The sequence below is a fragment of the Triticum aestivum genome, chromosome 4A, assembly GCF_018294505.1.
Source record: "Triticum aestivum cultivar Chinese Spring chromosome 4A, IWGSC CS RefSeq v2.1, whole genome shotgun sequence".
Lineage (NCBI taxonomy): Eukaryota > Viridiplantae > Streptophyta > Magnoliopsida > Poales > Poaceae > Triticum > Triticum aestivum.
In genome coordinates this window covers 665,176,455-665,248,543 of record NC_057803.1, presented here as the reverse complement: position 1 = coordinate 665,248,543, position 72,089 = coordinate 665,176,455, and the positions used below count along the sequence as shown (strand labels likewise).

The following is a 72,089-nucleotide window of genomic DNA, read 5'->3' as shown; positions in this document are numbered from 1 at the left end:
AGTGTCCAGTTTAATATCAGTCAAAGTCGGGCTCATTTGGTCAGCCGCCCATGTTCTGACTACCGTGCAACGCCATCACGCTAGCCCCGTGGCTACCGGCTAGCCAGTCACGTATGGAACAGTGCAGCAGATCGCGTCAGTACTTCCAGCACTGTAGACCAAACCGCGTGCACGATCTTGACATTTCATCGAGTTGACATTTCCCAACGGTTTAGTTTTCCACTGGATGAATCATTATGCGCAACTAGTACAAATGCAAAATAACCAATCGGAAGTTGGGAGCACCAAAATTCGTTTGAAAAAAAAAAACATGGAGAAATTCCAGTCCGACATATCAGTCATCAAAAAAGAAAAGCTGTCAAAAATAACCGGATGTATCACATAAGAGGGACAAGTTTTCAAACAAGAGGCAGAAGTTTTCAAACAAAGAGGGAACAGTGTGTGATTGAGGTTGACAAGTTTTTCAAATCAGTTCAACTGGGAATAAGTAGTCTTACGTTCGGGGACGCCAAATTGCTTGTTCCATTTCACGTTTAGCGAAGGGTGGAACTATCGCATTGTAGCTCACATTATTTGTAGCGAGTCCCAAAATGTTTGGTTTTTCCATCAAACATTTTAGCAAAAACAACCATGGATGAAACTCATCGGAATTCCGTTGTTTTGAACTTTCAGGTACTCTCCATGAATAGAACCACCCAAACCATTGCAGCCGACTCGATTACCGAAGTTTGTTATTTTCCATCGAACACGATACCAGGAAATCACAATGGAGTTGTCTCCTCAGGTTTTTTCACGTGAAGTACTACACATTACAAGTTTTCCGATAATAAAAAAAAAATTCAACGAGTCAAATAAGGTCCCCAACTATGCGCACAATGACAAAAAGTTTGTTGCACATAACACGGGATGCCATAATCGAAAACAATTCAATGAGTCAAATAGTTAAGGTCCCCAACTATGCGCACAATGGATTATCATTTTCCGTGGGCGGAGGAATAATGTTGTATTATGTATATCTTTTCTATTTTTATTTAGATTGAAAGAGGAGAAACCATTTTTGTTTTAACGTATAGTGATGGGTGGAACTACTACACATTAGCACGATCGAGATAGCCATTGAAGCTGACTTTGTTGGTCACGAGCCACAAAATAATTGGTTTCTTCAACAATAATTGACATAGGAGAGAAAACTCACCGGTTTTTCCAATCGTGCTTGTTTTCTGCAAACTCATGGGTTTTATGGATTTCGAAATGGACGAAAACATGTTTTCAAACATGATGAACAGAAGGAAATATTCGTAGGATCGAATCATCGAATTTAGCTCCCTCCTGGCATTAATCCACACATGCACCGCTCGACATAAAAAAAAGAAGCAGCTGGGCTATAACTCGCTGTTATTACAGCAGTATCATTTATAAAGTGGGGTGGAACTTTATGAGCCGAGACCCATCGAAGCAACCAACGGGAGCACAAGCAAAGCAGCCATGACTATGACTGGGGGCGAGTTGTCTATACGTCTATCCACAATGTACCCGATGGCAATTCAAAAATAGCCGCACTATTCCAACGCCCCACCCACATCACTCGCGTTGAGCGTCGCTGATCAAATCATGATCGAGTCCGTCCTGGATGACCAAAGGAAAAGCAGAGCACGACGCATGGGGCGCTAGGAATTTGTCTTTTTTCTCTATCTGAGATAACTCAATTCCCTTGGCAAAACATGCCCCCTCATTTGGGTGAGAACATTGTTTTAGAGATATTCTTCAACATATCCGTTGAACTGATAAAATAAAATAATAAAATAATAAAATAAAATAAAATAATTAAAAGGGTTTTACACTTATAATAAAATAAAAGGGTTTCACCTTTCCCCACAGGTGAATGACGAGACGTCGTGGTTATAACTGGCTTGAAAAAATGGTTTCTTCACTTTCGACTCTAAATTACACCCATTCCAAAAAATTGGTTTCTTCATCAATAATTGACATAGGAGAGAAAACTCAACAGATTTCCCAGTCGTGCTTGTTTTCGGCAAACCCATGGGTTTTATGGATTCCGAAATGGACGAAAACATGTTTTGAAACATGATGAACAGAAGGAACTAATCCTAGGATCGAATCACTCAAACCCTTGCAGCCGACTCAATTACCGAAGTTGGTTCTTTTCATTGATCATGGTACGAGAAAAAAACCATGGAGTTATATCCCTCGGGTTTTTTCACGTGAAGTACTACACATAACAAGTTTCCCAAATCGGTAGACCAACTTCGTCTAATGTTTTCGGTGGACGAAAATAATTATATGAATGAGTTAGAGTTTTTTAAGTTTTCCAAATCGGTAGATCAACTTTGAATAAAGTTTTCGGTGCACGAAAACAATTATATGAATGAGTTAGAGTTTTTCAAGTTTTCCAAATCGGTAGATCAACTTTGAATAAAGTTTTCGGTGGACGAGAACAATTATAAGTTTTTTTTGCTGGATGATAACAATTATACGAATGAGTTAGAGTTTGACAAGTTTTCCAAATCGGCAGATCAACTTTGTCAAATGTTTTCGGTGGGCCATGTTTTTTTTCTAAAGGGGGAAACCAGCGGATCATGCTTATTGATAAAAGATGAAGCATGTTCTTTTTCCATGGAACAGCAAAAGTCAATCAAAGATGAAGCAGATTTGCATACAGTCATAAACCGGAGATATGGCCAAGCAAACTAGTTTGATAGATTTAATCATACAAGATAGTAGTAGACGATGAAATACTAGCACCAGATGATGAAACTGATTGCTAAGTTGGTTTCTTCTCTTTCGACTATAAATTACACCCATTTCAAAAAATTCCAATCCCCCTTCTTTAGAAACATTTTCCCACCCATTATCATGGAGAGCAGCTAAAACGTTCAAAACATTTAAACCCATGGCAACGCTCATGGGGTAGCAGCTGATTTAAAATATGACAGAAAATGTTAAAATGGGATGGGAAATTCTCGTTAATTCGTTTAAAATAATGCATATCTCATACGCTTCGCGTGGGACCGTTGTTCTTTTATCCCTAGGACTGAAACAAGTGGCAATGCAAAGCATGGCAAAACCAACCTGGGTCCTGACTTTGTCTTCCTCGGAAAGGGGAGTTTGACATGGTTTCTTGAGAGCCCACCTCAAGTCAGCGGTCATCACGTACAAAGGGACATCTTCTAAATCTAGCACGGTCCTAATCTTATGAACTTGGGCTACAGTGGGTCCACCATATCTGTTGTCTTTCTCAATATCACCCCCGACAGACGTGCCTAAGATGTTGTGGATGTCAATCTCGTTGAAAGTGACGTAGACACCATCCTCTATCTTAAGAGCAGAGCGCTCGACATCGGTGTTCAGCAACAAGTCCCATGAGAATTCACGGTCCATGTGTGTGAAGTTGTCAACGTTTAGCATCCCTCCGAGCCCGATATCCACTATGGCTGCTCTCTGGTCGAGCGTAAACTGATCTACTACTTCATACACATCTTTTGGAGCGAAACAACTATCAACATGGATCTTGCTACCCTTGGATCTCTTCCTAGACTCATAGACCCGGGACCATGACCTACTCCTATGCGGATATCTTCTAGCGTACGCATCTGGATCGTCGGACATCTAACGAATGAACAAGCAAGGAACGACGAAGAAACAAGAACAAGAAACAAAAGAGCAAGAACAACCATATCAGTAAGCAACCCAAGGCAGAGCGATGAATGAGTGGAGGGAATGGAATGGATGCTCACCTCGTCGTCGGTCGCCGCTCCCAGCCCAAGGAACTGGTCGAGGTCGCCGGTACCAGTTCAAGAGGAAGCAGAATCTTGTTCTTACAATGACTGAAGCTCTCCTTTGGCCGAGCTAGCTTGGCGGGACGCGGCTCTTATGCAAGCGGTGCTGCGAGAAAGGAGGAAGGCGAAGTAATGGCTGACTAAACAGGGGCTCTGCGTAGCCGTCAACTCGAGCAGACACGAGGCAAAGTGTGATGATGGCTCATGTACACACCGGCAGTGGATTCAAAGCAGCCCCCTCTCCGCTGTCCATCTCCTTGCGAATAGCGTACCGTGTGAATTTTTTAAACAGAGTAGCTCGAGAGTACTACGACCCAACCATGGAGTTACGTAGTGCCAAAAAGCGAGGGCCACTGCAGCCGCGGGCGCACGTGATCCATCCTTGCCGGATCGAATTTAGCTCCCTCCTGGCATTAATCCACACATGCACCGCTCGACATAAAAAAAGAAGCAGCTGGGCTATAACTCGCTGTTATTACAGCAGTATCATTTATAAAGTGGGGTGGAACTTTATGAGCCGAGACCCATCAAAGCAACCAATGGGAGCACAAGCAAAGCAGCCATGACTATGACTGGGGGCGAGTTGTCTATACGTCTATCCACAATGTACCCGATGGCAATTCAAAAATAGCCGCACTGTTCCCACGCCCCACCCACATCACTCGCGTTGAGCGTCGCTGATCAAATCATGATCGAGTCCGTCCTTGATGACCAAAGGAAAAGCAGAGCATGACGCACGGGGCGCTAGGAATCTGTCTTTTTTCTCTATCTGAGATAACTCATTAACCTTGGCAAAACATGCCCCCTCATTTGGGTGAGAACATTGTTTTAGAGATATTCTTCTGCATATCCGTTGAACTGATAAAATAAAATAATAAAATAATAAAATAAAATAAAATAATTAAAAAGGTTTTACACTCATAATAAAATAAAAAGGTTTCACCTTTCCCCACAGGTGAATGACGAGACGTCGTGGTTATAACTGGCTTGAAAAAATGGTTTCTTCACTTTCGACTCTAAATTACACCCATTCCAAAAAATTGGTTTCTTCATCAATAATTGCATAGGAGAGAAAACTCACAAGATTTCCCAATCGTGCTTGTTTTCTGCAAACCCATGGGTTTTATGGATTCCGAAATGGACGAAAACATGTTTTGAAACATGATGAACAGAAGGAACTAATCCTAGGATCGAATCACTCAAACCCTTGCAGCCGACTCAATTACCGAAGTTGGTTCTTTTCATTGATCATGATACGAGAAAAAACCATGGAGTTATATCCCTCGGTTTTTTTTCACATGAAGTATTACACATGACAAGTTTCCCAAATCGGTAGACCAACTTCGTGGAATGTTTTTGGTGGACGAAAACAATTACATGAATGAGTTAGAGTTTTTCAAGTTTTCCAAATCGGTAGATCAACTTTGAATAAAGTTTTCGGTGGACGAAAACAACTATATGAATGAGTTAGAGTTTTTCAAGTTTTCCAAATCGGTAGATCAACTTTGAATAAAGTTTTCGGTGGATGAGAACAATTATAAGTTTTTTTTGGTGGATGATAACAATTATATGAATGAGTTAGATTTTGACAAGTTTTCCAAATCGGCAGATCAACTTTGTCAAATGTTTTTGGTGGGCCATGTTTTTTTAATGGGTGGAACCAACGGATCATGCTTATTCATAAAAGATGAAGCTTGTTCTTTTTCCATGGAAAAGAAAAAGTCAATCAAAGATGAAGCAGATTTGCACACAGTCATAAACCGGAGATATGGCCAAGCAAACTAGTTTGATAGATTTAATCATACAAGATAGCAGCAGACGATGAAATACTAGCACCAGATGATGAAACTGATTGCTAAGTTGGTTTCTTCTCTTTCGACTATAAATTACACCCATTTCAAAAAATTCCAATCCCCCTTCTTCAGAAACATTTTCCCACCCATTATCATGGAGAGCATTAAAAGTTTCAAAACAATTAAACCCATGGCAACGCTCATGGGGTAGCAGCTGATTTAAAATATAACAGAAAATGTTAAAATAAGATGGGAAATTGTCGTTAATTCATTTAAAATAATGCATATCTCATACGCTTCGCGTGGGACCGTTGTTCTTTTATCCATAGGACTGAAACCAGTGGCAATGCAAAGGATGGCAAAACCAACCTGGGTCCTGACTTTGTCTTCCTCGGAAAGGGGAGTTTTACATGGTTTCTTGAGAGCCCACCTCAAGTCAGCGGTCGTCACGTACAAAGGGACATCTTCTAAATCTAGCACGGTCCTAATATTATGAACTTGGGCTACAATGGGTCCACCATATCTGTTGTCTATCTCAATATCACCCCCGACAGACGTGCCTAAGATGTTGTGGATGTCAATCTCGTTGAAAGTGACGTAGACACCATCCTCTATCTTAAGAGCAGAGCGCTCGACATCGGTGTTCAGCAACAAGTCCCATGAGAATTCACGGTCCATGTGTGTGAAGTTGTCTACGTTTAGCATCCCTCCGAGCCCGATATCCACTATGGCTGCTCTCTGGTCGAGCATAAACTGATCTACTACTTCATACACATCTTTTGGAGCGAAACAACTATCAACATGGATCTTGCTACCCTTGGATCTCTTCCTAGACTCATAGACCCGGGCCCATGACCTACTCCTATGCGGATATCTTCTAGCGTACGCATCTGGATCATCGGACATCTAACGAATGAACAAGCAAGGAACCATGAAGAACAATAACAAGAAACAAAAGAGCAAGAACAACCATATCAGTAAGCAACCCAAGGCAGAGCGATGAACGAGTGGAGGGAATGGAATGGATGCTCACCTCGTTGTCGGTCCCCGCTCCCAGCCCAAGGAACTGGTCGAGGTCGCCGGTACAAGTTCAAGAGGAAGCAGAATCTTGTTCTTGCAATGACTTAAGCTCTCCTTCGGCCGAGCTAGCTTGGTGGGACGCGGCTCTTATGCAAGCGGTGCTGCGAGCAGGGAGGACGGCGAAGTAATGGCTCACTAAACAGGGGCTCTGCGTAGCCGTCAACTCGAGCAGCCACGAGGGCAAAGTGTGATGATGGCTCCTGTGCACACCGGCAGTGGATTCAAAGCAGCCCCCTCTCCGCTGTCCATCTCCTTGCGAACAGCGTACCATGTGGATTTTTTAAACAGAGTAGCTCGAGAGTAGTACGACCCAACCATGGAGTTACGTAGTGCCAAAAAGCGAGGGCCACAGCAGCTGCGGGCGCACGTCATCCATCCTCGCCGGATTGAATTTAGCTCCCTCCTGGCATTAATCCACACATGCACCGCTCGACATAAAAAAAGAAGCAGCTGGGCTATAACTCGCTGTTATTACAGCAGTATCATTTATAAAGTGGGGTGGAACTTTATGAGCCGAGACCCATCAAAGCAACCAATGGGAGCACAAGCAAAGCAGCCATGACTATGACTGGGGGCGAGTTGTTTATACGTCTATCCACAATGTACCCGATGGCAATTCAAAAATAGCCGCACTGTTCCCACGCCCCGCCCACATCACTCGCGTTGAGCGTCGCTGATCAAATCATGATCGAGTCCGTCCTTGATGACCAAAGGAAAAGCAGAGCATGACGCATGGGGCGCTAGGAATCTGTCTTTTTTCTCTATCTGAGATAACTCATTTCCCTTGGCAAAACATGCCCCTCATTTGGGTGAGAACATTGTTTTAGAGATATTCTTCTGCATATCCGTTGAACTGATAAAATAAAATAATAAAATAATAAAATAATTAAAAAGGTTTTACACGCATAATAAAATAAAAAGGTTTCACCTTTCCCCACAGGTGAATGACGAGACGTCGTGGTTATAACTGGCTTGAAAAAATGGTTTCTTCACTTTCGACTCTAAATTACACCCATTCCAAAAAATTGGTTTCTTCATCAATAATTGCATAGGAGAGAAAACTCACAAGATTTCCCAATCGTGCTTGTTTTCTGCAAACCCATGGGTTTTATGGATTCCGAAATGGACGAAAACATGTTTTGAAACATGATGAACAGAAGGAACTAATCCTAGGATCGAATCACTCAAACCCTTTCAGCCGACTCAATTACCGAAGTTGGTTCTTTTCATTGATCCTGATACGAGAAAAAACCATGGAGTTATATCCCTCGGTTTTTTTTCACGTGAAGTATTACACACGACAAGTTTCCCAAATCGGTAGACCAACTTCGTGGAATGTTTTTGGTGGACGAAAACAATTACATGAATGAGTTAGAGTTTTTCAAGTTTTCCAAATCGGTAGATCAACTTTGAATAAAGTTTCGGTGGACGAAAACAACTATATGAATGAGTTAGAGTTTTTCAAGTTTTCCAAATCGGTAGATCAACTTTGAATAAAGTTTTCGGTGGATGAGAACAATTATAAGTTTTTTTTGGTGGATGATAACAATTATATGAATGAGTTAGATTTTGACAAGTTTTCCAAATTGGCAGATCAACTTTGTCAAATGTTTTCGGTGGGCCATGTTTTTTTAATGGGTGGAACCAACGGATCATGCTTATTGATAAAAGATGAAGCTTGTTCTTTTTCCATGGAAAAGAAAAAGTCAATCAAAGATGAAGCAGATTTGCATACAGTCATAAACCGGAGATATGGCCAAGCAAACTAGTTTGATAGATTTAATCATACAAGATAGCAGCAGACGATGAAATACTAGCACCAGATGATGAAACTGATTGCTAAGTTGGTTTCTTCTCTTTCGACTATAACTTACACCCATTTCAAAAAATTCCAATCCCCCTTCTTCAGAAACATTTTCCCACCCATTATCATGGAGAGCAGCTAAAACGTTCAAAACAATTAAACCCATGGCAACGCTCATGGGGTAGCAGCTGATTTAAAATATAACAGAAAATGTTAAAATAAGATGGGAAATTGTCGTTAATTCATTTAAAATAATGCATATCTCATACGCTTCGCGTGGGACCGTTGTTCTTTTATCCATAGGACTGAAACAAGTGGCAATGCAAAGGATGGCAAAACCAACCTGGGTCCTGACTTTGTCTTCCTCGGAAAGGGGAGTTTTACATGGTTTCTTGAGAGCCCACCTCAAGTCAGCGGTCGTCACGTACAAAGGGACATCTTCTAAATCTAGCACGGTCCTAATCTTATGAACTTGGGCTACAATGGGTCCACCATATCTGTTGTCTATCTCAATATCACCCCCGACAGACGTGCCTAAGATGTTGTGGATGTCAATCTCGTTGAAAGTGACGTAGACACCATCCTCTATCTTAAGAGCAGAGCGCTCGACATCGGTGTTCAGCAACAAGTCCCATGAGAATTCACGGTCCATGTGTGTGAAGTTGTCTACGTTTAGCATCCCTCCGAGCCCGATATCCACTATGGCTGCTCTCTGGTCGAGCATAAACTGATCTACTACTTCATACACATCTTTTGGAGAGAAACAACTATCAACATGGATCTTGCTACCCTTGGATCTCTTCCTAGACTCATAGACCCGGGCCCATGACCTACTCCTATGCGGATATCTTCTAGCGTACGCATCTGGATCGTCGGACATCTAACGAATGAACAAGCAAGGAACCATGAAGAACAATAACAAGAAACAAAAGAGCAAGAACAACCATATCAGTAAGCAACCCAAGGCAGAGCGATGAACGAGTGGAGGGAATGGAATGGATGCTCACCTCGTTGTCGGTCCCCGCTCCCAGCCCAAGGAACTGGTCGAGGTCGCCGGTACAAGTTCAAGAGGAAGCAGAATCTTGTTCTTGCAATGACTTAAGCTCTCCTTCGGCCGAGCTAGCTTGGTGGGACGCGGCTCTTATGCAAGCGGTGCTGCGAGCAGGGAGGACGGCGAAGTAATGGCTCACTAAACAGGGGCTCTGCGTAGCCGTCAACTCGAGCAGCTACGAGGGCAAAGTGTGATGATGGCTCCTGTGCACACCGGTAGTGGATTCAAAGCAGCCCCCTCTCCGCTGTCCATCTCCTTGCGAACAGCGTACCGTGTGGATTTTTTAAACAGAGTAGCTCGAGAGTAGTACGACCCAACCATGGAGTTACGTAGTGCCAAAAAGCGAGGGCCACTGCAGCTGCGGGCGCACGTGATCCATCCTCGCCGGATTGAATTTAGCTCCCTCCTGGCATTAATCCACACATGCACCGCTCGACATAAAAAAAGAAGCAGCTGGGCTATAACTCGCTATTATTACAGAAGTATCATTTATAAAATGGGGTGGAAATTTATGAGCCGAGACCCATCAAAGCAACCAACGGGAGCACAAGCAAAGCAGCCATGACTATGACTGGGGGCGAGTTGTCTATACGTCTATCCACAATGTACCCGGTGGCAATTCAAAAATAGCCACACTGTTCCCACGCCCCGCACACATCACTCGCGTTGAGCGTCGCTGATCAAATCATGATCGAGTCCGTCCTGGATGACCAAAGGAAAAGCAGAGCACGACGCATGGGGCGCTAGGAATCTGTCTTTTTTCTCTATCTGAGATAACTCATTTCCCTTGGCAAAACATGCCCCCTCATTAGGGTGAGAACATTGTTTTAGAGATATTCTTCTACATATTCGTTGAACTGATAAAATAAAATAATAAAGTAATAAAATAAAATAAAATAATTAAAAAGGTTTTACGCGCATAATAAAATAAAAAGGTTTCACCTTTCCCCACAGGTGAATGACGAGACGTCGTGGTTATAACTGGCTTGAAAAAATGGTTTCTTCACTTTCGACTCTAAATTACACCCATTCCAAAAAATTGGTTTCTTCATCAATAATTGACATACGAGAGAAAACTCACCAGATTTCCCAATCGTGCTTGTTTTCTGCAAACCCATGGGTTTTATGGATTCCGAAATGGACGAAAACATGTTTTGAAACATGATGAACAGAAGGAACTGATCCTAGGATCGAATCACTCAAACCCTTGCAGCCGACTCAATTACCGAAGTTTATTCTTTTCATTGATCATGATACGAGAAAAAACCATGGAGTTATATCCCTCGGGTTTTTTCACGTGAAGTACTACGCATGACAAGTTTCCCAAATCGGTAGACCAACTTCGTCGAATATTTTCGGTGGACGAAAACAATTATATGAATGAGTTAGAGTTTTTCAAGTTTTCCAAATCGGTAGATCAACTTTGGATAAAGTTTTCGGTGGACGAAAAAAATTATATGAATGAGTTAGAGTTTTTCAAGTTTTCCAAATCGGTAGATCAACTTTGAATAAAGTTTTCGGTGGATGAGAACAATTATAAGTTTTTTTGGTGGATGATAACAATTATATGAATGAGTTAGAGTTTGACAAGTTTTCCAAATCGGCAGATCAACTTTGTCAAATGTTTTCGGTGGGCCATGTTTTTTCTTCTAAAGGGGGGAACCAGCGGATCATGCTTATTGATAAAAGATGAAGCATGTTCTTTTTCCATGGAACAGCAAAAGTCAATCAAAGATGAAGCAGATTTGCATACAGTCATAAACCGGAGATATGGCCAAGCAAACTAGTTCGATAGATTTAATCATACAAGATAGCAGCAGACGATGAAATACTAGCACCATACGATGAAACTGATTGCTAAGTTGGTTTCTTCTCTTTCGACTATAAATTACACCCATTTCAAAAAATTCCAATCCCCCTTCTTCACAAACATTTTCCCACCCATTATCATGGAGAGCAGCTAAAACGTTCAAAACAATTAAACCCATGGCAACGCTCATGGGGTAGCAGATGATTTAAAATATAAAAGAAAATGTTAAAATAATGCCGCCTCATACGCTTCACGTGGGACCGTTGTTCTTTTATCCATAGGACTGAAACAAGTGGCAATGCAAAGGATGGCAAAACCAACCTGGGTCCTGACTTTGTCTTCCTCGGAAAGGGGAGTTTGACATGGTTTCTTGAGAGCCCACCTCAAGTCAGCGGTCGTCACGTACAAAGGGACATCTTTTAAATCTAGCACGGTCCTAATCTTATGAACTTGGGCTACAATGGGTCCACCATATCTGTTGTCTACCTCAATATCACCCCCGACAGACGTGCCTAAGATGTTGTGGATGTCAATCTCGTTGAAAGTGACATAGACACCATCCTCTATCTTAAGAGCAGAGCGCTCGACATCAGTGTTCAGCAACAAGTCCCATGAGAATTCACGGTCCATGTGTGTGAAGTTGTCTACGTTTAGCATCCCTCCGAGCCCGATATCCACTATGGCTGCTCTCTGGTCGAGCGTAAACTGATCTACTACTTCATACACATCTTTTGGAGCGAAATAACTATCAACATGGATCTTGCTACCCTTGGATCTCTTCCTGGACTCATAGACCCGGGCCCATGACCTACTCCTATGCGGATATCTTCTAGCGTACGCATCTGGATCGTCGGACATCTAACGAATGAACAAGCAAGGAACCATGACGAAACAATAACACGAAACAAAAGAGCAAGAACAACCATATCAGTAAGCAACCCAAGGCAGAGCGATGAACGAGTGGAGGGAATGGAATGGATGCTCACCTCGTCGTCGGTCGCCGCTCCCAGCCCAAGGAACTGGTCGAGGTCGCCGGTACCATTTCAAGAGGAAGCAGAATCTTGTTCTTGCAATGACTGAAGCTCTCCTTCGGTCGAGCTAGCTTGGCGAGACGCGGCTCTTATGCAAGCGGTGCTGCGAGCAAGGAGGACGGCGAAGTAATGGCTGACTAAACAGGGGATCTGCGTAGCCGTCAACTCGAGCAGCCATGAGGGCAAAGTGTGATGATGGCTCCTGTGCACACCGGCAGTGGATTCAAAGCAGCCCCCTCTCCGCTGTCCATCTCCTTGCGAACAGCGTACCGTGTGGATTTTTTAAACAGAGTAGCTCGAGAGTAGTACGACCCAACCATGGAGTTACGTAGTGCCAAAAAGCGAGGGCCACTGCAGCCGCGGGCGCACGTGATCCATCCTTGCCGGATCGAATTTAGCTCCCTCCTGGCATTAATCCACACATGCACCACTCGACATAAAAAAAGAAGCAGCTGGGCTATAACTCGCTGTTATTACAGCAGTATCATTTATAAAGTGGGGTGGAACTTTATGAGCCGAGACCCATCGAAGAAACCAACGGGAGCACAAGCAAAGTAGCCATGACTATGACTGGGGCGAGTTGTCTATACGTCTATCCACAATGTACCCGGTGGCAATTCAAAAATAGCCATACTGTTCCCACGCCCTGCCCACATCACTCGCGTTGAGCGTCGCTGATCAAATCATGATCGAGTCCGTCCTGGATGACCAAAGGAAAAGCAGAGCACGACGCATGGGGCGCTAGGAATCTGTCTTTTTTCTCTATCTGAGATAACTCATTTCCTTTGGCAAAACATGCCCCCTCATTAGGGTGAGAACATTGTTTTAGAGATATTCTTCTACATATCCGTTGAACTGATAAAATAAAATAATGAAGTAATAAAATAAAATAAAATAATTAAAAAGGTTTTACACGCATAATAAAATAAAAAGGTTTCACCTTTCCCCACAGGTGAATGACGAGACGTCGTGGTTATAACTGGCTTGAAAAAATGGTTTCTTCACTTTCGACTCTAAATTACACCCACTCCAAAAAATTGGTTTCTTCATCAATAATTGACATAGGAGAGAAAACTCACCAGATTTCCCAATCGTGCTTGTTTTCTGCAAACCCATGGGTTTTATGGATTCCGAAATGGACGAAAACATGTTTTGAAACATGATGAACAGAAGGAACTGATCCTAGGATCGAATCACTCAAACCCTTGCAGCCGACTCAATTACCGAAGTTGGTTCTTTTCATTGATCATGATACGAGAAAAAACCATGGAGTAATATCCCTCGGGTTTTTTCACGTGAAGTACTACGCATGACAAGTTTCCCAAATCTGTAGACCAACTTCGTCGAATGTTTTCGGTGGACGAAAACAATTATATGAATGAGTTAGAGTTTTTCAAGTTTTCCAAATCGGTATATCAACTTTGAATAAAGTTTTCGGTGGACGAAAACAATTATATGAATGAGTTAGAGTTTTTCAAGTTTTCCAAATCGGTAGAACAACTTTGAATAAAGTTTTTAGTGGACGAGAACAATTATAAGTTTTTTTGGTGGATGATAACAATTATATGAATGAGTTAGAGTTTGACAAGTTTTCCAAATCGGCAGATCAACTTTGTCAAATGTTTTCGGTGGGCCATGTTTTTTTTCTAAATGGGTGGAACCAGCGGATCATGCTTATTGATAAAAGATGAAGCATGTTCTTTTTCCATTGAACAGCAAAAGTCAATCAAAGATGAAGCAGATTTGCATACATTCATAAACCGGAGATATGGCCAAGCAAACTAGTTCGATAGATTTAATCATACAAGATAGCAGCAGACGATGAAATACTAGCACCAGACGATGAAACTAATTGCTAAGTTGGTTTCTTCTCTTTCGACTATAAATTACACCCATTTCAAAAAATTCCAATCCCCCATCTTCAGAAACATTTTCCCACCCATTATCATGGAGAGCAGCTAAAACGTTCAAAACAATTAAACCCATGGCAACGCTCATGGGGTAGCAGATGATTTAAAATAAAACAGAAAATGTTAGAATGAGATGGGTAATTCTCGTTAATTCGTTTAAAATAATGCCGCCTCATAAAATGGACAGAACATACAAATTTTTGATCTACCCCCTATCGGGATTTTTTTTCCCTTTATCGATAATATTCTACACTCACAACGAAAATCAACAAAAAGACATTTCTCTTTTGTCAACATCATGGACCACGAGTTTGTTCATTGTAGCAAACGCATTATGCAAGTGAATAAAAAAATAGCCACCAAAACTAAAATAATTATTTCAGAAATACCACACGCACAAATGCCGCACACTTCAACGTTTTTATTTGATGGTACGTGGATACTCCGCAGCACGCATGCAAATCATTGCAACGGCCTACTTGGCCTTACAAGAACTTGGGCCTCTTACACGCAAGGTTGTCAACCTCATCCTCGTCCTCCCATGAGGCCCAGGGGCGCTTGTACAACACAGCAGTGAAGAGACGGTCGATAGCCGGTTCAGGTTCTATCTCTTCCACCAGTTCGAGATCCCTCAAAAAAAAAAACCAGTTCGAGACAAGCATCCCTCAAAAAAAAAAAAACAGTTCGAGACAAGCAATTGGATCATTCTCCCCAAATCCTTCGGTCAAATCATAAGCTTGTACTGTGGAGGCTGGCACGCTCTCGTCCTCTTTACTATCATTCTCACTCGGCTGTACATAAATCATAGCATGCAACGGATATGAGTTTTCACAAGTGAAGGGATGTTGTGCAGAAAGACTAGCCCAAGATCTAGCATTACAGCATATCGCGAGCTTAAATTTTTTTGACAGAAACTATGGCCTGTACTGCAAACTGCCCATCGGTGCTACCTGAAGGAAGCTCGTGCTGCACACATAAAGAATAAAAAATGAGCTGGAGAGGGAGGAACGGGGCTTGCGAGAAGAGAATGTAGCCACACCTATGGTGTCCCCGGGCAAAGGATGCTGCTCTCTCTCTCTCTCTCTCTCTCTCTCTCTCTCTCTCTCTCTCTCTCTCTCTCTCTCTCTCTCTCTCTCTCTCTCTCTCTCTCTCTCTCTCTCTCTCTCTCTCTCTCTCTCTCTCTCTCTCTCTCTCTCTCTCTCTCTCTCTCTCTCTCTCTCTCTCTCTCTCTCTCTCTCTCTCTCTCTCTCTCTCTCTCTAGTACGCAGAGCAAGAGCTTGACATGGCTTCCGAGCGTGTGACATCTCCCGTCTAAGCTATGTAATGTTAAATAGATACGGGGACAGCGCGCGGCAGTTTTCGAATTTTGAAAACGTGCCCCCACACATGGCTCAGGTGCATAAAATCTGTCATTAATACTCTGAAGTACATTGAATTTTATGAACTTCTGTCTACATTTCGAAACAGGGAACAACCATACATCTGAAAACAGCACAGCCAGCTTGGCACACGTACAACATTTTATCAAGCTGAATGAAAATTATCTGAACACCGGGGGTTCGATAACGCGCAAATAAAGACGCTCATACAACATTACCCCATACATAAGCGGGCGGTACACGGTGGAATCAGCAAAGCACATTATTATCTAATGCGAAGGAGGGACACCGTCCATTGTCGACACGAGAGGCTTGCTGCAAGTCATCCTTCGATGCCCTGGAACCCCGCATTTGCCACATGTGCCCACCTTCCTTTCCTTTTTCGGGGCGTCGCCTCTATATCAGGGCAAGTGCTGGATTTGTGCCTTTTGCCCCTGCAGATGGAACAGAACTGTTGGCGTTCTGGGAACGGGGGTACCCAGACTTGCCTGCCTGCGGCCTGCGGCGTGGCTCAAGGAGTGGCCCAGTGCGGCCCATCTTCGTCAACACAAGCTCAAGACCCTCGCGAAGGGCCAAACCTCGCGGGGCGGACGATAGGAAGCTTCTCCAGGAGCAGCCTCGTCAGGCTGGCTTGCGAGAAGGCGGAGAGATCAAGGCGGGGTACCTCACGAGGTGCCCATGACGCAAGTCATGACGACCGCAGCCAGGCGGGCGCCGGCCTGCACAGAGTCCTTGTTTCCTCTTTGGTGCAAAGGGGGCAAGCGCAGGCAAGGGTATCAAGCAAAGGCAATCATTTTGGTGCAACAAGACCAAGACCAGCAGAACGGCAGGATGGAGGTCATCGTGGAGCCCAAGCCGCCGTCATCATCAGAGTCTTTGGCAGGCAAGGACCAACTTTAGTCATGATAAGTGTACTAGATGTTCCCCTTTAAAATGGCCAATTGTTGGCGCCCTTTCCGCTCAATATTTGGAAAGAGGACCAGGGCCTCGCTCTACAAATAGGGCTAGCCACCATAGCATAGAGGCATGGGATCCTAATATGGAAGAGACCGATCGAGCCTAGCCAGAACCACCAGCACAAGAACTCCTCCCCTCGCGAGGCAGTTCTTCCTTTGTATTGTGCATCATCAGCCCCTGAGGCAATCCACCACATCACAAACTAGAGTAGGGTATTACACCACAATGGTGGCCCGAACTAGTATAAACCTCTTGTCCCTTGTGTTGTTCTTCGTGTAGTTTAGATCCCTTGCGAGGCGACAAGACATGAGTTGATAGGGGGAGTGATCTCCGCGCGCACCCCAGAGTTCGAACCTTAAAGGTCTGCCGGAAACCGAAATCCGACAAGAACCTAGACCTTTTTGCGTTGTCCTTCTCATAAGGAGCTTTGTCACGGCTGGTAGTTGGTCGGCCTCGTTTGTTGTTTCTTTCCGGTGCAAGAAATTCTTCTTCAGCATTGGTCATTAGGCGTGATGCGGCCTCGGAGAAATCTAAATTGTACCCATCACCATTCGGGCATGATGCTTCAGAGGCCTGACTCATTGGAGGATGCACGGACACCGCCGTGGCATGACGTGATTTGGTTCGATTGCCTTCCAAACTTCTTACAGAGGAAATTGTCTTGAACTTCGGACCTCTGGGATCTGCATTGTTGGAGACCTGCTGCTCAACGACCCCCATCCCATCGTTGAACGCACATACCTCAGCGCCTCTTGTTCTCAGTTCAACTAGGCCCAACATCATAAACTCAAAAGCTGTCGGGTTCCTATCGCCCATGTTTGCAACCTCCAGCGTGGTGATGTACAGAGCAGAATGCATGAAAGTGGGTGCATCCGGCGGCCCCATGTCTTGTCGATAGTGCTTCAGGTGCCCAAGCAGATTGTCTCTACCGTGTATGCTCCATCTTTTCAAAATGTGCCTGGGAGGTATCTGCTTCAGATGTAGCAAAACCATCACCTTCCCAACAAGGAGAGCATGAAAATGTTGCTCGCAAAAACACACATTTCATTTTATCTAGATCGTAATCTGGACGCACAAGACTAACCTGCAACGAATGACAGCAAACCATGCCCATGTGCTCGAACATGCCACATATGCACGAAAAGTAACCAAGGTTGTCAGTCACATTAACCTCAAAACGGCACTTAAACCACTTTTCATGGTGCTCAGTTTTCTGGTGTGTCACTATGTACTTTTGCTTTGCTATGATTTCTTCGCCATCATATCTTCCAGATTCATACAGTATCCCCCCAAAAATGTCAAACATCTTCCTGGTATATATCTTGCTCGCGTGGACTTCAAGAGCGGTATTCACCTTGAGCATAGCGCGAGCCTGCTTGAGAGAAACAGATGATTTCACATATGCGATGAGTTAGGGCATGGTTAATAGACAATTCAGATATTATGAGATTTCGTTGGGACATTGTTTACCAGTCTTGTACGTTTCTCTTGAAATCCTTCCTCCTGTTTTCGGTCAACTGGAGCTTGCTGTATTGTTTGACAAATAGATTCATTGAACAAGACGGAGGGGCATACTGCTTCAACATGTGGTTTGCACTTTTGCTCGTGCCAGTGTTGGTTTGCCTAGCACAAAATTTCCCGGCAAAGTAAGGTTTTGCCCATTTCTACCTAGTCTCGTATATCTGCGTGAGATATGGATTGTTTTTCAGTGAATATCTGTCAAGCAGTGCTGCCCAGCCGTCTTCAAATTCACCAATAGTCAGCATCTCATGAACAAACTTATGGAATTCAGCCCTGAAATCTGACTTCTTGGTGTAATGAGCACCCAGGTTTTCTTTAGCCTTCTTCAGGGCGTGCCATTTGCACCAGCGATGTGTCGAATCGGGATAAGCCTCCTTGATCACCTTTTCCATTGCTCTTACTTGATCCGCCAAGGAAACATAAAAGGTCATGAAACTAGTTTGCGGGACTTCAAACGATATAAACAGATTTTACGTTTGGTAGATGATCCCATTACCTGTTAAAATTGTAATTGGTTTTTTACCACCCATCATCTTCACAAATTCATCGAAAATCCATTTAAATGTATCCTCAGTCTCATCTCGCATCAAAACCCCCCGCATAAAGCACACTCTGGAAATGATTATTCACCCCCACAAACAGCCCAAAAGGCATATCATAAAGGTTTGTTTTGTATGTTGTGTCAAACGTGACTACATCACCAAAGTGATGGTACTGTGTTTTGCTACGACCGTTTGTCCACATAAGCGTCTGTATCCTACTCTCATCATCTACCTGAACATTGTACGTGAACTCGCCATCCTGTGCTTTCATTTCTGAAAAAATAGCCATTGTCTTTTGCACATCATCATCAGCCTTCTCTCTGCTGAGCTTTCCGCACAGAGTCCTTAAACATCTCTTGGTGAATGGCACATTCTCAATTCTACCAAAAAATGTTGTGATTATACTATAAACTTTGCTCAGGTTTACATTGTTCTGTCTCAGTTGGGAAACCATCTCTCATGTGTATTTGTCAATATGTCTATGCGAGGGGAAATGCAACTTCTCAGCACAAGTGTTCAGCATGGGGTGGTTGTGATTGGACCTGAATTCGTTGATGTACCATCCTTCATCATCAGTTCATAGAAGCCTTATCATGGCCTGGCATTGGCATCGTGAAGATTTCGAATTTGCTTCTTTTGGCTTGCCCTGCAAAACATAAGCAACCCAAAATGTATTTAGAGATACAGTTTTAAAAAAAGTTAACTGATTCAAGCATTGCTTACGGGGGGAAGCTAAAACATACTCCCTCCGTCCGGGCTTATTAGGCCTCTTAGCATCACAAGCATGTCCCTTTTTATAAGCCCTCGCTTTGGAAAGGTGCATGCATGCAACCCATTCATTAGTTGCATTGAAAGCCATTGTTGTTGGTGCCATGAATGGGAAATTAATACACTTCATGCGTGCTTTTTCATTGGCTGCATGCATGTGAGAGAGTGCATTGAGAGTGGAATTGAAGAATTAATGTGAGCAAATTATTATGTGTCTTGGTCTAAAAGAAGTTGTCTTTAGGTCTAATAAACCCGGACGAAGGGAGTACCGAGCAGCAGCAGACGAACTCCTGCATGCATTTTGTCCCTTTTTACATTAGTCCTGCTCTTTGCATAACGAACCCCAAATCCAGTTTCCCAAGAGTACAGGTTGTAGAACTTGTATGCTTCGATTATTGAATCAAATGTCAGCCCGACTGACGGGGTCACAACTGTTTCTGAATCCCTATCCGCAAACCCGGTTAGTGCTTTTTCCAGCGCGGTGACCCTGTCTGCACTTGTTGATCTCTCGTCTGGCATGGCATCCCTCCGTTTCCTGAACCATGGACACAAACAATTCAATCAGACCAGCACGCTAGCCCGAGATGAAACAAAGATGCAAGCAATAGCACATACCTGCTAACCCAGCCAATCTTGTCGTCCATCGCTACATACTCCCTCCGTTCCTAAATATAAGTCTTTGGAGAGATTCCACTATGGACCACATACGGGGTAAAATGAGTGAATCTATACTCTAAAATGCATCTAGATACATCCGTATATGTTCCATAGTGAAATCTCTACAAAGACTTATATTTAGGAACGGAGGGAGTACATGTTTTCCGCCCTGCTGGCCTTTTTCTCATCTGAATCACTGCCGTCTGGGAGAGCACCTTCAACTGTATCCAGTAAGTCTGCGAATCGGCCGCTCGGGTCATCTTCGACGACCTCTCGCACCGGGCCCATGGATCCAGGATGGCTTGCAAAACCCGGCGAATCCGGTGAGATCGGCAGCTCGGTCGAGTCATTGGATGGCCCAGATCCCGAACCACGCAGCAACAAGCTGTGGAATCAGAAGAAACGAGACATAAATCCCCTGGGTAACCATGAACTAGATGGGGAATGCTAAGAACACAAGCAGATAGATTTTGCCTAACCTGGTCTCCGTCTCCGCGGACTCCATCTACACACTCTGCTGACGACCGGAGCGCGGGAGGTGGAAGCTAGATGTGCACTGAGTTCACCGGACCGGACGCTCCAATCACGCCAACCTGGCACCCGACCCAGAAACATTTATTCCTGGACCGGGGTCTGTCTCGCTCGCGTATTCATACGAAACTTAAATGCGGCATGGGCCATACGCGCGGCGTATAACGATATGTATTCTCATCGATGTGAATCACGCGGCTTCGTATTGCCAGACGACCTAATAAATGTAGGAATCGCAACGCTTGGGCGGACGGACTGGATATCGGCAGCGCGTGGCCGCATGTCCCAAAAATCCGCATCTGCGAATCTCATCGCTATATACTATATCATGTGGCATCAGCGTACGCGGTAGAAACCGAAACCGGACCGTACACAACCTATCCTATACATGTTGACTGCCGAATACTGCACGAATCTAATCGCTATATCATGTGGCATCCGCGTACGCGGTAGACCGGGACCGCTAGAAAAACCACTCTCCTTGCCGGCCCCGTACGTTTCCGCCACTGAAATCAACAGAACGGTGACATGAACTGCAACAGTTCATTGGCGTGCTCTCTACATGAATTTGCACGCCATCATGGTGGTAAGTTCTCCCCGAACTGTGTTTGTTTGGACCATGGGGCTGGAGCTGGTCTCGGAGGCCATGGGCCCCGTCGTCGGCGACCTGCTACAGCTAGTGAGCAACACGAGGATGAGAAACGGGTCATCGGTGTGGGCAGTTCATGCACTGGTTTACATGACGCTGCTTTAGGCTGATGGTTGATTCCATTGGTTATACTCGGGAGTAATTGTATTGAATTGAATACAGCATACTCCATCTCTTAAGAAACTAGATAATACCCCGCTCGTTGCTGCTGGAATATATAGTGTTAAATTTATCAAGAATAAAATTAGAATATATGCGAATAATATTTGTCCACATTCTCGCTGTCTATAAAATATAAAACATCCAAAAGATATATTTTTATTCATGCAGATACATATGTTGGATCATCATGAATTGAGGTGACAGACAACGCAGAGAAGGCCGGCGCATCAGATGATGATCACACTACATACATGTTTCTAACTACAAATTGGTGGCCCAGGGGTGATGTACACATGTCCTCGTGACTCAAATTAAAGAGATGAATGAACCGACGCTGAAATGTTGGACCTGTAGAGCAGTTTCAGCAGAGGGCTTTAATAGTGGTGGAGAACCGTCTCACATTAAGGTGGGAGGAAGACAAAGGCAAAAGATCTGTAACCTGCTAATAATTGCCGTTGCTATTTACTTGGATTCCTATATGCGCTTGTGTATTAAAAGTCATAAATAATTAAATATACGTGGGGGAGATGAGAAACGGGTGTAGGATGCACGGCGGGAGCTATTGAGACATGAATCGAATCAATCGATGCGATGGGATCCTTTTTGGCTCGATCAGTCCATGGGTTATGGCTGAAACGAAAATCATGAGAGGACTGATTTCGATTGGTTGTGTTCGATTAATGTGACCCTTTTATAAGAAGGAAATATGAAGATGGAACAAATCCTGAAGAACAAAGTACAAAACCTGTCTCTGTACTCTGAAGTTCGTCGCCCTTGCCGCAAACCCATCACGCACAAACAGGAGCATGACTTCCTACTCACATTCAGGAGCTTAGCTTGCCAAGAGAATGGCTACCATTGCAGCAGGTGTGGGTGGCTCGGCATCTCCAAATACACCTCCACCTGTTCGACAGAAAAATCAATCAATCATCACGGAAACAATGAACCAACGAATCTAAACTCCTAATGTCTCAGTTGGTAGGTCGCGTTCCGGGTTTTATTTTCGTCCCACCTCGCCCGGTTTTTTTTGGTACCTATTTTGGTACCTCCTCCCACCTCCCACCTCCCAACGATTTTCTCCTGGACCGTCGAGTGATGCCCCCCGTGGAGGTAGCGATGCCTCAGGTAGCGAGCGAGGCCTGCACGTCGAAAAACAACCTACGAAAGAAAACCTACCAAAGAAAACCAACGAGAAAAAACCCACGAGCGACGGAGCGAGGCAACGCACACCCTCCCTCCGCAAACCCTAGCCACCGCACGAGGGAAGAGATGAGGGGCAGCATGTTGCGTCCAGACGTCTCCGCCGCCGGCCTCTGTACACTCCGCTCCCCAGTCCCCACCTCCTCCGGTCCTCCCGCACGGCCGCTCCTCCGCGACGACACCAACCGTCCAGAAGCGGAGTCGCCGCCTCGACCCGGGGTCCCCCCGTCCCCGTCGTGGTCGGCACCACGCACATCCTGAGGCACCACCCGCTCGTTGTCGGCACGCCCGAGCCTGCCAAGAAGGTTGTCAGGCCCATCGCGCTCAACTTCGAGGAGAAGACGCCCGTCAAGGAGCGGCCCTCGCCAGCGCGGAGCTCGGCGTTGGTCAAGAAGAGCACCATCATCATGCCCAGGCTGGTGACACACGGCTGGAGCTTCGTCGCCGACAGGGCAATCCACCTCCTCCTCCACAGAACAAGATCCCAAAGGGCCGGTTCCACCTGTATGTACTCTGCACACCTGAACTGAACATGTTCTGTCTTGCAGCTTCTGAAGCTGATTTGAATTGAAGCTTAAACTGTATGTGCAGGAGAAGAGCTCGATGAGCTGCACGGCTCACGCACCATGAGCAGGAGGCCCAAGGAGAAGGAGCCCTCCTTGCTGGTCTCCGACGGCCGGCGTCGGCGACACAGCTGCCTCCCCCAAGAGGAGGCCCTCCATGTCGGATTCTCCTGAGCTGGTGCTAGGGAAGCTCAATGCTCTCGGCAAGGCAAGTGATCACATTCAGATGGGCTCTTCTCTCTGTTGGTTTTTCTATCTGCCTTTTCTTTGAACTGATCCGACGCTGGGAAATCTTATTTCAGGAAGCCAGGGAATAGGCGCAGAATCAATGGCAAGCCGAGTCGACAGGTGACTTCACACATCAAATCGAATCAATGGTGTTTTTCTACTAGCACATCAGTGCAAAAAAATGACAATTGATAGCCTCTCCTTTAGCTATCATACCATGTGTTGTGTCACTAAGTTACGATCTCAGCTGCGGTCTACATATTTTCAGATTAATGAAGCTTATAGCCCTCCAATGCAGTATATGTATGCTTTACAAAACTATCCGAGTATTGCAAAATTGCATGATACATCAAATTGGAGTGTAGCCTACATACTTATGGACTGTGGACTTATGTTGCTTATTTAGAGGCTGCCGTACATGGATCAGATATGATATTGATTGCAGAAATTTCTATACGACTCTTGTGGATTTCAACATTGTTCTTCTCCCTAATTTAGGAAAACTACAAGTATTTGGTGCACGATCTAAAATAGCTGCAGGCTAATCCTCCCCTAATGTTCATAATGTTCTGTGGTACACAATATGGGTAAAGGAGAGCACATTGCTCTAATGTTTTTGCATATGATATTAAATCAGACATTTCAGTGGATAATCTAAACTCCTAATGTCTCAGTTGGTAGGTCGCGTTCCGGGTTTTATTTTTGTCCCACCTCGCCCGGTTTTTTTTGGTACCTATTTTGGTACCTCCTCCCACCTCCCACCTCCCAACGATTTTCTCCTGGACCGTCGAGTGATGCCCCCCCATGGAGGTAGCGATGCCTTAGGTAGCGAGCGAGGCCTGCACGTCGAAAAAAAACCTACGAAAGAAAACCTACGAAAGAAAACCAACGAGAAAAAACCCACGAGCGACGGAGCGAGGCAACGCACACCCTCCCTCCGCAAACCCTAGCCGCCGCACGAGGGAAGAGATGAGGGGCAGCATGTTGCGTCCAGACGTCTCCGCCGCCGGCCTCTGTACACTCCGCTCCCCAGTCCCCACCTCCTCCGGTCCTCCCGCACGGCCGCTCCTCCGCGACGACACCAACCGTCCAGAAGCGGAGTCGCCGCCTCGACCCGGGGTCCCCCCGTCCCCGTCGTGGTCGGCACCACGCACATCCTGAGGCACCACCCGCTCGTTGTCGGCACGCCCGAGCCTGCCAAGAAGGTTGTCAGGCCCATCGCGCTCAACTTCGAGAAGACGCCCGTCAAGGAGCGGCCCTCGCCAGCGCGGAGCTCGGCGTTGGTCAAGAAGAGTACCATCATCATGCCCAGGCTGGTGACACACGGCTGGAGCTTCGTCGCCGACAGGGCAATCCACCTCCTCCTCCACAGAACAAGATCCCAAAGGGCCGGTTCCACCTGTATGTACTCTGCACACCTGAACTGAACATGTTCTGTCTTGCAGCTTCTGAAGCTGATTTGAATTGAAGCTTAAACTGTATGTGCAGGAGAAGAGCTCGATGAGCTGCACGGCTCACGCACCATGAGCAGGAGGCCCAAGGAGAAGGAGCCCTCCTTGCTGGTCTCCGACGGCCGGCGTCGGCGACACAGCTGCCTCCCCCAAGAGGAGGCCCTCCATGTCGGATTCTCCTGAGCTGGTGCTAGGGAAGCTCAATGCTCTCGGCAAGGCAAGTGATCACATTCAGATGGGCTCTTCTCTCTGTTGGTTTTTCTATCTGCCTTTTCTTTGAACTGATCCGACGCTGGGAAATCTTATTTCAGGAAGCCAGGGAATAGGCGCAGAATCAATGGCAAGCCGAGTCGACAGGTGACTTCACACATCAAATCGAATCAATGGTGTTTTTCTACTAGCACATCAGTGCAAAAAAATGACAATTGATAGCCTCTCCTTTAGCTATCATACCATGTGTTGTGTCACTAAGTTACGATCTCAGCTGCGGTCTACATATTTTCAGATTAATGAAGCTTATAGCCCTCCAATGCAGTATATGTATGCTTTACAAAACTATCCGAGTATTGCAAAATTGCATGATACATCAAATTGGAGCGTAGCCTACATACTTATGGACTGTGGACTTATGTTGCTTATTTAGAGGCTGTCGTACATGGATCAGATATGATATTGATTGCAGAAATTTCTATACGACTCTTGTGGATTTCAACATTGTTCTTCTCCCTAATTTAGGAAAACTACAAGTATTTGGTGCACGATCTAAAATAGCTGCAGGCTAATCCTCCCCTAATGTTCATAATGTTCTGTGGTACACAATATGGGTAAAGGAGAGCACATTGCTCTAATGTTTTTGCATATGATATTAAATCAGACATTTCAGTGGATAATATATGGTATTGACTTGGACATTGGTGTTGTGGAACAATCTAGCAGGTATTGGATCTTATAGAATTATAGAGTTGGCAGGGTCTGAAAATCATGGTGTTGGTGTTTCAGCCTATTAATCTGTAGATAAAGAAATTCCGTACATCTCTACAAATAATCCTGAAGAAAGTTCTACTATTGCGAACGCTCCAACTGAACAAGAAATATGATTTTTTTTTAATTGAAGAAGAAGCCAGTTTCTCTAGAAGGAATACAGAATAATATTTTGGATTATTTACTTGAGGTATTTCCATGACTTCATTCTTTATTTTCTCATCCCTCATTATTGGTACTATATAATGGCAATTTGGGACGTTGCAACATAAAGTTTGGGCAAACATATGTTGCTTATTAGATGGCCATTTAGGATGGATCCGTGATAAATTGTGCATTATAAGTTGATATTTCTGAGTTTACTCTCTTTTAGCTCTGCTAGGAGTGGGATTAATCTTTATTTTTATTGATTACTCCTTTTTAGTACAACCAATATTTTACTGAATAAAAACTGTAACTCTATTAATGAAGTGGTAGTTAGTGGAGTACATAATTGCACCATTGTACGACAGTGACCATAACTCTAGATTATACGTAGGATTGCATCTTCACTGAAGTAGAGATATTTGGTCATTTTTCCGATGTGAATTAAGATGACCATAACTCTCACGTCGTAGTTATGGTACCACCTCCTGTGTCATTAAAGGATACTTGTGTGATTTACTAGCTGTTTTAGGTACCTCCTACAGTCCTACGTACTCGTGTGATTTACTTGTCGTTTTATATAAGCATGATGCCCGTATGTTTTGATATTTAGCACTTTGCGTCATATGTGAAACAAGTAATTTAAATGATTCCACCCATTGTAATTGCATACTAGGTCTCAGATTCATCGCATCAACCGTGAGGGGTAGTATGCAAGGATCAACCGATGTGGATAACAAAATCTGGGTGCGAGCTTCCGGGAAATCTAATTGGGTCTATGCAAACAAGCAGATTTGGAAGATAATCCCTGTACATGTATGACTATACGAACTCTTCTTCCCTCCAGGCAATAGAGTTTAGCTTCAGTAAGCAAGTGCTAAGATAACTTGCATTCATAACTCTGCTGCTGATCAAGTCAAGTGTCTGTATTTGGTGTTCAGGTTGATTTGGCAAATCTTTGACAGTAGCTGTGGGTCTTATACTGATGACAATCAACGTGTCTTTTCCGACCAACCAGGGGTCGATTCCAACATATGTTTTTCTCTTATATAAGGGCAGTGACTTCACTACGTTAGGCTGGATGATTCGATGTGTAGTAGCTTCATCAAACTGGATGCTAGCAAAGTGATAAAATTTTGGATGTTTTCAGAAATATAGCATCACGAGCCCAATAAGAGAAAAAAAATCAAACATCATTATGAATGCCTTAGGATAATGATTTTACCTTGCGGTTATACTCTGCATTGCATGCCTGGAGAGCTATTGCTTTCAGATCCAATTTACAGTCCAGGTTGACCGTCGACACAGTATTCTTGCCATCAGATCAGGCACTAGAAAGCATAGTACACCCAGGAGAAATCAAACCAGGAAATAGCTCTGGCTCATACTGTCAAGCAACCATATAAAAAACATCAGTTCCAAAACAAGGAAAGAGACAAGTTCTGGGAAAGAATGAGAAAATATCATACATGATAAAATAGTGCTGACGGAACAGAATTCACATCCTAACCTGGTCGCATGATTCAAAGTTAGATTTTGGCCCAGAAGAGGTGACAAGCGCCGACATGCCATGACGCTTGAAGAGGTGACAAATCTGTGCCGACCCCTCTTGGTGATAACTCAGCTTCAGAGCCACTCTTGGTGACATCTTGAAAAGGAGTACTCTACAACTACTGCTTAACAAGGGAGGCAAAAGGAACATACTCCATCTTATAAGTAGTTCATTACAAAAACTTGAATTTGCAAAAGGAACTTGAATGATCTTTAAATTGTGTGGAGTGATTAGCCAGAAAGAGAAGAGAAAGAAATGCTTGTAGGAGTGACAATTAAAAATAAGATAATTGTTGGAGTAAACAACACTCGATTAGTGACAGTTGATTGACTATTAAAGAGGGCAAGATGATATGATAATTACTGTAACTACTCTACGTTAATTGAGGAGTACTCCATTTGACCATTTTGATCATCTTGGTCGTTTTCAAATGGTTTTGTACTCCATTTGATCAGTTTCAGTTTCAGTATGCACATTTTCAGTTTCAGTACTCTATATTAACTGAAAAGGAGTACATTTTGATCATTTTCAAATGGTTCTGTGATCACCAGATAATGGTACTGGTAATAGTGGATTTATATCTTGTGATCACCAGATAAGTATCACCAGAAAATGGAGTAGTGTGTTTTCTGGTAGAGAACCAAGAAAAGACATTCAAAATCTACTGGGAAATTAAACTTTAAATTAGGCACATAAACTTTAAACTAAAATGCAAGTCCTAATTCATTTGGTTTTAAAGAAAACTTGTCTGAAGTAAAGCAGTATAGTCTCTACATGAAGGATAGGAAGAAGGAATGGAAAGATAAATTTCTGAAATGAAGATAACAAAACGGACACTGAACAATTGAACAGTCACTTCAACCAACACTCGGCTACTGATACTGAATCTTGGTACTGCACAAGCATCATCATTAACATGGTCTCAAGCAGTGAAGTTCCACAAAATTTACTGCAATCTTGGTACTGGAAATGTTTTACTCCTTGAATGAAGTTCCACCAATATCTTGGTACTTCAACCAACAAATGTACTCCAAATGTTTTACGGGAGTATGCTTGAGACCATTAGGAGTGCCACACGGCTCCAGCAATGTGTCCACCTAAAACACTTCGGAACATTTATTCAGGCGAGGTTAATAGGATGAACTGACTTGCAAACGTTTCAGAATTGGCTGCCAATGAGAGGAGGGTAATGAATTAACTTGCAACAAGTGCATGAAGTAAGATTTATACAGATTTACAGAGATTCAGATACAGTCATTGAGGTCTGCTTGGCCTAGGCTGCAGTGCATTCAGATTTAGTCATGGAATGGAGTGAGATGGAGATGGCGCCTCACCTCTGTATTTGGAGCTGCGGAGGATCCAGGAGATGACCACGCAGTCGACGAGGCTGTCGTCCACCGCCAGGACGAGCGGCGGCTCCTGGACCGTCCTCGACATTGGGCAACAGCAGAAGGGGATGAAGTTGCCCTGCACCTCCCTCCAGCCGTTGCTGGCCTTGTTGCTGCTGCTGAACATGAGGCCGCGGAGCGCCCGGTGCACGCAGGAGCAATGAATCCGCAGCTGCCGCCGTTGCAGGTCGAGCCGCCGCGCTTCGGATCCACCTATCGGAAAGTAAAAATGGGGTCCTGAAGGGGTGAGGACGAGAGGGCCAATGGAGTGGCGGCGACGACGCGTGAGGGAGAGGCAGAACGACGCGGGCGACGGAGAGGCGCCGGCAACACGGGCGACGGAGAGGCGCTGGCGACGAGTGCGAGGGAGAGGCGGCGGCGGCAGCGGCGAGCTAGGGATTCGACTGGGGCAAGCCAGAGAGTGAGCGAGTGAGCAAGAGAGTGGACGAGAGAGAGGTGGGAGGGTAGTTTAGGAAACAACCAAAAAAATTGTACATGACGAATTTTACACTAGAAACGTAGAACAACAATTATTTCGGTACAGAGAGTACTATATATTAAAGTGTATACATATTAATTAAACATGGATCATACAAAAAAATATAGTTATTAGATATAGTATCACACAAAAAACACAATTTTGAGAGAAGAAACCGAATATATTTGGTTTGTGTTGGATTGCTTGCATGCTTTTATCTTTCGTCAGACAATTTTCCTTAGCCTATACAAATAAATTAAAATGATTTAAGAAATTTCAGATGATTGTTTATTTATATATGACCGTACAATTGAACATTATGGTTGGTTGTTTGCTTCGAGAGAAATGCAACATCTTTTTTTATAATATGAAAAATGGATTTTCTATTTTACAAAATAAAATTGTTGTGTTAGTTTCACTTTTATTTTTATTATATATATTATATATGTTTATTTCATCATAGATAGAAAGTGATGGGTTTCGACATACACACTGATATAACGATGACTGCCTGACTGAAACACTACGAGAGAAGGTGCATATAGCTAATCTTTTGTATATAGCTAAAGGTGTATTCTTTATGTATTTTTTTTCAAAATATAGAAGACATAGATATGGAACTTGAAGATGCACAAAAAGAATCCATCAACAAGGGTTCCGAACCGACGCCACTAAAAGGGGCTGAAAATTCATCAAAAAATTTACAACATAATAATATGGAAGCGGTGATATCTCACAAAAAAACAAAAAAGGATGCCAATTTAAATGCTACCATACAAGGTATTTTTTCAATGTTGTTATCAGTCTTTCCTTCGTCATATTGCCTAGTTTCACTCGGTTTTTTTATCAGGCCAACAAATTATGTATGTACACATTGTCAATTTGTCATTTCGTGATCACTTTACATTACAAGTGAAGTGACCTTCAATTATTATGCAATTGTGATCATGTCATATTGTCTTTATCTGTGAAATTTAGCATGCATTTTCTTTACATAACTTCAGAAAAATATTTCAGAAGCCCGTGGCAACGCACGAGCATTCTACTATCTCTACTTCTAATGTCTCAGTTGGTAGTCTCCGTTTCATGGTTAATTTTCGTCCCAGCATTTTCGTCCGATTTTTTTTCGGTGGTTATTTTTCGTCACATCCCCGTTGCCACGCCTTTGTCCATCGGTTTATCAAAGATAAAAATAGCCCAGCCAGACCGCAGTCCTGCACGACCTTGCCTCCTTGATCCGACCTCGACATCCATCTCGCCGCCACCTCCTGCTCCGCCCCGCCGTGCGCCGTCCGCCGCCACCGTGACTGCGCCACCGTCCCCCGTATCGACTCCGCTATCCGAATCCCGTCGCCGCCGTGCCTGCGCCGCCGTCCCCAGTATCCACTCTACTGTCCGAATCCCGCTGCCGCGCCCGTCTCGCTCACCGTGGCCGATGATCGCGTTGACCGGGACCGCATCCCTCCCCAAACGGCAGCCATGATGAAGGGCGCCGCTCGGCTATGGAGGCAGGGGAAGATGTAGGCGACGCCGGCGGCGGCCGCTCCACCGGCCACCGCCTGAAAACTGGTGCCATGGTCGAGCTGGGCGAAGTGACGCTTCGTTCGCGACGCCATCTTCTCCCCATACCCCGACCCTGGCGCCGCTCTTCGCAGGGTAGGTATCCTCTTCCTGAAGCCCCCCCCCCCCCCCAAAGTATCAGGTGAATGGTGAGAAATCTATGACTGTTTCATTGGTGCAGACCGCAGCGTGGCGGAGCAGGGGCTGCCTCCCGATCCCCGTGGAGGTCACTGCGGCCCTCTTCGAGATAAGGTTGCGCGATCCCTTCTTCCGGTACGTTCTTTGGATGCACAGTCCCAACCTTTTTCAATGGGCTAAATTTTCTAAACAGTGTTGACTTGATATTACAGTACTAAAATCTCGAGAATACTTGATGGACCAAGGCAAGTAGTGTTTGTAATGACTTGGTTTATGATAGTCATTGCCATCAAATATTTTAAACTTGCAGATATTCCCGTTCATATCATGACATCCACAATAACCGAACAATCCTGCTTATAATGCTTCAGACAAATAGATAAAAAATTATAAGTTTTCTTATCAGAAACAGAAAAAATACACCACCATATGTGTGGAGTGTGTTGTAGTGCTCCACAAAAATATTTTTCCATGACCCCTGAAAACTTTTAAGGATAGAGCGAATTGCCCACAACAATTTCCATGAAATTCCTTCATTGTGGTGGCAAGTATAATACTTAGTCCTGCAAAATATTATTTTGTGTATAATCTAACACTTAAGTAACTGATTGAGGGAATTTTAGAGGATGGAGAAGATCGGGGTACAATAGGGAAATGGATGGAGAGAGAGAAAGAAGAGAGTGGAGATGAGAGACAGGGTGAGAAAGAGGGTCTTTACATAAAAAGGTCGACAATGATGGGTAAGCATGATTAGTAGAAGGGTAAAGTATATATCATACAACCATTGTCATATACAAGGAGCCCGTAGCAACGCACGGGCATTATACTAGTGATCTGTAGTTGGTGACTGGACTCTCTCACACCGGAGAACAACCACGCACCAGCCACTCGCGGTGCCCCTGGACGCCGTCGCTGTTGAGGTACTTGGCGGCGACCTACTGCATGGAAGGCTGGGGCGAAGGCCGCCGTCAACGGAGCTCCTATAGACGGGGCCGAAGCCGATCTTTTCGGGTTCGTCCAGGGTCAAGGTGCGAGGGCTCGTCGTCGGCCGCACCTCCTGTTGTGTCTCCCTGTAACCGCCGCCCTACACAAAGCACGTGAGGAGGCCCCTCCAAGTTGCCGCTGTCACCACTGATGAAATCCGATCGGTAGCTGAGGATTGGGACCATGTAACCAGGGACTACAGAAACCACACCGCTTTGAAATCCGCGGAGTATCGCATGGGGGAGCCGAGTTGACGGTGCTGTAGGAGGGGAGAGATGGGATGTCGTCTGCCGCACCGGACTATAAGAAGGGAAAAGGTGTGGATGGGTTTGGCTGAATCGAGGGAGAGGGACGGACGCACTATATGTAGGTCGCTAGCCCTGTGGTGGGTCTCTCGTGCTTGTAACCGAACGGTGATGTGGCTGTGGTCAACCTATGGTGGGTCCCACCTGTAAGCCGGTAACAGAATGCTGATGTGGCTAGCTTGCTGATGTGGATAGGCTGCATGTCAAGAGAAATAGATAGTGGGGATGAACTATTTAGGTATTATAGATACTCCCTCCGTTCCTAAATATAAGTCTTTTAGTGGTTTCAAATGAACTACAACATACGGATGTATATAGACATATTTTAGAGTGCAGATTCACTCATTTTGCTCTGTATGTAGTCTCTTGTTGTAATCTCTAAAAAGACTTATATTTAGGAACGGGGGAGTATAAGACTTTAGTAATTTATAAATGCTCTTATATTTCTTTACGGAGGGAGCAGCGAAAAAGAGCACCACATAACACTTTAGTGATCTATAAACGCTCTTATATTTCTTTACAAAGGGAGTAGCGAAAAAGAGCACCGCAAAACAATTTTACTAGCTTGCGAATTAACTGAGCAACAACTACCACATTATTAGCATGAGATCCACATTATTAGCCCATCCCAATGAATACGTGGCCATGTTTCCTCCCATCACCAGATAGCATCACGAGCTCAGGATCAAAAGGACTCTGGCTCGGGTTGAAGTCCTCGCCTTTCATCTCCTTCCCCAGTCTCTGTACCTCATAAACTTGTTGTGAAAGGAAATGTTGGTGAAGCTATCTGGATGATTGAGGTCCTCCTCCGAGAATGCCTTGGCCTTCTTGTATGGGGCACTATGGGCCATGGCATAGAGGTCGTACAATGGCGGCACCTCCTTCTTGTTGTGTCGCGCCTGAAAGAGAGGAGCACTATGGGCCATGGCATAGAGGTCGTACAGTGGCGGCACCTCCTTCTTGTTGTGTCGCGCCTGAAAGAGAGGAACAGGGTAAATTAGTAATTAAAGCTAGCATGAAGAATGAAATTGCATGAATTGAACCACATACCCAGTGATCCCCGTACTCAAACAGGTTGGAGCTCCCTTGATGGTGTGGCACACCTCGCATCTGGGCACGCTTGTCCATGTCCTTGTTGTGGATGGCTAGCCATTGGGGAGAGCACCACTCATTTACCAACCTCTCCCAACAGTCCATCTTATCCGCACACCATCTCGGGGGCACCTAAGTTAGACAAAGAGAAATTTCAGCGCTACGCCTACGAATCAAATCAAGGAAACTGGTACAAGGCCTTAAGAATAGGTAATTACATTCATGTACTTTTCCTTACTCAGATACTTGAGGCGGCACTTCTTCTTCTGCCTCCTGATGTTAGTCGAGACGTAGTAGTCTCGGACAGCCTGGACCCAAGCCTCGTGCCATGTGTTCTGAAGTAGGCGCTTGCACTCTACTTCGAGAACCATAGCCGCGTCCGCCTCGTGCTCCTCAAGACACCTGTAGAAGGTCTGCAATCAAACAAGAACACTGATCGTTAGTACAATCACTAGGTACTGTTGATTTTTAATTTTGTAAAGGAGAAATTCACTAGTAGAAAAAGGGCCTGCAGTCCCGGTTGGTGAGGGTCTTTAGTCCCGGTTCATGAACCGGGACTAAAGGGTCGGTACTAATGCCCTGACCCTTTAGTCCCGGTTCAATCCAGAACCGGGACAGATGGGCCTCCACGTGGCCTGTCCGCTGAGCCCAGGCAGGAGGGCCTTTGGTCCCGGTTGGTGGCACCAACCGGGACCAATAGGCATCCACGCGTCAGCATTTCTGTGGTTGGGGTTTTTGTTTTTTTTTTGAAAAGAGGGGGGGTTTGGGGGGTTTTGGGGGGTTAATTTAGGTGTTTCATATATATTGTGCTATAGCTAGCTAATTAATAGAGAGAAGTGTCCTCTCGTTTGTCCGTGCTTGGTCGACGCTACGTACCATACATACGTATAGAGAGGACTAGCTCGACACGCTAGCTAGCTAGTAAGCAAACAGAAGATCGTCATGAACATATATGCATACAGAGAGAAGTGATATCGACCACCTCTCCTTCTCCGAGAGATTGGTCGAACAACAAGTTCTCGTATATCTATCCGACACTACCGGCTACATATATACAATAATTATCTTTTACAAATATATAAGCTCCTAAAATACGGACGCGTGGTCCACATAGTATTCTCCGTCTTCAGCGATCACGTGGTCAAGAAAGAATGCCGCCAATTCCTCTTGAATTGCTCGCATGCGATCTGGTGCTAGGAGTTCATCCCGCATCCGAAACATCTAATTTTAAGAAGGGGTCAATACATATATATATATGAATGAATGAAACTCAACACAAATGATGGTAATAAAATAAAATTGTGAATATTGTTATTTACGCACTTCATATTGTTTGTCGGAGTAGCCCTGCTCACAGGTCGTGTGGCGGATGGACTCGCAAATGTAGTATCCACAAAAATCATTCCCTTGTTCCTGCCACAACCACTTTACAAGAAATAGAGGTCAATCAAACTGATAATTAGCAAGCATGCTAAATGGTATTGATGAAACTAGTGCTTGAATCACTAGGAGATTTCTTCAATACTTTGACACTATAGGAACCCTCTCGACCCCTCGGCGATCCTCGACCCCTTGAACCCTCGACGACCCTGGAACCCTCGACCCCTAGACGATCCTGGAACCCTTGATCCCTCGACCCTAGAACCCTCGACCCGGGATAATATAGACAATGCTTCAAGGGGGTAATACCGACAACGATGAGATACATACACGGGAGAAATTAATGTTATCGGGGAGGGGGTATATCGACCCCCCCACTTATTGAAGTTATCGGGAGGGAGTATATGGACCCCCCCCTCATGTTGAAGTTATCGGGAGGGGTATATCGACGATGACAGAGGAGAAGATCGAAGAAAAAAAAGAAGAAAAAAAAGAGGAGAAGAAGAAAGGAATAGAGAAGTAGAAGAAAAAATAGAATATTTTCTATTTTTTCTTCTTCTCCTCTTCTTTTTCTTCTTTTTTCCTCTTCTTATTTATTTCTCCTCTTCTTCCTCACCTCTTCTTCTCCTTCTTCCTCTTCTTATTTTCCTTTTTCCTCTCCTTCTTTTTCTTCTTCTTTCTTCTTTCTAGCTAGATATATAAAACTTTTCTAAAAATGTAAATTTTGCATATATAAAACTTTTTTCTTCTTCTTCCTTTCTTCCTTCTCTTCCTTCGTCCTAAATATATAAAACTTTTCTAAAAATGAAACAACCTAAAATTAATGTACTAAATCAGAGAACAATTGAAAACACCATGCATATTACAATTGAAAAAATACATACATTCATACAAAAATATATATAAAACAAGCATATATATATGAAAAAAATGAAAAAGGAGGGCGCCGGCGGCCGGACCAAGCTGCGGCGAGGATGGCGGGGTCGGGGCAGAGGCGCGGATGACAGCGAGGGCGGGCCGGGGCGGCGGCGTCGGGGCAGGGGCGCGGGCGACGGCGACGGTGGTGGGCCGGGGCGGAGCGCATCGGGCCAGGGGCGGGCAGGGGCGGCGCGCGTCGGGGCAGGGGCGCGGGCGACGGCGAGGGCGCGGGCGACGGCGACGGCGACGGCGGGGGCGACGGGTGGCGTCAGGGCAGCCTGGCGGCGTCGATGTGCTCGGCGTCGTCGGGGGGAAACTGGCGAGGGAAATCTGAAATTTCCCAAGTGTTTTCTTATATAGCAAGGGCATTAGTCCCGGTTGGTGCTACGACCCGGGACTAATGCCCCCCTTTAGTCCCGGTTGGTGTCACCAACCGGGACCAAAGGCCTGTGCTGCCCCGAACCTAATATTTAGTCCCACCTCGCTAGTTGAGAGGGAGGCGCACCTGTTTATAAGGTGCGGTGCGCCTTCCCTCTCGAGCTCCTCTCTTAAGCAGGCTTTCGGGCCTAACCCTGCAATCTGTGCCTGTGGGCCTACTGGGCCTCCTGCGGGCCTGAATCCTGGCCCATGGTAGGGTTTCTAGTCGTATTCAGGCCGTGGGGGCCCAGTAGGTGGCACTTTTTTCCAGTTTTTTGTTTTGTTTTCTGCATTATTTTTTTTTCTTTTGTTTTTTTCTTTTGTTTTTTTAATTCTTTTTGCTTTTAGTTTTAGAAAAATTATAAACTTTCTGTTAGTGCCATTAGTTTTCAAATTTGAAAACACTTTTTTTGTTTTCTTTGTTGCTTTATTCATTTTATTTTGTTTCTACTTACAACAAAATACTTATTGTTGCTATTTTTAATTTTTTTCCAGTTTTTTTTGTTTTGTTTTCTACATTTTTTATTTTCTTTTGTTTTTTGCTTTATTTTTTAATTCTTTTTGCTTTTAGTTTTAGAAAAATTATAAACTTTCTGTTAGTGCCATTAGTTTTCAAATTTGAAAACACTTTTTTTGTTTTCTTTGTTGCTTTATTCATTTTATTTTGTTTCTACTTACAATAAAATACTTATTGTTGCTATTTTTAGTTTTTTCCAGTTTTTTTGTTTTGTTTTCTGCATTAATTATTTTCTTTTGGTTTTTTGCTTTATTTTTTAATTCTTTGAAATTTGTGTGAATAGTTAAATTGAATTCTTTGAAATTTGTGTGAATTTGAAGTTTGTGATTAACTTTACTAGTGCCATTATTTTTTCAGTTCTACTTAGAAATAAATACTTACAGTTTTTTGGTGATTTCTTTTTTCTTTTAGGTCACAAAAAATAAAAACTTCTCTGTTAGTGAACATAGATGCACTTATAGAGAAAATTAAACATAAATTCATAATCAATTTCTATTTATAAATTTAGGTCCAATTTCCTCTATAGGTGCATCTATTTTCACTATGAGAGGAGATCAACAACACAGAGAGGGACGGGCTTATAAATAGGTGTGGGCGCCCTTCGGTTGGCGAGGTGGGACTAAAAGCTGGGTGCAACGAGGGCCAACCCTTTAGTCCCGGTTGGTGGCATGAACCGGGACTAAAGGTAACCCTTTGGTCCCGGTTCATGCCACCAACCGGGACCAATAGTGGTGGGCCAGGAGCCAGGACCATTGGTCCCGGTTCGTCCCACCAACCGGGACCAAAAGGTCCGGACGAACCGGGACCAATGGCCCACGTGGCCCGGCCGGCCCCCTGGGCTCATGAACCGGGGCAAATAGCTCCATTGGTCCCGGTTCTGGATTGAACCGGGACTAATGGGCTGAACTGGCCTGGGCCATTGCCCCCTTTTCTACTAGTGATTACCCAAAACCGTCGTCTCACAATGTCAGCCACCGTCTCACACATGACACCGTCGACCATCTCCCTCGGCGAGGCCGGGGCAGCCTCGTATAGCTCCCAGGTCAGTGCTAGCTGTGGAATCTCACCCTCACCAGGCAACGTGACCCACCCCGGGAAGTGGTGCCGGACTAGAGTACCAAGGACCTGGTTGGGCCTGCGGACACGGTCTGCATGTATCCAACCCCTGCAGTATGACAAGGCCAACACATTAGATATTAATTTGAACAAACATGAAGGCAAAAGGTTAAAAAGAGTAAATTAATGCACTTACTTCTCCCCGTTAGGCTGAATCAACCACCTCTGGTCGCGGGTCGTCGACACGGATGGTAGCTTAGTACCACCACGCTGGTAGACCTTCTTGCCCTCCTCAACCCGCTCGCTCTCGCTGAAGCTATCCTCAGATAAGGTCTCCTCGACATCATCATCATGGTCGCTAGTCTCCGGAGTCACGTGTGATGAAGACTCTGGGACCCTAGTCTCCAGGAGGAAGACTGTGAGACCCGAGTCTCCTGGGAGGAAGACACTGGGACCCGAGGCTCGGTGACCAGAGGCTCGTCGACAAGTGGCTCGGCGATCAGAGGCTCGTCGTCCCGAGGCTCATGGACCGGAGTCCGACACGGGTCCAGGTCAGACGGGTCCACCTGAGATGGAGCATTCCGGTGGTCCGGACACTCAGCAGGGGGTGGCGGCGAGGAAGGCAGAACAACCTTCCTACCTCTCCCAGGCCCCAGCGCCCCGTCCACCTCTACCTGCACCCCTCTTCTTCCCCCGACCTCCTCTCCCGGCCAAACAAGAAGCGCCTGCCGAAGGTGCTGGGTGTGTGCATGTTGTCTACCAGTGCCCTCCAAAGGTTCTGGGGTGGAATAGCAACACCCCTCCCACGCGCCGAGGTAGGAGGCTCGGAGCGCTCTCGACCCAAGCCCACCATCTGTCAACACCTGCAATGACAAAGAGTAAACAAAATTAGTACAACATAAACATAATAAAAAAATTAGTGTGTATCATCATCATGAATATAATAAAAAAATTGAATACCTAATAACATAAACTAATTAATATCGGGGTGTCGTTGTCGGGGGTGTCGTGTCGGGATCTCGGGGTGTCGTGTCCGGGGTCGGGGTGTCGGTGGTGTCGTGTCGGGGTGCTGTGTCGGGGTCAGGGTGCCCCTCGGCAACCCTCGACCATCGGCAACCCGCGGGGGTCGGGGTGTCGGTGGTGTCGTGTCGAGGGTCGAGGGGTCGAGGTGTCGGGGTGTCGTATCGAGGGTCGAGGGGGACCCTCGACACGACACCTCGACACCCCGACCCCTCGACCCTCCACACGACACCCTGACACCCCGACCCCTCGACCCTCGACACGACACCCCGACCACTCGACCCTCGACACTAAACTAAAAAACCTAAACTAATTAAACTAAATAACCTAGACCAATTAAACCTAAACTAACTAAACTAGAAAACCAAAACCAATTAAACCTAAACTAACTAAACTAAACAACCTAAACTAATTAAACTAAATAACCTAAACTAATTAACCTAAACAAATTAACCTAAACTAATTAAACGTAAACTAACTAAACTAAATAACCTAAACAAATTAAACCTAAACTAAATAGCCTAAACAAATTAAACCTAAACATTAACTAAAAAACCTTAATTAATTGAACCTAAAAACTAACTAAACTAAAAAAACAGGAAAAAAACAGGGTGGCAGGGGCTCACCGTGGGGGCGGCGATGGGGCGGCGATGGGGCGGCGACGGGTGGCGCTCCTCGGGGGTGGTACACCGATGGCTGCGGAGGGGAGGCTAGGAGGGGGTGGGGAGGCAGGAAGGGGGCGGTGACCGGGCGGGGGGGCGGCAACGAAGAGGTGGTGGGCCGGTGGGGGCGGCGGGGGTGCTGGTCGGGCGGAGATGAGAGGAGAGGAGAAAGAGAGAGGGCGACGGTGGGGCGCGGGCCATTATCTTATTTTGAAGCGTTGTCGTCCGTGTCGCCTTTGCCGTCTGCAAACTGATGGCAACGGACTCTTTGCCGTCTGCTGGTGGACGGCAAAGAGATAGCCCTTTAGGGCTTACTAGCCAATGGGGCAAACACCCTCTTTGTCGTCGGCTAGCGGACGACAAAGAAGCTTCGCCGTCCGCGGCAAAATAATGGCTGATGGCAAAGCATTACTTTGCCGTCTGCTTTCTCGTGGCTGATGGCAAAGACATTCCTTGTCATCCGCTAGCAGATGGCAAATCTTTTGATTCCAGTAGTGGCAGTTCATGCACCGGTCATGATGCTGCTTTAGGCTGATGGTTGATTCCATTGGTTATACTACTCGGAAGTAATTGTATTGAATTGAATATAACATACTCCCTTTCTTAAGAAGTGCTCGCTCCGTTCCATAATATAAGAACATTTTTGACACTACACTAGTGTCAAAAACATTCTTATATTATGAGACGGAGGGAGTATAAGGCTTTAGTAATCTATAAACGCTCTTATATTTCTTACCGAGGGAGCAGCAAAAAGAACACCACATAACACTTTAGTGATCTAATATAAACGCTCTTATATTTCTTTACAAAGGAAGTAGCGAAAAAGAGCACCGCAAAACAATTTCACTAGCTTGCGAATTAACAGAGCAACAACTACCACGTTATTAGCATGAGATCCACTGTACGTCGTCCTTTATCTCTGTATATATGTATCCGGTTAACTCAAACATATATATCTCCAACTAAAACTATTCAAAACTTCCATGGCACATCATGGCCACGATCTAATCCCACGTGTGAACAACACTTTGTAAAGGCTGTGGTTACGCTACAAACATGAAACATGTACCAGCACGTACAGGTCCATCTCACACGGCAACAGTCCGCTTCGGAGGAGAATGCCGATGCGCCGCGAGCCTCGAGGCCATTCTCCTCCTCAAGAGAAGGTAGAGGGCCAGCAGGAAGAACAGGACCAGGAGATACAGCCAGAGGTAAGCTTCCCGGAGGAGGAACGGCTTGTTGCTGCCACCGTCGTCGTTGCAACTGCAGCCGCAGTCGTTGCGCAGCGGCTTGGTCCCCCTGAGGGCTCCGTCTGGGTCCAAGATGAAGTCCAGATTCGTGGCTTCACGCCCCAGCATGACACGTGTTCTTTTCGGTTTGAAGCCCTCCATCGACGCAACGACTGACAGTGAATTAAAGAAAGAGAGCCCCATTGGTGGTGTTAGCAATGGATTAGCCCTATCGATCCAAGATTTTCTACTGAAATTTTCTTTTCTTTTAAAAAGGAATCTAGGCCAAGTGAGGAACGTTAAAATCCTACCTTCATAACTCTGACCAGGTGCAAGAATCCGGTGGTAATCGCCAAAAGTTCCGCTAGCATTTATCTATGATCAAGCATGCATGGGGCAAGTATTAGGATCTCTCAAATGATAAACCCAGAAATCTCTAGCATGAATTTGCCACTTCATCCATAAGACCACAAAATAATCAAACTGCATTCAGGATCCAGAAAACGCTTACATATACGATATACCTCACTGGATATAGGTTAAGGTTGCCGAATAATCTCACCTTTGAATCGATTCCCTTCACCATGAGTGATCCCGGTATAGGACGGCCAGTATCTGCAGCAAATATCCTTCCATGAACTCCTGTCTGAAAAAAGAGTTAATATAGTGCACACAGTGATAAACATTGTCTATGTCAAGAAAATAGAACAACAAGGAGCAAAACCCAAAGGAACAACGTCGATAACACCAGAAGGTACTATTTCAGAAGGGACAGAGAATGAAATGGTGACACAGTGCCTCAACCCATACCCTGGTACAAACATAACGATAGAAGAACCCTGTGCCTCAACCCATATACTAACCGACACCAGTTCACTTCAAATAGGTCAAGGTTGTTAATTCTTTCAGGTGCATAACCATAGGAATCGAACAGTAGGAATATCTTACCTTTACAAGGCTTGCAACAAGGTTGAGCATGCTCATCTTATTTTGCTTCCATATGACAAGAAGCTGTAGCAGAAGGTTACACAGAATATCAGAACAAAAACATGTCTACCAAGTGGTTTACAACAACAGCAGCAGAAGCATAACAAGATGCAGAAGTACCTCGGATGCTTTTGGCCATTTTACATCACTAATTTCAAGTGTTAACTCAAAGCAGCCTCCATGTATATAGTTCCAGTCTTGCATGCCGCCATAAATTGGATACCTTCATCACAAATCATAAATTGCTATGTTCGATCTTGAAAAGTAGCAACACTCAGTGGAATGTTAATACATCGAAAATTCAATATAGAGTAGCAAAAAGATACTATTGGTTTGTATCTTTACCACAGTGCTCCATTTGTAATGCCTCCTTCGAATTCCTTGCTCAAAGACATGTTATAGTGTGACTGACTGTACATTGACGCCATGTAACGGAATGCCTTGTCATCAGGACATCCATAATACTGTTTTCTGTAAGCAAGATAATCTATGTGAGAATGCTTAAGTCTGAAACTAAGCAAGTTTGTGGTCCTAAAGACTAGGTGAATGAAAAATTGGATTACAAGATAACATCGTATGACATTAAATTCCAAGGGTTCCGACAGCGCCACTAGAACAGACCATTATGTGCACGACTGTTGATCAGCTGCTCATAAAACTTTAGTTGTGTGCTGCTTATCTATCTTGATGGTCCTATAAATAAGAAAAAATGCATCTAACAAATTTATGGGGCATCAAGAGAATGTTGCTGTTTAACAAGCATGGGTGGCCACATGCAATCCAACCTCTGAAAAAAACCACTTGCAAACATCAAAATTCAAGTACCAACATTAGCAAGGACTCAACGAGGCACACAAAAGATATGAATGTACATCATTCAGGAAATATACCGACACATTTGTGTGGACAATCCTTGGTTAAAATCTTATTGCTGGGTCTTAATAAGATGTAGAAAAACAGGACACACAAAAGTACTAGCAGGGGATCCTGAAACTGAATGTAAATTAGGAAACTGGCTACCTTGTATCTCTAGATCCATCCCATGGATAATTTGCAACAAGAGCACCCTGCAAAACTCAAATCAGGTGGCAATGATGATAATCAGTCAATCAGGAGCTAATTGGTAATGACTTAAGAACTATATATCAGAATAATGTCCATGAAACCAAGAAGGATCATCTGAAAATGGAAAAAAATTGTGAATTCCTAGTATTGGACCTTCAACAATTAATCCTGAAAATGGATGGATGGTAGAGTGGTATACAATGGCCATTTTCTTTTACATACATCCTGATCTTATTCTTACATACCTTTCTAGTATTAAAAACTGAAAAAATCTTCTACCATCTGCTATTGTTGTTACTTTTCTTCCTTCAACCAATTATGTTCGCACTTAAAGATCAAATGGAAGTGCCCCAGAGGTGCCCAGAGGAACCACTAGGTTAAAAATATAGTTCCAGAATTACAGGGTCTGACCCGTTCCAAAACATCCACTTTTAGAAATTAATAGTATAATTCACCATATAGCAGATTGAAAAGAAATAAGACTGAATATAACAACATCCAACCCACCAATTGCAGCGCAAATATGATTTGCCTATGCATTTTCTGTGGGAGACCTGATAAATTGAGCATGAAGTGATTAGAAGCAAAGTTAACAAGTGACCACAACCACTCCATATAGCAGGCTGAGAATAAAAAAGACATAAGACAAAATTGGTTTGTTCTGGATATGACTTTTTTGGGCACGTGAAATTTGGGGCATTCCCATGAGCAGAACATGACAGGCAGCAACCCACAAATAGAACCGAGACGTGGCTCACTACTTGACGAAGTAGCCTTGACCACAGAAACTGGGCGGTTGACAACATTTAACTAATCAAATAATTTCACAAACAGCGTCAAGGGAAGAATAATTACCCCATGCAAACTAGCAGAGGCTGTGAAGTGTTCTTGCTTTATCCAGTTCATAATAGCTCTAGTTTCAGGTTGCCGTTGCTTAATATCATCGTTGTTGGGGAAAAACTGCCAGTAAAAAAATGACAATATAAATTGAACAGCTCCAAGAAAAAGGTAAAGTGCAAAGGGGGTTATAGAATCTTCCATAAGGAAAATTAATGCATCGAGTATGTACTTGGTCAGGAAAGTCCCTGTTGAGATCAACATTGTTTGCATTACCACGCCTTCTAAGAGCAAATCCATCTGGATTCATTGATGGAAGTATATGAAGGTGTGTGTTCTCCACAATGAGAGTTGCCTACAAAATCAATTTAACAGCTAAGTTTTGAGCATAGCATATTAGTATCAATTTCCATAAAACTGGTGGAAATATTTTGGAGCAACTTCTCATAACAGCTTTGTTCAGATAAAAAGTGAGCACATTATCTCCAATGTTGAAAAATATGTTGCACATTACATGATCCATAGCAATGCAACTACAGCAACATAATTCGCAGCCTGTTTCAGAATCTAAATTTTGTTCCATAAATTAATTGCTTGGTACTCAGGTTAGATGCTATGTTTCGTTTTCATGTCATGTAGCAAAGCTCAAAATACTATAGATCGTTCATCACATAACCAAACTGTAAGTGGTTGGCCAGTCAAAAGCTCCACGACTGAGCAAAGAGCATATAGCGACTAGGGAACCTTGCGTACCAAAGGATCCTTCAGGTAGTTATCACACAGCCAATACGCAAGTTGCATAAGGACCTCTCTTCCAACAGGCTCATCGCCATGGACATTCCCAATGAACTGGAAATTTTCAAAACAAAGGCTACATCAAAAATCAAAATTACAGTCTTGGTGCCATTAACAATGAAATAGGAGAATGGCAACATAGATAGCTCTTACTTATATTATACTACTATAAGAACTGAAATAAAAGAGTTCAAGCAAGTTAGCTGAATTATTGCCAACATAGCCTTGTAAGCTAGTTTCTACAGGAAAATCATGTGCTTGGATTTTGGATGTGATTCCATTATAGCTTCGTTAACTCTCGTCGACATGGGAGAAGGGGGTAACCCCATGAAAACTCACAAAGAAGAAGAGGAACATAATAGCTATATTGTCAAGGAAGTCATTCTAAATATGAAAGAAAAGACTCACATTGCCGTTGAGGCACAGCTGTTCTTTTAGAGCACCGGAGATAAAAGGAATGATAAAGCAAGATGGTCAACAGGTGGCTCAACTTATAAAACACTTCCTTTCAGAATTTTATAAGAACGACCCACTTCTTCAGGATAAAGAGGCCACAAACCTTGAATGCTGGTTCAGCTTCTTTTAGCCCAGGCTTGTCTGATATTTCAATGGCCCACTACAAGAGCAATCAGATAAGTTATCCAGTATACAATTTTGATAAAGAATAAAGCATTAAAGCTATCATCAGTAAGTTACATACCAATGGGGAACCATTTACACTCTTCCCGATGCTGATAAAAGGTTTGTGTAATCCCTCAAAGAGAGAAGAAAGAATAGGTAAGTGAAGTTTGGATATATCATATATGAGCATACTGGAGATCTATCAGACTGGAGAGATTACAGTCCTACGCATTAAACTGATTATCGCAACCAGAAGATTAAGTTACACATACATAGTACTTTTGAAGCTTGCTGCTCAAAAGCCAGGTAACTAGGGACTGCAATCCAGAATTTCACATATACATAGACACGCCTTTTATGAATGGACTTATGTTTCGAATTTAACATGCAAAAAGACTACCTTTCGGTATTTGCCCTTCCATTTACTTATATGACACTGCTAAACAAACTGAGGACCCCAAAAAATGGTCGAGAAACTCTGAGCATACTACTCATCGACAGGGAGCAAGGTCTTATACATCATATACCTGTATATCCTGGAAACATTAGCACAGCGCCTCCCAAAGTCTTGTATAGCGCCCTCAAGTTCAGCGTTGCTCATATATCCGCGAACCATTTCTTCCCTAAAGTTGATGGAAAAGGCATTGCGTACATGTTACAGCAAATATTTTTGTGCAATAAAAACATGAATAGCAAGTAAAAGCTCCGATTAAAAAACATACGTGATCTCAGGCTGATCCTGAAGAAGACCACGCGAAAATGCCCCATGTTTATCAACGGCGATTCCTGGTTGACAACAACAGATTATTACTTGGGTAAGAAACAGCTGCCCGTATGCTGAGAACCGCAGGCGGAAGTTTATGAAGATGCTAAATAAAACCATGTGGGCAAACTCGCCGAGTGTGATCAATGCTGACTGATGAAACAAGCTTGGAGACAGGGAGAAGATATAATTGGTACAGTAATATTTTAGGAATCTAGCTTGAGATGTGCCAATTTATGACAGCGACTGATGCATTTTATTAGCTAAGTGGATGGTGTGGGCTTCACATCATAACTACGCAATCATCAGCCAGTCCATAACATAAGGCACTCATCATGCATCCAAGGTGCTCCTACTCCTCACAACTAACGATATTTCCAATCCGTACAGGTTGTACCGAAACGAAATGAGCCCCAGGCACGGCCGCACTGGATAGCTCCTGAATATAACAGCAGCGGACCCTACCAAATCCGCCCAAATCAAGCGAACTGACGGATCCGCGTCCCGCCAGGCTATCCAGCTACCTACCCGTCCGAGATGGATCGAGGTCTGGCACGGCGTCATTGCACAGACAGACGCCGCAAAAAGTAACAAGGACGGGGAGGGAGGGAGGGGACGGAACCTGGCGGCGGGCCGAGGCCGCCTCTCGCGGCGGCTTGCGTGGGGAGGGAGGCGAAGGCGCGGAGGAGGAGGAGGAGGAGGAGGAGGGGGAGGGGGAGGGAGCGGAGGGGCGAGATCGCCATGGCCGCCCTGCGGGAGGGATGGAGGGGAGGGGGGGTGGGGGTGGAGTGAGTGGCGTGCACTTTTCCGGTTGACTCGCCTCCACCTGCGCCGGTAGTGGACACGATTGCACTCAAGGTCAAGGGAAACGTGTTTGCCACTGTCTTATAATTTCAACCTCAACTCGGACATAGTAGCACCAGTGGTCTAGTGGTAGAATAGTACCCTGCCACGGTACAGACCCGGGTTCGATTCCCGGCTGGTGCAGATTCACATTTTTTTTTTTGTATTTCTTCAACAATTTTTCCAATAATAAGCAGAAAAAGGTTTGGTTTTAAATTCGGAAAAGCTTCAAATCACACGACTGAAAGGCTCGCCGGTTGCAACATTGTTGCTGTTTCAGAGCCATGGCTGATCTGACAGTCGGGGAGGCGGAGTTATCAGCGGGATAACTCGTAGCACGACCCTTTCAAGTTCTTTAGTAAATAAATTTGCCTTTCAAATGCAAACAATAAAATGTTGCAACCACGACTAAATCAAAAAGGAAATGCCGAACCGGTTTCAGCGATCGCCAGCAATATCTGCATCTATTTCACGCTTCAAAGCCAGCTGCACTGGTTTTAGTCGCAAAATTTCTCTCAGTGATGTACCACTGCCATCTCAAGAAAATCAAATTAATTGTCCAATACTCCCTCTGTTTCTAAATATAAGTCTTTGTAGAGATTCCACTATGGACTACATACGGAGCAAAATGAGTGAATCTACACTCTAAAGTGCCATCTATATACATCCCTATGTGGTCCATAGTGGAAAGTAGATAGGAAAAGAATGCAGATACAGAACCTTGGGGCAGTTTCACTTATTTCAGAGTGTACGTTTTTTCAGAAGAATACAGCGGAGAACAATGGAAAAACTTCTCCAAAACAAAACCAAGTATAACTCTACTTGTAGAATTTTTCGGCACTTTTCCGCCAAAAAAATAGTGCATTGAGGCACAACATTCTGTGCATATGATCATGCCAACTATGAAAGTACGAAACGAGCAAGCCTCGCCATATGCTGTCCACTTTCCAGCAAGAACTAGCGTAACAGGGTGTGGCGGTACGTGGTTTTTTCTTCTTCTCACACCAGGGTGCGAGTCCATGTTGTAGCACCACCTAAACATCCTGGAAGACCAAGGTTCGCAGCACCAGCACCGCAGGACGGAGCTTCTCGGCGTGAAATAAACCCCTCTGGACCGGGGGTTTAACCCTTAGGCACAGGAGCAACGACAGCCGTGGTGCTACGCTGCTCGGCACAAAACGTCAGTATGTACTCGGTGAACAAGGGGCGAAGGCCTGCAGTGCAACAGAAAAGGCATAAGGCGAAGCTACTATGTAAGCTGGAGATATACAATGTGCAAAGGTCGTGTGACCAAAACTCACCTTTCAGGAAGGAAGATGACTACACGAGGCTACCACACTAAAGTACAGCTCGTCTACTTTGAACTGGAGACCTTTAGTAGCTCATGGAACGCTTCTTGGGGGATATCGACGGACCCGACACGTTTCATGCGCTTCTTCCCTTCCTTCTGCTTCTCTAGCAACTTCTTTTTGCGGGTGATATCACCACCATAGCACTTGGCCAGAACGTTCTTTCTCATTGCTGACAGACTGGAAATGACACAAGACGACATGCTCAGTTATGTACTTGTCAAATGCACATGTTTTTTACTTAAAAAAAAAGAGTACTCCAGCTAAGCTAACCTGATACCAAACAGAATATTTTTCATGTAACTGAATAATGCATGGGCAGTTGAACATAAATTAGGACTGGGTGACTAACTAGTATTCCAAGCTAGGGAGTCCTAACAAGCTACCCGTACCTTTTCCACATGTTTCATGACCAAAATACAGAATAGGACGAGACACTGAACCATGGGACTGATGCACAAAGGCTGATTAGTCATGATATACAAGCAGATCTTTTGAGGCCAATGGAAAGGTTAAGATGGAACCATTATCAAGTCAGACAAAGAACTCAATGAAAACCATAGTTCAAAAAGGCGCGCCCAGGCGAGGGGCTTAAGTGCACGTAGGCTCTAGGCGATAGCAAAACGCCTAGCACTTAAGTGCGCTTCATCTGCGCATAAGCGTGCGCTTTGGTCAGAAAGCACAAGACGGTGGCAAGATGCACAATTAACGCCTAGCGCTTTTTTTAACTATGATGAAAACTACTCTATAAAAGAAAAATCAAACCCAGTTCCCATGACACTAAATTCTAAGGAACAGCTGATGTTCCAATGAACATACTCATTCAGGCAAATTACAAGCCTGAAATTGAATGGACAAATCCGACTTTACTCCGAACTGAACATGCATTTCATGTTAATAACTATATACTTATTCACAGAAAAGTTCAATTCCTAAATAGCTATAGATGCACTTGCAAATAAGTGAAGTGCATACAAATGTTAACTTCAAAGCACTTCGAATGAACACAAATCTTTAACAAAAGTTGTGCAAGGAAAGATGGAGTAGTATTCAAGAAAACTAAAGCAGAACTAATATCTTACGTTTCCCTTGCAATAACCTTTGAACCAATTGCTGCTTGTATAGTGATCTCGAACATTTGCCTGCACAATGAGAGACCAAAGAGTACAAAATGAACTTAAGTGGAAAGAGTGGCGAAAGGAAATAAAGTGTCCCCAATCGGCACAAGGATAATTTTTTGGTTGCAGCAGCATTTTCCCCAATACCGAAATCCACTTTTTTTCTGCTTCACAATCCTCTTTTCCAATGTAACTATATTTCCCTTCCAATTGTAATTTATAAGTCATGAGAATGCTCAGAAACAATCCAATCAAAGAGCACTGGCCAGTAACCATCATTGGGCATGAACTATATGTGAGAAAAAAATACAAATTTTCACACTGCAACAATTTTTTACTCAGTAGACAAGAAAAAAGTAATACAGCAAGTCTAGTGTTGTGCATTCAGAGAGTCACCCACTGGCCACTGTTGAAGGAAATATAAGTTATGGTGGATTGCTTTAGCTAATTATTGGAATTGAACACATGCATTACTTAAGGAGACAAAGTTCAACTTCAAATTTCACCCGATGATTAGACAGATATAGGATCAAGATCCGCCAAGCTCATGATTTTCTATGTAAATCCTATAGACATAGACTTATCATTTTACGCATCAGAGTCCCAAAACAAGGAGCATAATGGATACCTTTCTATAAATTTCTTGAGCTTGTCCACTAATTCTCTTCCAACCTTCTGAGCTTTTTGGTTATGGATTATAGTAGCCATAGCATCAACAGGCTGGCCGTTAAGTAGAATATCCATCTTAACAAGATCAGATTTTTGATACCTGTTGAAGTGAACTGAAGTTAGTGTGACAAGAACCAAATATAGTGATACAAAGCTGTGGCATTTTTTTTTCCTTTTCTGTCATAGAAGAAATTCCTATGTGCTACTTGAATAGCTATCTCACACCCAATGTAAATAATGCAAATAATTTGTACACCACTTGGCTAATTAATCCAGTGAGTGAAAACAGTTGAAGTCATTTAACGACTCGAACAGTTACTAGTCAAATAGTCACCGGGGAGATGTTCCCGAAACATAAGATGTCTAAAGTAAAAAATTGTTCTCGTTGGTACTTAGTAGGCTGGATTAGGGACTTGCACTAGGGGTAATATTCATAAGCAAGGCCAACAACTTTCAAGAAACAAAGGGGATATAAAATGTTCAATGGAAAAGAATGACCAGAGCACAGGAATTCGATGAGCAACAACCTTACAACCATATCATATTCGTTTTCATCTCAAAATCTCTAAAGATGACAAACACAGTAGTGTAACCAGTCCTTATCTCATTTTTAAAATTGAAAACAGTACATACTCAGAATCTTCATAGTCAAAAGTAGCATAACCAGATGTTATGCTTTTCAACTCATTGTAGAAGTCCACAATGATCTCCCTCAAAGGTAATCGGTACTTCAATAAAGCTCTATTGCTGCATCAAACATAGCCATGATGAGCAAAAACAAAAACAAAAAATTACTTAAAAAATGTGATTTAGGGGAAACAATTACGCATCAATGAATGTATATTCTTGCTGTTCTCCCCTCCTTTCCGAACAAAGCATAATTACAGGACCAACATACCTAAAAGAAATGGTTGATCATCATCAAACTCTTTCTAGTTGTGGATGGAACAGAAAAACTAATGAGAAAGGAAGCAGATCTTACTCACTAGGAATAATAATTGTTGCAATGACTGTTGGCTCCCAGCAGGCCGTTATACGTTTTCCAGCATTGAAATTCAAGGCCGCAGGGTTCTCAATTTGCACTTTGCTGAACAAAACAATCAAGCTCAGATATCCTAGCAGAGAACAAGTATAATATCATTGATTCATTGTAACTGCTCACCTTTCATCACCATATTCAAAGATATATGGTACAGTTGGTATGGTGGATATGACTTGAGCCCCATATTCCTGTACAAAATGCAGTGGCAAATAAAATCTCATGAATGATGACTTCCCTAGAAATAGTTTTATCAGATCATGCAAGAACACTGCCACCACCCTTTTTCCATCATCTAGGTGAGAGCAGAAGTGCATGCACATGGTCCAATTGAGAAAAAAAGGCTCCATTATTGAATTGTGACATAGGTGGATAGATATTGCAAACTTAAGTGGCTGTAATTATGCAAAGTAAATTCATTTGAATCGTAAATCCACACAACGAAAATGATAAGAATTCCTCTTCCAAGGCTAAAGGGACCACAAAACCATCGGGTATTGATTACTAAAAATGAGGTATCATGCAAACTAAACACTAGAATTAGAATCTCTGAAAGGTGTTCACTACTTTTCTTGACAAAAGATTTTGCCTTAATACACACATGGCTGCTGATGCACTAAAAAAATCCCTCTTTTGGCTGGTATTATATCCAATGTACTGAAAAAAGGTCTATGATGCCTCATATTATGCCGTATACTCATGCTGGGTACTCTCACCTGTTATAAGTAGGTAAACAGGTTTAGTAGGTATAACAGGCCAATTAATCAGGCAAGATAGACCCCCTTACAATCGACTAGCAGGGGCTTAACTGGCATCTTTCAGTAATGGGGATGCAAATTTTCCTACGAGAGTATACTGACCCATTTTTGTTGTTCGAAAGAACTCAAGGTGGTATTAATTAAGTGCAAAGCTGTTTACAGCTGTGTACAGTATTACTTATAATTACATGCCACCAATAAACTGACAATTCTTTGCAAAAGTAATAGCAAAACTATACTTGCTCAAGCCGTTGATGAAACACATCCATGTGCAGCAATCCTAGGAAACCGCATCTGAAAAGATACACACGACACAAACCCTTGTACGGATCAATAATGAATTGAGGAATGTTTGGACACTTGATAGCATGTGATCAATGGAAGGGGAGCATACTGAGCATGCAGAAAAGCTTATACCTGAAGCCCATGCCAAGTGCAGTGCTTGTCTCTTTTGTAACAGACACGCTGGCATCATTACATGTTAGCTTCTCAATTGCATGGCTAAGAGCCTCAAAGTCAGAACCATCAGCTGGGTATACACCAGAGAAGACCATGTGTCTCACAGGCTTGAAACCTAAATGACTATTTTACATGATGTCACATAATACCACAAAAGAAAAACTAAGAAAAAAATGCATATAGAACTGTCAATAAATCAAATGTGGTGTTCCCAGGGCCCAACTATTAAATTAATCAGATGATAAAAAATGATCTCAGGAGGGTCTGGAATTCCATACCAGGAAGTGGTTCAACGATAGTCTTAGCCTGATGAAGAGTATCACCAATCCGTGCTTCTTTAGTTGAACGCATTCCAGTTATAACATATCCAACTTGTCCAGTGTAAAGCACTCCAGTAGGGGTAAGCTCAGGATGCATAATGCCAACATCAAAGACTTCATATGTGCGACCAGTCGCAGCTGATGAAATCTTATCTCCCTTGCGCATCGCACCATCAACAATAGCAACATGACATATCACCCCTTTGTATTCATCGTAGTACGAATCTAAGAGCAGCATTCGTACAGGAGAATCACAATTCCCAGGTGGGCAAGGTATACGCTCGATAACAGCAGGTAACACCTGGCTAAGGCCTTGACCAGTTTTGGCGGAAGTGAGCAGAGCTTCACTTGGATCAATGTCAAATAACCTCTTCAACTGGGCCTTTACATTGTCTGGGTCAGCAGTAGGCTGATCAATCTTGTTAATGACAGGAATAATGCTAAGGTTTGACTCAAATGCAAGGTAAAAATTTGCAATTGTTTGTGCCTGTACACCTTGGGCTGCATCAACTACTAGAAGTGCACCCTGGCAAGCTGCTAGGGACCTGGAAACCTCATAGCTGAAATCCACATGGCCTGGAGTATCAATCAGGTTAAGCAAATAGCTTGAAGTATCTGTCCCATGGGACTCGGGATTTTCCACTGTATGCTTGTAGAACATAGTCGCGGTTTGGGCTTTGACGGTGATGCCCCTTTCTTTCTCTACCTGTTGATACCAGATATAAATGTTGCAATAAAGGGCTGAAAGTATAAAACTATACAGCAGGGATTTATCCACCTCAGGAACAGGAGGAACTTTAGGGAAATGGGAATATTTAAGAAACAAGGTAAGTCAACAGTGAAGGTATGCCATTCATGCTAATATTACCATCCGGAAATAAGTAATGACACAAATGAGGAAGCCTAAAGAGAAACCAACTGCCCTCAACCATTTTGCAATTTAGAATGAAGAATTCCCAATGTATAATTTTATCAAACTCCATATATTTACCAGATTCCATATTAAGATAGAGCCTATCTGCTAATCCCTGTAAATCCCAAAGTACTGATAAAAAAAATGCTAATAATCTTCTTATTACTTATTAGCACACACGGTAGGTTAAGTTAGAAGTTACCATATGAATACTTTTTATTGGTTCGTTGCCTTGTCTTCTCTAAATCCATCTCAGTTTTCGTGGCTGCGGGTTTGTATGGAGACTGATGTGCCACATGATTGGATTTCTTTATCAATTTCGTAGCAACACACAGGTATTCAGCTAGTAATAATATGCAACTGTATGTTGTAAGGTTGTTATCTCTGACGCATTCATTAACACCTGAAAGAAAATCGTCCTTCTATCAAAGTAACGACGTTGCTGGTACTGCAGTTCTACCATGTACGAACTTCAAAATTACGAATGCATCGTCGCAATATGTTCCCTCATTCAGTGAATTTAAGTAATGAAAGAGCCAACATTTCAATCGAATTGCTCGTGTTTGGAGAAGGGGGGGATTTTCGCGTCGCACCTGCAGCTTGTCGAGGTACTGAGCCCCATGGCCCTTCTGGATGGTGCCGGTGAGCTCCAGCAGCCGGTCGGCGAGCGTGGACTTGCCGTGGTCGACGTGCGCGATGATGGAGAAGTTCCGGATCCGCTCCGGCGGGTACTGCCCCAGCTCCGACGCCGACACGCCGGGGCGGGGGCGGTGCTCCGGGGACGCCTGGGAGGACAGGAGACGCTCGGGCAGCACGATCGCCCGGGAGGGGGCGGGGGCGTTGGCCAGCTTGCGGACGGCGCTGCGGGCGGCCCGCCGGAGCGCGGCGGCGCCGGCCATGCGGAACCGCGGGGCGGCGGGGGGCTAGGGTTCTGAGAGGGATTTTGGCGAGAAGGGCTTCACGGGTGGGGGGAGTGGGTGGAAGCGGTGTATAGACCAGAAAAATGTTTGTACAGACTGTGAAGGTGGGCCAGTTTGCACTTTGCAACATTCTACAGAGAGTAAGGGGCCTCTTTGATTCAAAAGATTTTTATATAGTAAGTACAATTTTGAAGAATTGCAATCCTTGGGAATTTTTCTTACGCTGGTAGTTTGATTTGTAAGATTAAGCTCTACATTAATTTTATCCTAAGAATGCACCTGCCTCTGTTTCATAACATGGTGCGCATAGATTTTTTTTAAAGTCAAACATCACAAACTTTGATCCAGTCTGTCGAGAAAAACATCGACATCTGGAATGCTAAACATATATCATTAGATTCATCATAAGATGTAGTTTTCATATTGTACATATCTGGTATTGTAGATATAAATATGTTTACCCGCAAAAAGAAAACGTAGATATAAATATGTTTCTCTATAAACTTGGTCAAAGTTTGCATAGTTTGACTTTTCATAGTTTGACTTTAAAAAAAAATCGTGCTACATTATGGAACGGAAGGAGTACTACATTGCGTATAAATTTTAGTATATACACTCAACATCTTGAAAATAATCCTTTGTTTTTCCAGCAAAGAAATCAAACAAACCAAAATCATGTATCATATGGTCACAAATGACTCACAGGCCACAAATGACCTCGGATGAAGATGCGCCCAAAAGCAAATTTAGCCGCTTTAACGAGACGAACAACTTTCATGTTGAACATTTTTCGATTCGAAGCCATTTTGAGGACCGAATCTCTCACACAAAACAGCCGATTGGTGGTGCTACCCATCAGACACGTGTCTGGTAGGGCGCCATATTTAGCCTCCTGGTAGGGCTACATTCTGATGGCTCTAACTTTTGCATACGAATTTGGACTGAGATGATTTTTATATTAAAATCGATTGTTCGACGAGACACACAACTTTCGTGTTGAAACGTTTTCCATTAGAGGCCATATCAATTGAGTTTTATACCATTCTTTAATATGGTGTCAACATGAGCATCTCTGAACTTGTCATAACCATTGCATAAGAGCTTCATTTTAGACCATGTTCATATCCATATTGATCTTTCTAAAGAGAGTCATCCGGAGGTGACCTCCAATCATAAGTTTGAAGTAGTCTTGATATGACCTAAGCTAATTTTATGACTGTACCACTTTTGAGCGTCAACACATGCCCCCTATTTTTTGGGCATTGCTAGCGTGCCGAAAAATAACTTGTACAAAGTTTGTTCTATGAACGATGTCAACACTCCATCGGCCATTTTGTATGTGCTTAGGGTGATAAGTATATATCAACTATTACTTGTTTGAATCCTTGATGCAAACTTAGGTAAAAACTTCTCAACTTTTATAACAATCCGATAATAAAGTTTCATAGATATATATCTGAATGCCATCTTCCGAACCATATTGTTCACTCTTTTCCTAGAATTTTGCAGATAATCACGAATGAACTTCTTCAGTTTCATTAGTGGCCGAAGCGATGAGCTCCAATTCGGCCTTACCTACGTTGGCGAGAATAAGCATCGGCTATTGATAGATACTAGAACGTAAAGGCGCGCGTTGTTGCACCCGCACATTTTATTGGAAGGACAATATAAATGTATGAGAAAATCTGGACATCACAGAAAAGAGAAAAATGAACCTACACTACCAGAAACCGTAATATTTTTGTGGGTCGACTAATTTTCCTGTCGGGGCCGCAACTAGCTCACAGGAAAAATAATTGGACTGTCGGTCGCCAGGGATATGTCTAATATTCCTGTGGGCTGAGTAAGTACCGACAGAAATATAATTTTCGGCCCACCCGCGAAACACTAGGTCGCGAAGAATTTTTAGCCGCGCGCATCTGGAAACTATGCCCCGGCCCCGCCATGGAGCCCTGTTTTCACGCCCGTCATCGCGGCACGCCCAAATCCAATCCCCCCAGATCTCCTTTATCCTTTCCTTCTGCGCCACCCAACCCCTCTGCTTTCGAGGCCTCCGACCACCATCCCTCCATGGCTCCCCGCCCAGTGCCTTCCAAGGTCACCCGAGTGCCTCAATCTGCTCTCTATGATGTGGATCTGTACCCATTGGCCACCACCATCCATGGCTCCTTCGGTATTGTGACACGACGTTTCCCATCTCCGTTCTAGACATCACCATGTGACACCAACGCCTGGCCTGCTCCTCCACCACGGCCCAGCTCGGACCACGCCGCTATCGACGCCACCGTTGCGAATCCACCCCAACTCGAGCAGTTCACCGGCGTCATGGAGGTACGTGACCTAAATCTCAAAACTAGGTTGTTTCCTGTTTCTGGCATTTCCGGATCCCCAAATCTGGTGCGGCTTAGGAATTTCCATATCCAGCCTCAGATCTGATCTATAGAACCGTAGTTTGGATGCAAAATAGTCCCCAAAACTGGCGCAGCTCCTTAGATCTCAAATGTCGTTCTGTATTTCAGCTACATCTTTGAGGAAATTGCAACCATTTATTGTTGCCTTAGTGCTTAAATTAGTTTGGAGGCAACAACACGTATCCACAGGATCTGAAATTTTACTAAGAATGTGTGAGATACTGAGGGTGTACTCGAGGAGTTTCAATTAGTTCTCAAACTTTTAGCATGGATGGGTTGGATACAACTGTACATATCCAAAATGCATGTAATGTTGTTTCAGACTAGATGATAATTTTCTTTCTATTTTAATGGGATTTTTTCATTGACTTACCTGTACAACACCATAATAATTCAATCTCTATTTTTTCTGTCCATACATTTTGATTTTACCTGCTTCAAATATGTTGACATTCAGGAAGCACCGAGCAGCCGCATTGCAAATATGAGGAACATCATCAGTGCAAGAAGTCCAGATTCACTCGACGGCGAGAAATAGTCTCATATTTTTGTTCCAAATAGTATGTACCACTCCCCACTTTGATACTTATGAACACCCATCTGAGATCTCCATTTCCTTGTTACAGTTCATCCAGATCAGTAGTACGATTTAAGGTTCATGATCCAGCTATAAGAGAGGTGTAATATCCTCTGCCCTTGACATGGTATGGTACATACTGTTATTTTCCTAGCTGTCTCCAAATTCATGTATTGATTAATTTCGATTCAAGTTTTCTATCTTGCAAGATCATGCTATCTTCAGAACATCTGAAATGCACCTAAACATTATATTTCAGAGTATTGACAATGAAACTGTACCAGGAAAGGCCTAGTACCATCAGCTATGCTCAAGATATGAACGCTCTGTTTTAACAATTAACACGACAAAGATATGTTCAGGGGCTCCTATCATGGTGTTTTAACAATAAACATAATCAATTTTCAACCCTTTCGGACTTCACTTGGTATTTTTCATGCATTTACTATTTTTTTCAGCTAAATGACGCTGAAATTAAAAAACACTACAAATGAACTCTGAAAAGGTTGAAAGTTGGCATGGTATCATCATTTCACCCACATAGCATGTGGTAAAAAGTTGAGAGGGCTACGGCAAAAACTGGATGCACTTCATGTACAAAATGGACAATATCTTTCGAAGTATCAGGTTTCGGACGAAAACTCATCTGTAAAAAGGGATTTCACTTTTGTGAATTTATTTGAACTCCAGACTTTTTGTGTGTTGAAAATGCACCATTCGAAGCCATATCATCAATTTTCAACCATTTCTGATTTCATTTGGTATTTTTAATGCATTTACTGATTTTTTGAGCTAAATGACCCTGAAATTGAAAGGCACTACAAATGAACTCTGAAAAGGTTGGAAGTTGGTATGGTATCATCATTTCGCCCACATAACATGTGCTAAAAAGTTGAGAGGGTTCCGGCAAAAACTGGATGTACTTCGTGTACAAAATGGACAATCTATTTCAAAGTATCAGGTTTCAAACGAAAACTCATCTGTTACAAAGGGATTTCAATTTTTTTTAACTTATTTGAACTTCAAACTTTTTGTGTGCTCAAAATGCACCATTCAAAGCCACATCATCAATTTTCAACCATTTCTGACTTCATTTGGTATTTTTCATGCATTTACTGATTTTTTGAGCTAAATGACCCTGAAGTTGAAAAACACTACAAATGAACTCTGAAAAGGTTGAAAGCTGGCATGTTATCATTATTTCACCCACATACCATGTGTTCAAAAATTGAGAGGTTAAGGCAAAAATTGGATGCACTTCGTGTACAAAACAGACTATCTCTTTCGAAGTATCAGGGTTTCAGACAAAAACTCATCTGTTATAAAAGGCATTTCATTTCTTCACATGTAACTGCAGTGATATTCTAGATCAAAGGCATCATCATAATAGTTGTGGAGAGAAAGTCTTCACTTTTTCTTTGCTTGTGTCCTTTGCTTATTGCGCCGTAACCATGGATAATCTTCATCGTTTAACAGGGTCCTTGGGTCAGCCTTCACTTTGAAGGGAGGAATTTCATGAAACTTTTCATAATTTTTAGACATGTTTGTCTTGCCCTCCAATCCCACGATGTGTCTTTTTCCTGAAAGAACTATCTGGCGCTTTGGCTCATCGTATGATGTATTCGCTTCCTTATCTTTTCTTTTTACGAACTATTCGTCCTAGCCAATGATGTGGCACATGTTTTCTATGTGAAGGACATGTCTATGGGTTTACCTGTACCCCGCCTCCTGACAGATTGACCCATTTGCACTGAAACAATGGGACCTTAAAATCATGTCCATAGTCAAGTTCCCATATGTCCACTATGTAACCATAATATGTGTCATTTCCCCTCTTGGCTGCTGCATCAAAGCGGACACCACTGTTTTGGTTGGTACTCTTTTGATCTTGGGCGATCGTATAAAATGTATTCCCATTTATCTCATACCCTTTGTAAGTCAATACAGTCGAAGATGGTCCCCTGGCCAATGAGTACAACTCATCAGAAATAGTGTTGTCACCCCTGAGACGTGTTTGCGACCAACTGCCGAAAGTCTTGATGTGTTCACATGTAATCCAGTCGTCACACTGCTCCGGGTGTTTGGAGCGCAGAATGTTCTTGTGTTCATCGGCATACGGGGTCACCAAGGTAGAATTCCGTAGAACTGTGTAGTGTGCTTCAGACTAAGAATGCCCGTCCCTACATATTGTTGAGTCCCCTCCTAGCGTGCCTTTTTCACTCAGTCTCCCCTCATACCGCGATTGAGGAAGACCAATCTTCTTAAGGTCAGGAATGAAGTCAACACAAAACCCAATGACATCCTCTGTTTGATGGCCCATGGAGATGCTTCCTTCTGGCTTAGCGCGGTTACAGACATATTTCTTTAGGACTCCCATGAACCTCTCAAAGGGGAACATATTTTGTTGAAATATAGGACCCAGAATGACAATCTCATTGACTAGATGAACTAGGACGTGCGTCATGATATTGAAGAAGGATGGTGGGAACACCAGCTCGAAACTAACAAGACATTGCGCCACATCACTCCTTAACCTTGGTAGGATTTCTGGATTGATCACCTTTTGACAAATTCCATTGAGGAATGAACATAGCTTCACAATGGCTAATCAAACATTTTCCGGTAGAAGCCCCCTCAATGCAACCAGAAGCAGTTGCGTCATAATCACGTGACAGTCATGAGACTAGGTTCTGGAACTTTTTCTCTGTCATATTTATTATTCCCTTTATATTCAACGAGAAGCCAGACGGGACCTTCATACTAAGCATGCATTCAAAGAAGATTTCCTTCTCTTTTTGGGTAAGAGCGTAGCTGGCAGGACCTTCATACTGCTTTGGAGGCATGCCATCTTTTTCGTGCACACGTTGCTGGTCCTCCCATGCCTCCGGTGTATCTTTTGTCTTCCCATACACGCCCAAGAATCCTAGCAGGTTCACGCAAAGATTCTTCGTCACGTGCATCACGTCGATTGAAGAGCGGACCTCTAGGTCTTTCCAATAGGGTAGGTTCCAAAATATAGATTTCTTCTTTCACATGGGTGCACGTCCCTCAGCGTCATTCAGAACAGATAGTCCGGTGGGACCCTTTCCAAAGATTACTTGTAAATCATTGACCATAGCAAGTATGTGATCACCGGTATGGACGGCGGGCTTCTTCCGGTGATCTGCCTCGCCTTTGAAATGCTTGCCTTTCTTTCGACATTGATGGTTGGTCGGAAGAAATCGATGATGCCCCAGGTACACATTCTTCCTGCATTTGTCCAGGTATATACTTTCAGTGTCATCTAAACAATGTGTGCATGCGTGGTATCCCTTGTTTGTCTGTCCTGAAAGGTTACTGAGAGCAAGCGAATCATTGATGGTTACAAATAGCAATGCATGTAGGTCAAATTCCTACTATTTGTTGTCATCCCACACACGTACACCATTTGCATTCCACAACTCTAAAAGTTCTTCAACTATTGGTCTTAGGTACACATCAATGTCGTTGCCGGGTTGCTTAGGGCCTTGGATGAGAACTAGCATCATAATGAACTTCCGCTTCATGCACAACCAAGGCGGAATGTTATAGATACATAGAGTCACGGGCCAGGTGCTGTGATTGCTGATCTGCTCCACAAAAGGATTAATGCCATCCGCTCTTAAACCAAACCATACATTCCTTGAGTCACCTGCAAAGCCTCCCAGTACTTTCTCTCGATTTTTCTCCACTTCAACCCGTAAGCGGGTGCTCTCAACTTCCCGTCTTTCTTACGGTCCTCTCTGTGCCATCGCATCAACTTGGCATGCTGTTTGTTTCTAAACAGACGTTTCAACCGTGGTATTATAGGAGGATACCACATCACCTTGCCAGGAACCCTCTTCCTGGGCACTCACCGTCAACATCACCAGGGTCATCTCGTCTGATCTTATACCGCAATGCACCGCATACCGGGCATGCGTTCAAATCCTTGTACGCACCGCGGTAGAGGATTGATGTCACTTGAAGCTATGTCGGTATTTCCCCAAAGAGGAAGGGATGATGCAACACAGCAGTGGTAGGTATTTCTCTCAGATATGAAACTAAGGTTATCGAACCAGTAGGATTACCAAGCAACACAACGTAAACAACCCCTGCACACAAAGAACAACACCTCACAACCCGACGTGTTAAAGGGGTTGTCAATCCCTTTCGGGGTACGACGCCTCAATATAGGCAAAGGACGTGAGGTAAATTCATAGGTAGGATAAATAGATCGCGGCACAAATAAATTGCAGCAAGGTATTTTTGTATTTTTTGGTTTAATAGATCTGAAAATAAACGCAAGGAAAAAGTAGATTGCAAGGCAAATATATGAGAAAGAAGACCCGGGGGCCGTAGGTTTCACTAGTGGCTTCTCTCAAGAAAAATAGCAAATGGCGGGTGAACAAATTACTGTTGGGCAATTGATAGAACTTCAAATAGGGATAATTGTATTTATACCCTTAGTTGTGTCCCCCTCAACAGGAATGCCCCTAGTTTTTGAAAACACGTGGTCTTGCCCAACCCACTTTGTCGTCTTGTGCTTTTTCCCTTTGACCGTTTGACCGTCACTTTGAAAACTTCATAACTAATTAATACTAAATCAGAAAAATGCAAATAAGATACCAAAATGTTTGGAAAGACATCACATGTATGCCAATGTTACTTGCATTCATGACAAAAGTGTTGGTAAGTGCACATCTGAGTTTTAGCTCTTATCATACCACCATGAACAAGAAAAACTAAAAAAACTAAAAAATTCAAAAAAAAAATTGGTGAAAAAGAATGACAAATGTGTTAAGTACTTGCCAAGTTTCATCAGGAAATGACATTCGTGGAAGTCGTGGCAAAAAAAAACTCGAAAATAGATTTTTTTGCCATGACTTCCACGAATGTCATTCCCTCGTGAAACTTGGCAAGCACTTAAAACATTTGCAATTCTTTGCCACCAAATTTTTCTTGAATTTTTTATTTTTTTAGTTTACTGTTCATGGTGGTATGATAAGAGCTAAAACACGGATGGGTACTTACCAACACTTTTGACATGAATGCAAGTGACATTCACATATAGGTGATGTTTTTCGAAATATTTTGGTATCTTATTTGCATTTTTCTAATTTAGTATGAATTTTTTATGAAGTTTTCAAAGTGATGGTCAAACGGTCAAAGAGCAAAAGCACAAGATGACAAAGTGGATTGTGCAAGACCACGTGTTTTCAAAAACTAGGGGCAATCCTGTTGAGGGGGACACAACTAAGGGTATAAATACAATTATCCCCTTCAAATAATCATGACGATATCCAGGCAATGATCATTACATAGGCATCACGTCCAAGATCAGTAGACCGACTCCTGCCTGCATCTACTACTATTACTCCACACATCGACCGCTATCCAGCATGCATCTAGTGTATTAAGTTCATGGAAAAACGGAGTAATGCAATAAGAATGATGACATGATGTAGACGAGATCCGTTTATCTATTGCGGCAGATATGGATCCTGTCTTTTTATCCTTAGTAGCAACGATATATACGTGTCGGTTCCCTTTCTGTCACTTGGGTCAAGCACCGTAAGATTGAACCCACTACCGGGCACCTCTTCCCATTGCAAGATAAATAGATCAAGTTGGCCAAACAAAACCCAAATATCGGAGAAGAAATACGAGGCTATAAGAGATCATGCATATAAGAGATCAAAGAATTCAAATAACTTCCATGGATATAAAAAGATATAACTGACCATAAACTCGAAGTTAATCGGATCCCAACAAACACACCGCCAAAAGACTTAAATCATATGGATCTGCAAGAGATCATTGTATTGATAATCAAGATAGAGAGAGAGAGGAAGCCATCTAGCTACGAACTACAGACCCGAAGGTCTACAAAGAACTACTCACGCATCATCGGAGAGGCACCAATGGAAGTGGTGAACCCCTCCGTGATGGTGTCTAGATTGGATCTCGTGGTTCTGGACTCTGCAGCGGCTGGATGAAAAGTTCGTCGACTCCCCTAGGGTTCTGGAATATTGAGGGTATTTATAGAGCAAATAGTCGGTCCAGGGGGCACCCGAGGTGGGCACAACCCACCAGGGTGCTCCTGGGCCTCCTGGCGCGCCCTGGTGGGTTGTCCCCTCCTCTGGACTCCCCCCAGGTGCAACTAGGGCCCGTTTTGTTCCTTCTGGCCCATAAAAAATCATTGTAAACTGGCGTGGCATTTGGACTCCATCTGATATTGATTTCCTGCGATGTAAAAAACATGCAGAAAACAGCAACTGGTACTTGGCACTATATCAATAGGTTAGTACCAAAAAATGATATAAAATGACTAGAAAATGATTATAAAACACCCAAAATTGAATAAAACAACATGGAATAATCAAAAATTATAGATACGTTGGAGACGTATCAGCATCCCAAAGCTTAACTCCTGCTCGTCCTCGAGTAGGTAAGTGATAAAACAGAATTTTTGATGTGGAGTGCTGCTTATCATATCATATCATATTCTTTTCTTCATAACATGGACATTTGGACTTTTATGTGATTGAAAGCAATAGTCTAGTTTTGACATAATAAATTAGATACTCAAGCATATCAACAAGCAACCATGTCTTTCAAAGTATCAATGCTAAAACAAGTTATCCCTAGCCCATCATGCTCAAACATTGATCCATTCATGAAACACACTCGAATATTAGCTACACCCAATAGTTAAGTACGATCATATTGTCCCCTAGTGGGTGCTTTTATAAGAGAGGATGGAGACTCAGTTTCAAAAATAAAAATTGCATAAAGTAAAAGAAAGTCCCTTCGCGGAGGAAAGTAGGGATTTGTAGAGGTGACAGAGCTCAAAGCGAAAAAATAGAGGTAAAAACATTTTGGGAGGTCTATCCATCCCACCAACGAAAACGACTTGGAGCATCCCAACACTTTCCATGCTAGATATATCATAGGGGGTTCCCAAACAGAAAATAAAGTTTATTCCTTTTTCCACCATAACTTTCACTTTCCATGGCTAGCTGTATCCACGGGTGCCCTCCATACCAACACTTGCCAAGGAATTTATTATTTGACAACATAAAGTAAATTCATTTTTGCATTTCGGGACTGGGCATCCCTAATACATTTGCCTTACTCTCGTGCAATGACAAGTTAATGAACACTCATCGTGAGAATAACACATCTAACATGGAAAATATTAGCTACCCGTTACCATTCCGTGAGCGAAACAAACACACAAAAGAGAAGTTCATTTTGATAGAGATGGCACATGCAAATTTGCTTAGAACGGCAAAAGATTATCGCATATAGGTAGATATAGTGTACTCATGTGGCAAAACTGGTTTAAAGGATTTTGGATGCATAAGTAGAGGTCATACTTGGTGCAAAATGAAGGCTAGAAAAAGATTGAGAAGCGACCAACCAAGAAACGCAAAACACTGAATAATGCACCACAAGTAGGATATAATTTTCAGTGCATTATTATTGAATTTCGTGCATGCATAGGGAATCACAAACCTTAACACCAATATTCTTACTAGAGCACAATTACTCATCATCAACATAACTCACATATCACATCATCATATCTCAAAACTATTACTAAGAATCAAGTTTATTTTGTCCAATGATCTTCATGACATATTTTTCTTTTCTTTATCCTTCTTGGATATCTATCACTTTGGGACTAATTTTCATGTGTTGCTTTTCATAAGCTCAAACAAATATAAGTGAAGATCATGAGCATAACATATTTTCTTTCTCTCAAAATAATTTAAGTGAAGCAAGAGAGAAATTCTTCAAAATTTTACTAACTCTCAAATAAATCTAAGTGAAGCAAGAGAGCATTTGTTCAAAAATACTAAGCACACCGTGCTAAAAATATATAAGTGAAGCACTAGAGCAAGTCCATTGCTCATAGAAATTTATGTGAAGCATAGAGAGCAATTCTAACAAGTCATGGCATAATTTTAGCTCTCTCAAATAGCTAGGTGTGTCCAGCTAGGATTGATGACTTAAAACACAAAATAAAACAAGAAAAGACACATATCATACAAGACGCTCCAAGCAAAACACATATCATGTGACGAATAAAAATATAGTCTCGGGTAAAATACCGTGTGTCATTAGAAGAAAGAGGGGATGCCACTCTGTGGCATCCCCAAGCTTAGTTGGTTGCTCATTCTTGGATAATAGCTTGGGATGTCGGGGCATCCCCAAGCTTAGGCTCTTCTATCCTTCTTTCATCCATCGTAAGATAACCCAAAACTTGAAAACTTCAATCACAGAAAACTCAGCAAAACCCTTGTGAGATCCGTTAGTAAAAGAAAGCAAACCACTACTATAAGTGCTGTGTCAAACCAATTCTTATTATTTTCTTGTATTATATATACTGTATTCCAACTTTTCCATGGCAAAAACTCATCAAAGAAAACCATAGAGCCATCAAAATAAGCACACAACACAAACAAAATAGAATCTGTCAACATAGAACAGTCTGTAGTAATCTGGAACTTTCGAATACTTCTGTAACTCCAAAAATTCTACCAAATTAGGCCGACCAGCATAATCTGTACATTAATCTTCTGCAAAAAGAATCAGGGCAAAAGCTCCTTTATGTGATTTATTATAATTACTTTCCTGAGCGCAAAGTTTCTGTCTTTTTCAGCAAGATCAAACAACTATCACCCCAGAAGATCCTAAAAGCTTTACTTGACACAAACACTAATTAAAATACAAAAACACAATCATACCAGTAGCATAATTATGCTAACACTCAAGAAAACAAAGCAAAAAGCAAAAATAAATTTTATTCATTGGGTTGCCTCCCAACAAGTGCTATCGTTTTACGCCCCTAACTAGGCATAATATTTCAATGATGCTCACATAAAAGATAGTAATTGAAATATGAAGAGAGCATCATGTAGCATATGGCAAACAAATTTAAGTCTAACATACTTCCAATGCATAGGAATTTTATAGGAAAACAAATTAGCAAGACAAGCAAGATCTAACATAAGCAAGGAAGAAGAAAGAAACAATAGCAATCTCAACATGAAGAGAAGTAACTTAGTGACATGAAGATTCCACAACCATATTTCCCTCTCTCATAATAATTATATGTGGGATCATATTCAAATTCATCAATATATCTATCACATAACATATTTTCTACATGATCCACATGCATGCAAAGTTGACACTCTTCCAAAATAGTGGGATTAACATTAACTAAAGTCATGACCTCTCCAAACCCACTTTCATCAAAAACTTCATAAGATTGAACATTCTCCAAAGTAGTGGGATATAAAGTTGACACTCTTCCAAACCCACTTTCAATATTATTGCAAACACTATTATCAATCTCATATTCATTACGGGGCTTAAATAAATTTTCAAGATGATAAGAAGAACACCCCAATCACGATCATTGCAATAAGTAGTGGACATAGCAAAATTAGCATCCCGAAGCTTGGGGTTTTGCATATTATTAGCACAATTGACATTAATAGAATTTATAGTAAAATCATTGCAATCATGCTTTTCATTCAAAGAGCTATCATGAATCACTTCATAAATTTCTTCATCACAATGTTCAGATTCTCGAATCTCAAGCAAAACTTCATAAAGATAATCTAGTGTACTCAAATCACTAGCAATTTGTTCATGATAATTGGATCTCTTAAAAAGATTAGCAAGTGGACGAGGATCCATATCAAGAGATATTTAGAAAGGAAAGATGGAAGCAAATAGAAGACACATTGCACACAAGCAAAGAACAAATATGACGAGAAAACGACGAACGAAAAAGAGGGCGAATAAAACGGCAAATTTTTGTGAAGTGGGGGAGAGGAAAACGAGAGGCAAATGGAAAATAATGGAAATTGTGAGGACATGAGATTTGTGATTAGGAACCTGGTTGATGTTGAAGATCCTCCCCGGCAACGGCACCAGAAATTCCTTTTGACGTCGCTTGAAGCTACGTCGGTATTTCCACAAAGAGGAAGGGATGATGCAGCACAGCGGTGGTAGGCATTTCACTCAGATATGAAACCAAGGTTATCGAACCAAGCAACACAACGTAAACAGCCCCTGCACACAAAGAACAACACCTCGCAACCTGACGTGTTAAAGGGGTTGTCAATCCCTTTCATGGTACGGCGCCTCAAGATAGGCAAAGGACGTGAGGTAAATTTGTAGGTAGGATAAAAACATCGCGGAACAAATAAATTGCAGCAAGGTATTTTTGTATTTTTTGGTTTAATAGATCTGAAAATAAATGCAAGGAAAAAGTAGATCGCAAGGCAAATATATGAGAAAGAAGACCCAGGGGCCATAGGTTTCACTATTGGCTTCTCTCGAGAAAAATAGCAAACGGTGGGTTAACAAATTACTGTTGGGCAATTGATAGAACTTCAAATAATCATGATAATATCTAGGAAATGATCATTACATAGGCATCACGTCTAAGATCAGTAGACCGACTCCTGCCTGCATCTACTACTATTACTCCACACATCGACCGCTATCCAGCATGCATCTAGTGTATTAAGTTCATGGAAAAACGGAGTAATGCAATAAGAACGATGACATGATGTAGACAAGATCAGTTTATCTATTGCGCCAGATATGGATCCCGTCTTTTTATCCTTAGTAGCAACGATACATACGTGTCGGTTCCCTTTTTGTCACTAGGATCAAGCACCGTAAGATCGAACCCACTACCGGGCACCTCTTCCCATTGCAAGAGAAATAGATCAAGTTGGCCAAACAAAACCCAAATATCGGAGATGAAATACGAGGCTATAATAGATCACGCATATAAGAGGTAAAAGAACTCAAATAACTTTCATGGATATAGAAAGATATAACTGATCATAAACTCGAAGTTCATCGGATCCCAACAAACACACCGCCAAAAGACTTACATCATATGGATCTCCAAGAGATCATTGTATTGATAATCAATAGAGAGAGAGAGGAAGCCGTCTAGCTACTAACTACGGACCTGAAGGTCTACAAAGAACTACTCACGCATCATCGGAGAGGCACCAACGGAAGTGGTGAACCCCTCTGTGATGGTGTCTAGATTGGATCTCGTGGTTCTGGACTCTGCAGCGGCTGGATGAAAATTTCGTCAACTCCCCTAGGGTTTTTGGAATATTGGGGTATTTATAGAGAAAAGAGTCGGTCCAGGGGGCACCCGAGGTGGGCACAACCCACCAGGGAGCGCCTGGGCCTCCTGGCGCGCCCTGGTGGGTTGTCCCCTCCTCAGGACCCCCCAGGTGCAACCACGGTCCGTTGTATTCCTTCTGGCCCATAAACTATCATCATAAATTGGCGTGTCATTTGGACTCCATCTGATATTGATTTCCTGCGATGTAAAAAACATGCAGAAAACAACAACTTGCACATGGGACTATGTCAATAGGTTAGTACCAAAAAATGATATAAAATGACTATAAAACATCCAAGATTGATAATAAAACAACATGGAATAATCAAAAATTATAGATACATTGGAGACGTATCAAGGATGCAGTCATTAGGGCATGCATGTATCTTCTGCACCTCCAATCCTAAAGGGCATACAACCTTCTTTGCTGCGTACGTACTGTCGGGCAATTCGTTATCCTTTGGAAGTTTCTTGTTCAATATTTTCAGTAGCTTCTCAAATCTTTTGTCAGGTACACCATTCTCTGCCTTCCACTGTAGCAATTCCAGTGTGGTACCGAGCTTTGTGTTGCCATCTTCGCAATTGGCACTACAAAAAAATACACTTCCGTGAGGATACGTGTTTGTCACAGTAGGTCACATTTTCTGTCATACATGTACATCCATGACGATTTTATGACAGAATCAAGATAGTCATACTTGTGCTGTCGTAGAAGTGTTCCATGACATTACCAAAATTATCATCACGGAAGTGTCCACATCCATGACGATAAATCGTGCGTCATAAAAGTGCATTCGTCAAGGGTGACCGACATGTGTCATCCATCATAACGGCTCACCGTTAAGCTATCAGGTCCGGTTTTGGATCCGATAACTTGTTAATAGCCCCGACCAATGGAGATTTTCCACGTGTAAAATCATCATTGGCTGGAGGAAACACGTGTCGGCTCATCATTGGGACAGATTTCATCCACTCATTGGACCAAAGGCGCCTATGATACGTTGACATGTGGCACGGCCCAACAGAGGCCCATTCCTATGAAAAGGCCGGCCTGTTCTACTTTGTCAAAAGGTGGCGGGCCAGCCCACGGAAAGCCTATTAACGTCCTGTTCGCATATAGCCCATTTACAACCCGCTAACCCAGGGCCCGTTACGACCTATCCGAGTTAGGCCCAGTAGCGTCATCTGGGCCATCCAATATGATTCCAGCCCGTTTTATCTTCCGGCCCATGTATGGCCCATGACGACTTTCGGCCCATATGAGGCCCTTTGTAACTCTTGGCCCATTAACGACCCGTAGTGAAACTGGCCCGTAATGAATAGTGTATCACTTTATACCCATTAACGGCCCGTGGTGAAATTCGCCCGTAATGAATAGTGTATCACTTTATACCCATTAACGGTCCATTATTCCATTGGGCCGTTTGCAACTCATGTTATCTTTCGGCCTTCTCAGGGTCCATTTATTCTTGGGCTCATTTCCAGCATTCTTTTACTTACGGCCCGTTACTGTCATTTTCTGCTTGTGGGCCAAATTCAACCCGTGGTTAGAGTTGGCCATTTTGTGGCCCGTTAATACATTGGGCCGTTTTCATAGCGTCATCAAATATGACCGATTAACGACGGCCCATTATGGTCGTCCCATGAACGGACAATTCCAACTTGCCCGTTTACGACCATAATATGGTCTGTTATTGGCCCATGTTTGGCCAATCAATCATACGTCCCGTAGAAGGTCCATTGATGATATGGCCCGTAGAAAGCCCATTGTGTCTACAGCCCATAGAAGGCCCATTGTTTCTACGCCCTGTAGAAGGCCCATTGTTTCTACGGCCCTTAGAAGGCCCATTGTTTCTACGGCCCGTAGGAGGCCCATGGTAACTACAACAAATATGTACCCATGGTTATTGTGGCCTAGTTTTAAAAAATAGGTTATTGCGGCCACTAGCAAACCGCGGAAAAAGAACCGCACTGACTACAAGCAAACAAATAAACAAGAAATAAGAAAATAAATAAGCAAGCAACTTACGCTAGGCTATCACGGCTATTACACATATTACATCCACTGGGCATCAAAGTTCGCCACCAGTGCAAATATAGGGAACAAAGCAGCATATCATATACACTAGTTGTCAAAGTTGGCGACCAGTGCAAATAAACGCCACAAAAAAACAAGTTCAGAACTGAAACCACTTCAGAAGAGCTCAAGAAACAATATCCTGGGTACCCATAATGCTGGCAAGATGCTTAGCAAGCTTATTAACTTTCTCTTGTTTGGAGCTTTAATCTTCCAACACTAGCTGTTGCACCAGAAAGTATGCATCTGAATTTTGCAGGGACTTCCTCAGTGCTTCGGCTTCCTGTCGCTCTGATCGATGTCTTTCAACTTGAAGTTGAGACTCAAGAAGCCGAACTGATTCAGGCAGCGAGTTCGAAGAGCTGGTGCCAACAGTAGTAGCCAGTAACTCGAACATTACATCAAGACAGGACTTTGGGGTTGTCTCAATGTCTTCAATATAGGTTTTATCAGCTTTCTTGGAGACCAACAGGGATGTCTCACTATCTTGAACCTTATATGCATTACTTCCTTTACCATTGCATAACGGGGTACTCTTCTCCAATATTTTATCCGCGTTCTAAAAGAGAAACAAACAAAGACATCACAGGTTTACAATGTAGTATATGAAACTCATTTTGGTATACCAATTCAGTAGTAAGGTGGACAGGATAACAACATGAAACAAACATATATCTATGTAGTATGGTCACTATATGGTCTATATCATTCTAGTTTATGTTGCCAAATCAAGATAGATACAGTTCGAATCATATCTATTTAAGAAAAAGCAGCATAGACAGAATATAAGTGTGGGAGACTACACAACAATAACAACACTTGTAATGTGCATAGCATGAGAACATAACTGTTTATTCAATTGAAACTGAAATCAACATAGAGCAAGTTACAACAGCAAACATGTTCAAGAAACAGGTTTAAAACATACCTGTTGCGCCATTGGAGTTTCAATTGCATCCTTCAAATTTGGAATTAGTTGGTATGAGTAAATACAGTGATGCAAGAGCAAAGTAGTATGAACCATAGCTACGAAACCTGACCTGATAACAATTCTTCTTTTGCTTTAAGCGTTGACTTGGGGTTCGGAGTGGTGGTCCTCGTGCTTTGGGCACTGCAGTTGCATTACTAACTGCTCGTGTTTGGGTGCTCTGTGGTGGAGACGGTGCTGTGTCAACTGGAACTGGGTTACTATCTGCTGGGGTTGGGGTTAGAAGGGGTGTAGCTGGTTCTCTGTCCAACTGGGTAGGGGTACAATCTGCGTGAGTCTGGGTTATGTGTGGTGGGCTGATTCTTGGGCAAGTACAACCGTGGTTCTATCTGCATCGACAGGTAGCACGATCTTGTCTGAAGACCGTGTTTTTACTCCCACAGATACTACCATCACCCCCTCAAATTGAAATGGCTGGTAAACAAGAAAAGTAATTGAATGTACAGACACTGTAAGATAGACAGGTGCAATGGATAGTAGGGAAGAAAACAGGGCATGAAATAATTCACATTTATGTTGTCTAACCAAACAGAATAGCAGGACATAATTTCACATATATGATGGCTAATTAAACAGGATAGCATGACACAATTTCACAGGTATGATGGCTAACTAAACAGGATAAAATGACATACTTCAAAATATGATGACTATGTAAACGGGATGACATGATATAACTATACGATGTGTCTATTAAAG

General features: G+C 43.2%; 2 protein-coding genes, 2 long non-coding RNA genes and 1 other non-coding gene across 9 annotated transcripts; 3 read left to right on the top strand and 2 right to left on the bottom strand.

Moving 5' to 3' along the window:
• Nucleotides 1-25,199: 25,199 nt before the first annotated feature.
• LOC123087969 (uncharacterized) lies at nucleotides 25,200-27,610 on the top strand. Its single transcript, XR_006441624.1, has 3 exons — nucleotides 25,200-26,055; nucleotides 26,686-26,825; nucleotides 26,951-27,610. It is a non-coding gene; the product is annotated as an uncharacterized lncRNA (long non-coding RNA).
• A 12,619-nt stretch (nucleotides 27,611-40,229) lies between these two features.
• LOC123087968 (carboxypeptidase SOL1) lies at nucleotides 40,230-46,555 on the bottom strand. 4 transcript variants are annotated; one of them, XM_044510085.1, is made up of 15 exons: nucleotides 46,396-46,555; nucleotides 45,733-45,796; nucleotides 45,538-45,633; nucleotides 45,090-45,120; nucleotides 44,949-45,005; nucleotides 44,348-44,443; nucleotides 43,827-43,949; nucleotides 43,613-43,717; nucleotides 42,713-42,759; nucleotides 42,038-42,163; nucleotides 41,813-41,915; nucleotides 41,654-41,716; nucleotides 41,268-41,351; nucleotides 41,017-41,080; nucleotides 40,230-40,878 (listed from the first exon to the last, which is right to left on the bottom strand). In XM_044510085.1, the coding sequence occupies exons 1-15, from the start codon at nucleotides 46,514-46,516 to the stop codon at nucleotides 40,565-40,567; spliced, it is 1,494 nt and encodes a 497-aa protein (XP_044366020.1). In that variant the 5' UTR covers nucleotides 46,517-46,555; the 3' UTR covers nucleotides 40,230-40,564. The 4 variants fall into 4 exon arrangements, with proteins under 4 accessions (XP_044366020.1, XP_044366021.1, XP_044366022.1 ...); XM_044510086.1 differs by having other exon boundaries at nucleotides 45,090-45,143; nucleotides 46,396-46,413; XM_044510087.1 differs by lacking the exons at nucleotides 44,949-45,005; nucleotides 45,090-45,120; nucleotides 45,538-45,633; nucleotides 45,733-45,796; nucleotides 46,396-46,555 and adding an exon at nucleotides 44,798-44,902.
• A 134-nt stretch (nucleotides 46,556-46,689) lies between these two features.
• TRNAG-GCC (transfer RNA glycine (anticodon GCC)) lies at nucleotides 46,690-46,760 on the top strand. The gene has a single exon. It is a non-coding gene; the product is annotated as a tRNA-Gly (tRNA).
• Nucleotides 46,761-47,328: 568 nt separating this feature from the next.
• On the bottom strand, nucleotides 47,329-54,209 carry LOC123087967 (translation factor GUF1 homolog, mitochondrial). 2 transcript variants are annotated; one of them, XM_044510082.1, is made up of 12 exons: nucleotides 53,835-54,209; nucleotides 52,287-53,034; nucleotides 51,967-52,123; nucleotides 51,789-51,843; nucleotides 50,915-50,982; nucleotides 50,735-50,839; nucleotides 50,579-50,650; nucleotides 50,386-50,499; nucleotides 49,712-49,852; nucleotides 49,048-49,107; nucleotides 47,918-48,145; nucleotides 47,329-47,830 (listed from the first exon to the last, which is right to left on the bottom strand). In XM_044510082.1, exons 1-11 carry the CDS (start codon nucleotides 54,138-54,140, stop codon nucleotides 47,971-47,973), a joined length of 2,001 nt encoding a protein of 666 aa, XP_044366017.1. In that variant the 5' UTR covers nucleotides 54,141-54,209; the 3' UTR covers nucleotides 47,329-47,830; nucleotides 47,918-47,970. The 2 variants fall into 2 exon arrangements, with proteins under 2 accessions (XP_044366017.1, XP_044366018.1); XM_044510083.1 differs by having other exon boundaries at nucleotides 47,329-47,780.
• A 1,879-nt stretch (nucleotides 54,210-56,088) lies between these two features.
• On the top strand, nucleotides 56,089-57,362 carry LOC123082983 (uncharacterized). Its single transcript, XR_006439177.1, has 2 exons — nucleotides 56,089-56,492; nucleotides 57,030-57,362. It is a non-coding gene; the product is annotated as an uncharacterized lncRNA (long non-coding RNA).
• Nucleotides 57,363-72,089: the final 14,727 nt, after the last annotated feature.

Excerpts from the sequence above, each read along its gene's own strand:
- LOC123087968 (XM_044510085.1), bottom strand. The coding sequence starts at position 46,516 with ATGGCGATCTCGCCCCTCCGCTCCCTCCCCCTCCCCCTCCTCCTCCTC. Across the intron at positions 43,950-44,347 it reads ACTACCTGAAGGATCCTTTG|GCAACTCTCATTGTGGAGAA; the intron begins GTACGCAAGGTT and ends TTGATTTTGTAG. Across the intron at positions 42,760-43,612 it reads CCTCTGCTAGTTTGCATGGG|GGTGCTCTTGTTGCAAATTA; the intron begins GTAATTATTCTT and ends TGAGTTTTGCAG.
- LOC123087967 (XM_044510082.1), bottom strand. The coding sequence starts at position 54,140 with ATGGCCGGCGCCGCCGCGCTCCGGCGGGCCGCCCGCAGCGCCGTCCGC. Across the intron at positions 51,844-51,966 it reads GCACTTGGCATGGGCTTCAG|ATGCGGTTTCCTAGGATTGC; the intron begins GTATAAGCTTTT and ends GTATCTTTTCAG. Across the intron at positions 50,500-50,578 it reads GAATATACATTCATTGATGC|CAATAGAGCTTTATTGAAGT; the intron begins GTAATTGTTTCC and ends TGTTTGATGCAG.